Below are 72,089 nucleotides of genomic sequence, written 5' to 3'. Positions count from 1 at the left end.
GCGTTGGCTCAGGTAGCTGGAAAGTTTGAGAAATGTGGCTTTAGGTAGGGTTTACTAAGAGGTTTGTGTACTACGAGAGGTATCTGCTTGCTCTTCACTTTTGTGTTCTGCTTTCTTTGTGACAGCTTTATTTTTAGGTAGGCTACCCTAAAAGGACAGCAAGGAAGGAAAACAGTAGCCCTACACTATACTTCTGACATACATTTAGGTAGTGACTGCAGCCTCTTTCTAGGGTGGCTGTGATAGAGATGAGAGATAATGATGATCTGAACTGGATTAATATCAATGAGAATGATAAAAAGTGAACTGATCTGAACAATATTTACAAAATAGAACTGATTGGATATAGAGGAAGAAGAAGGAAAACTCTAGGATGGCTCCAGGTTTTCAACCAGGAAAACCAGTAAGCCATTTGCTGAGACTAGAAATACTGAAGATAGGCTGAGTATTTTGAAGAAGAAAGGTTTAGTTTGGAAGATACTGAAGTTCAGTTTTCAATAAAAAACTTAAAAAAGGGTAGTCTTCTGACCTGAACATGAAGCACGAAATCTGGGTTGGAGACATCTAGTTGGAAGCCATCAGCATGAAGATGGTAATTGATGCCATGGTAGTAGATGAGATTATGTAGGAAAGGTTAGGAGAGTGTGAACAGAAAAATTCTTAATACACAGCCTTGAAGAACACTTATGAATAAAGGATGGTTAAAGGAGGAGAAGCCTACCAAGAATATGGAGAAAGAATAACCAGAAACTTAGAATGTGGTATCATATCTCTATTGCATTGTTGGTGGGAATGCAAGCTGGTGCAGCCACTCGGAAAACAGTATGGATGCTCCTCAAAAAACTAAAAATGGAACTACCCTATGACCCAGCAATTGCACTACTAGGCATTTATCCAAGGGATACAGGTGTGCTGTTTCAAAAGGACACATGCACCCCCATGTTTATAGCAGCACTATCAACAATAGCCAAAATATGGAAAGAGCCCAAATGTCCATCGTTGGATGAATGGATAAAGAAGATGTGGTATAGGCGGACGGAGGGAAGATGGCGGCGTAGGAGGACGCTGGGCTCACCACGCGTCCTGCTGATCAATTAGATTCCACCTACACCAGCCTAAATAACCCAGAAAACCGCCAGAGGATTAGCAGAACGGAGTCGCCGGAGCCAAATGCAGACGAGAGGCCCACGGAAGAGGGTAGGAAGGGCGGCGAGGCGGTGCACGCTCCACGGACTGGCGGGAGGGAGCCGGGGCGGAGGGGCGGCTCGGCGGCCAAGCAGAGCCCACCGAGTCTGGCTGGCAAAAGCGGAGGGGCCTGACGGACTGTGTTCCGACAGCAAGCGCAACTTAGCGTCTGGGAGGTCATAAGTTAACAGCTCTGCTCGGAAAGCGGGAAGGCTGGAGGACAAAGGGAGGGAGAGCTGCTGAGCCCCTGGACAACAGAACTCAGTTTGGTGGGGAACAAAGGCGCTCACCAGCGCCATCTCCCCCGCCCATCCCTCAGCCAAAATCCCAAAGAGAACCAGTTCCTGCCAGGGAACTTGCTCGCTCCGCGCAAACACCAAACACCCAACTCTGTGCTTCTGCGGAACCAAACCTCCGGCAGCGGATCTGACTCCCTCCCGCTGCCACAGGGCCCCTCCTGAAGTGGATCACCTAAGGAGAAGCGAGCTAAGCCTGCCCCTCCTGCCCCTGTGCACCTTGCCTACCCAACCCAGCTAATACACCAGATCCCCAGCATCACAAGCCTGGCAGTGTGCAAGTAGCCCAGATGGGCCACGCCACCCCACAGTGATTCCCACCTCTAGGAGAGGGGAAGAGAAGGCACACACCAGTCTGACTGTGGCCCCAGCGGTGGGCCAGGGGCAGACATCAGGTCAGACTGCGGCCCCGCCCACCAACTCCAGTTATACACCACAGCACAGGGGAAGTGCCCTGCAGGTCCTCACCACGCCAGGGACTATCCAAAATGACCAAGCGGAAGAATTCCCCACAGAAGAATCTCCAGGAAATAACAACAGCTAATGAGCTGATCAAAAAGGATTTAAATAATATAACAGAAAGTGAATTTAGAATAATAGTCATAAAATTAATCGCCGGGCTTGAAAACAGTATACAGGACAGCAGAGAATCCCTTGCTACAGAGATCAAGGGACTAAGGAACAGTCACGAGGAGCTGAAAAACGCTTTAAATGAAATGCAAAACAAAATGGAAACCACCACAGCTCGGATTGAAGAGGCAGAGGAGAGAATAGGTGAACTAGAAGATAAAGTTATGGAAAAAGAGGAAGCTGAGAGAAAGAGAGATAAAAAAATCCAGGAGTATGAGGGGAAAATTAGAGAACTAAGTGATACACTAAAAAGAAATAATATACGCATAATTGGTATCCCAGAGGAGGAAGAGAGAGGGAAAGGTGCTGAAGGGGTACTTGAAGAAATAATAGCTGAGAACTTCCCTGAACTGGGGAAGGAAAAAGGCATTGAAATCCAAGAGGCACAGAGAACTCCCTTCAGACGGAACTTGAATCGATCTTCTGCACGACATATCATAGTGAAACTGGCAAAATACAAGGATAAAGAGAAAATTCTGAAAGCAGCAAGGGGTAAACGTGCCCTCACATATAAAGGGAGACCTATAAGACTCGTGACTGATCTCTCTTTTGAAACTTGGCAGGCCAGAAAGAATTGGCACGAGATTTTCAGTGTGCTAGACAGAAAAAATATGCAGCCGAGAATCCTTTATCCAGCAAGTCTGTCATTTAGAATAGAAGGAGAGATAAAGGTCTTCCCAAACAAACAAAAACTGAAGGAATTTGTCACCACTAAACCAGCCCTACAAGAGATCCTAAGGGGACCCTGTGAGACAAAGTACCAGAGACATCACTACAAGCATAAAACATACAGACATCACAATGACTCTAAACCCGTATCTTTCTATAATAACACTGAATGTAAATGGATTAAATGCGCCAACCAAAAGACATAGGGTATCAGAATGGATAAAAAAACAAGACCCATCTATTTGCTGTCTACAAGAGACTCATTTTAGACCTGAGGACACCTTTAGATTGAGAGTGAGTGGATGGAGAACTATTTATCATGCTACTGGAAGCCAAAAGAAAGCTGGAGTAGCCATACTTATATCAGACAAACTAGACTTTAAATTAAAGGCTGTAACAAGAGATGAAGAAGGACATTATATAATAGTTACAGGGTCTATCCATCAGGAAGAGCTAACAATTATAAATGTCTATGCACCGAATACCGGAGCCCCCAAATATATAAAACAACTACTCATAAACATAAGCAACCTTATTGATAAGAATGTGGTAATTGCAGGGGACTTTAACACCCCACTTACAGAAATGGATAGATCATCTAGACACATGATCAATAAAGAAACAAGGGCCCTGAATGAGACATTGGATCAGATGGACTTGACAGATATATTTAGAACTCTGCATCCCAAAGCAACAGAATATACTTTCTTCTCAAGTGCACATGGAACATTCTCCAAGATAGATCATATACTGGGTCACAAAACAGCCCTCCATAAGTTTACCAGAATTGAAATTATACCATGCATACTTTCAGACCACAATGCTATGAAGCTTGAAATCAACCACAGAAAAAAGTCTGGAAAACCTCCAAAAGCATGGAGGTTAAAGAACACCCTACTAATGAATGAGTGGGTCAACCAGGCAATTAGAGAAGAAATTAAAAAATATATGGAAACAAACGAAAATGAAAATACAACAATCCAAACGCCTTGGGACGCAGTGAAGGCAGTCCTGAGAGGAAAATACATTGCAATCCAGGCCTATCTCAAGAAACAAGAAAAATCCCAAATACAAAATCTAACAGCACACCTAAAGGAAATAGAAGCAGAACAGCAAAGGCAGCCTAAACCCAGCAGAAGAAGAGAAATAATAAAGATCAGAGCAGAAATAAACAGTATAGAGTCTAAAAAAACTGTAGAGTAGATCAACGAAACCAAGAGTTGGTTTTTTGAAAAAATAAACAAAATTGACAAACCTCTAGCCAGGCTTCTCAAAAAGAAAAGGGAGATGACCCAAATAGATAAAATCATGAATGAAAATGGAATGATTACAACCAATCCCTCAGAGATACAAACAATTATCAGGGAATACTATGAAAAATTATATGCCAACAAATTGGACAACCTGGAAGAAATGGACAAATTCCTGAACACCCACACTCTTCCAAAACTCAATCAGGAGGAAATAGAAAGCTTGAACAGTCCCATAACCAGCGAAGAAATTGAATCGGTGATCAAAAATCTCCCAACAAATAAGAGTCCAGGACCAGATGGCTTCCCAGGGGAGTTCTACCAGACGTTTAAAGCAGAGATAATACCTATCCTTCTCAAGCTATTCCAAGAAATAGAAAGGGAAGGAAAACTTCCAGACTCATTCTATGAAGCCAGTATTACTTTGATTCCTAAACCAGACAGAGACCCAGTAAAAAAAGAGAACTACCGGCCAATATCCCTGATGAATATGGATGCAAAAATTCTCAATAAGATACTAGCAAATCGAATTCAATGGCATATAAAAAGAATTATTCACCATGATCAAGTGGGATTCATTCCTGGGATGCAGGGCTGGTTCAACATTCGCAAATCAATCAACGTGATACATCACATTAACAAAAAAAAAAAGAGAAGAACCATATGATCCTGTCAATTGATGCAGAAAAGGCCTTTGACAAAATCCAGCATCCTTTCTTGATAAAAACCCTTGAGAAAGTCAGGATAGAAGGAACATACTTAAAGATCATAAAAGCCATTTATGAAAAGCCCACAGCTAATATCATCCTCAATGGGGAAAAACTGAGAGCTTTTTCCCTGAGATCAGGAACACGACAGGGATGCCCACTCTCACCGCTGTTGTTTAACATAGTGCTGGAAGTTCTAGCATCAGCAATCAGACAACAAAAGGAAATCAAAGGCATCAAAATTGGCAAAGATGAAGTCAAGCTTTCGCTTTTTGCAGATGACATGATATTATACATGGAAAATCCAATAGACTCCACCAAAAGTCTGCTAGAATTGATACATGAATTCAGCAAAGTCGCAGGATACAAAATCAATGTACAGAAATCAGTTGCATTCTTATACACTAACAATGAAGCAACAGAAAGACAAATAAAGAAACTGATCCCATTCACAATTGCACCAAGAAGCATAAAATACCTAGGAATAAATCTAACCAAAGATGTAAAGGATCTGTATGCTGAAAACTATAGAAAGCTTACGAAGGAAATTGAAGAAGATTTAAAGAAATGGAAAGACATTCCCTGCTCATGGATTGGAAAAATAAATATTGTCAAAATGTCAATACTACCCAAAGCTATCTACACATTCAATGCAATCTCAATCAAAATTGCACCAGCATTCTTCTCGAAACTAGAACAAGCAATCCTAAAATTCATATGGAACCACAAAAGGCCCCGAATAGCCAAAGGAATTTTGAAGAAGAAGACCAAAGCAGGAGGCATCACAATCCCAGACTTTAGCCTCTACTACAAAGCTGTCATCATCCAGACAGCATGGTATTGGCACAAAAACAGACACATAGACCAATGGAATAGAATAGAAACCCCAGAACTAGACCCACAAACGTATGGTCAACTCATCTTTGACAAAGCAGGAAAGAACATCCAATGGAAAAAAGACAGCCTCTTTAACAAATGGTGCTGGGAGAACTGGACAGCAACATGCAGAAGGTTGAAACTAGACCACTTTCTCACACCATTCACAAAAATAAACTCAAAATGGATAAAGGACCTGAATGTGAGACAGGAAACCATCAAAACCTTAGAGGAGAAAGCAGGAAAAGACCTCTCTGACCTCAGCCGTAGCAATCTCTTCCTCGACACATCCCCAAAGGCAAGGGAATTAAAAGCAAAAGTGAATTACTGGGACCTTATGAAGATAAAAAGCTTCTACACAGCAAAGGAAACAACCAACAAAACTAAAAGGCAACCAATGGAATGGGAAAATATATTTGCAAATGACATATTGGACAAAGGGCTAGTATCCAGAATCTATAAAGAGCTCACCAAACTCCACACCCGAAAAACAAATAACCCAGTGAAGAAATGGGCAGAAAACATGAATAGACACTTCTCTAAAGAAGACATCCGGATGGCCAACAGGCACATGAAAAGATGTTCAGCGTCGCTCCTTATCAGGGAAATACAAATCAAAACCACACTCAGGTATCACCTCACGCCAGTCAGAGTGGCCAAAATGAACAAATCAGGAGACTATAGATGCTGGCGAGGATGTGGAGAAACGGGAACCCTCTTGCACTGTTGGTGGGAATGCAAATTGGTGCAGCCGCTCTGGAAAGCAGTGTGGAGGTTCCTCAGAAAATTAAAAATAGACCTACCCTATGACCCAGCAATAGCACTGCTAGGAATTTATCCAAGGGATACAGGAGTCCTGATGCATAGGGGCACTTGTACCCCAATGTTCATAGCAGCACTCTCAACAATAGCCAAATTATGGAAAGAGCCTAAATGTCCATCAACTGATGAATGGATAAAGAAATTGTGCTTTATATACACAATGGAATACTACGTGGCAATGAGAAAAAATGAAATATGGCCTTTTGTAGCAACGTGGATGGAACTGGAGAGTGTGATGCTAAGTGAAATAAGCCATACAGAGAAAGACAGATACCATATGGTTTCACTCTTATGTGGATCCTGAGAAACGTAACAGGAACCCATGGGGGAGAGGGAGGAAAAAAGAAAAAAAAAAAAAAAAAGAGGTTAGAGTGGGAGAGAGCCAAAGCATAAGAGACTGTTAAAAACTGAGAACAAACTGAGGGTTAATGGGGGGTGGGAGGGAGGAGAGGGTGGGTGATGGGTATTGAGGAGGGCACCTTTTGGGATGAGCACTGGGTGTTTTATGGAAACCAATTTGACAATAAATTTCATATATTATAAAAAAAAAACAAAAAAAACAAAAACCAAACAAAACAAAAAAAAAGATGTGGTATAAATATACAATGGAGTATTACTTGGCAATCAAAAAGAATGAAATCTTGCCATTTGCAACTACGTGGATGAAACTGGAGGGTATTATGCTAAGTGAAATGAGTCAGTCAAAGACAAAAATCCTATGACTTCACTCATATGAGGACTTTAAGAGACAAAACAGATGAACATAAGGGAAGGGAAACAAAAATAATATAGAAACAGGGAGGGGGACAAAACAGAAGACACTCATAAATATGGAGAACAAACTGAGGGTTACTGGAGGGGTTGTGGGAGGGGGATGGGCTAAATGGGTAAGGGACATTAAGGACTCTACTCCTGAAATCATTGCTTCACTATATGCTAACTAATTTGGATGCAAAATTTTAAAAAGTAAAAAATAAAGTTAAAAAAAAAAAGTGTGTTAGGGAGCTAACTGAAAAAAAAAAAGAATGTGGTATCATAAAAGGGGAGAAAGTATGGAGAAAGAGAGCACTACCTCTCAAAATTATCAAAAGGTGTTGAGAATTTAAGAAATACGAGGACTAAAATACGTTGGAAACAGTGCTTGAGATCTTGTTCAGAGCACTGGTGATCTTGTCAAAAGCACCTCAGTGGAATGGTGGGGGTGGAAATCAGACTGCAGAGTGTAGACGTGTAGCTAAAGTTGAGAAAACAAGTGGGAAACTTCCAATGCATTTTTCTGTAAATAAGAGGCAAAAATAGGATAATGTCAGAGCAGGACATGGGATTGAGGAAGGACTTTTGTTTTTAATGAGAAGAGATTGAAGAATATCTAAATGTCAATGAAAAGGAACCAGTAGAGAGAGAAGTTGGAGACAAGAGAGAAAGGACTGAAAAGTTGACAAGGTGAGAGGAGATGGGTCAAGAGCATAAGCAGAGGGATGTGCCATTAATAGAAGAGGCAATACGTTTTTCACTCTAACAGAAGCCAAGAAAAAAGAGATGGGTGCAGATATAGGTGGGCATTAGTTCAGCTTAGTGATTGGAAATTGAGGGACTATCTTTATAATTAAAGTAACTGTGTGTCTTAGTTTTGGAAAATCTTGGTTGATACCTATTGTCCTGGTGTAATTATAAGAGTTTCCTGCTTACTCTCAAAATTGTTTCACATTGGATGAAAAATTATATAGTCATCCTACTTAGGTTGCCTTCTTTTTTCCTTAGTAGCATTGGAGGTGAGGTGCGGGCACAGGTTTGAGGAGAGGGAAAAGGTATGGAGTAGTAGCTATGGAGGATGGAGAATAAGCTGACTAGAGCCAAAAAGGCTGTAAGATGGCATTTCAGGCCCAACTGAATTGGGGTTTGATTTTCTAGAAGCACCACTATATCTCTATCACTGTATGATAACCTTCTAAGACTTGTGTTAATGTGCCTATTTCCAGGTCTGAAAGCTGACTCAGAGAGGTCATATAACTTGCTCATATTCACAGTAATAAGTAGAGCTTGGATTTGAACCCATATCCTTCTGATTCCAAGATCTGTATACTTAACTATGCCTTGTATCATCGCTAAAACTCTTGGGATTTTAGATAGTATGAAGCACTACTTATGCTACCAATTGCTGTGCTATATTGTGTAAGCTCTCTTCATTTACAATATACAGTTGTTATTGCTTTGATTATATACATGTATGTGCTTTCTATTCCAAATCTGTATATATTTTGGAAAATGTTCCAGTCACAGCATGACTAAGTTTGGAAACAAAGCTAGGAGAGAGAAGATCTTAGGTTATAAGGACTGCCTTGTGCTTTCAGCTGAAATGTCATAACACACTGGATGGACCATTGGTTTTGTGGGAAGATCAGTGGTGAATAGGTTGCTAATAACAGTCTCATATGGCAGTTTGTGTACAACTTATTTTTAAAAATAAAAAGAATTAGAGGATATTCAAAATTATTTTTGCATGTATGTGGTAGGTCAGGGGCTGGGGAGAAGCATGACTGCTGTGATTCCAGAAACAGACAAATTATCTCTTTCCCTTCTCTTAACAATGAGTTGGGAAACATTTTCCACTGGCAAGGCTGCTGTGTGTGTGTAGGGGTGGGGCTGGGGAAGGCAGAGAACTCATCTGGATTCTTTGCAGTGTTAAAGGAAAAAAATCCTGGAACTTCAAAGCTTTCATTGGTACTTTGTGTTGCTAAAGATAAGTTTCTTATCATTTTGGGGATAGATATAGATATAATTATAGATGTAGATGTAGGCGTAGATGTAGGTGTAGGTGTAGGTGTAGGGGTAGATGTAGGTGTAGAAGTAGATGTAGATATAGATAGATGTCATTTTGGTTTGGGGAGTAAACATTTGCATGAACCTGTAGTTAAACAAAGGTAAAATAATAAGATCCTATTTGAGAACACTGGATTTGGAATAAAAGAAACCCAACTGCTCTACAAAGCAACGCCAATGACTGTTTTCTGTGGTCAATAAGAGCATTTCTGTAAGATTATTATTGGGTTAACTGGTTTGATTTCTCCTGAGCAGCCAGAACAAGGTAAAGGTGGCATTTTCCTCAATGGAAAGAATGAATGGGTCCTAGGAATTCAGTTGAGAGTTGAGGAGTGACTTACAGAGTGTAGGAGTAGCATTTCCTGCTCTTTTGCACGTAATTGCCTTAAGTCTCCATAAACTTTGCAACAGGCCTTTACAACCATTTACTATGGGTCAGGTAACGTTCTAGGTGTTTGAGATACCTCATGGACAAAACAAAGATCTCCAAATGAGGGTAACTTATATCATAGCAGGACTCCTTTAGTCATGCCATTTGAAGAATAAAGTCTCACGTCAGCTGTGTTTTGGAGAAAGGAAGGCAGTTTCTAGTTTCGGAGTAAGGCAGAGCAGAGACAACTTCACTAGTATGGAGACTAGTTATTAGATGGTGGGGGTGGGGAAAAGTGGTGAGGAAGCCTGGAATAGCCCAAACCAGAAGAACATAAGCTCCATTTGTGGATTCTCAGAGCTTCTAAAGGGGCACTTTGGATAGTCACACATAATGGAGACCCAGATGGTAATTTTCACAATATTGGAAAGAGAGAGAATCCAATAGAGTAGTGAGCTCCTGTGTTATGCCTATAATAACATGAATTTAATTCTCAAATTTTTGACCATATTACCTGGAGTGGAAGAAAGAGGTGGCGTCAGAAATAATGTGCAGGGACTTGAGCTTAAATCTCATTTATGTCCATTTCATGTCTGAATGCTGTCATGTCTCATGAGTAACCTCTGTGGAAGAAAGGTTGAGAATCATTGGTGTATCTGCCCCCCAGGAATATACTTACTAATATGGAGTAACTGTCACTTGTCAATATAGTTTATTGACAAGTAACATAGATGTCCTTTATCTAATAGAATCCTAGATTACATTTCTCATTAGCTATTGCCAGATGGAGATGTTTTTATTTTCAACCCTAGGGTACTGTCCTTGTAAACACTGCTTCCATTCATCCTATATGGTCATAATTATATGCTTAATCAAATGATTGTTCTTCAAAAACACACATTGTGTAAGAATAATTTTGGTAATTATGGTATTTTTCTATCCATTATTCTATTTTCTTCTCAGAGTTTTCCTCCACTAATGAAATTATATTCATTTTATTTCAGGTACATCAATACGTTATGCCTTTTTGTGTTCTCTGATTACACTTATCATGTTAAGCTGCACTTCTAAATTCAGTTTAGGCTTATATTTTAAAATATGTGATGCACTCATTCAGTTTCCTAACCACACAGAACACCAAATGGACTTTTAATTCAACCTCATGCTTATGGAGTTATTGACCTAAAATAGTTATTGACCTTTCGGGGCATGTTAATGAGATATGGAGAATCTATAAGGACAACATAAAAAAAAATCAGTTTTTAATCAGCTTCTTTGGCTGTATGAAACTCTTCCTTAGCTTCAGCTTTGCCTTAACTCTCCCAAAATCTTTTCAATTCCATGTCAGATTCTTTTTTTTAAAAAAAATTAATGTTTATTTATATTTGAGAGAGAAAGAGAGAGAGGAGACAGACTCTGAAGCAGGCTCCGGGCTCTGAGCTGTCAGCACAGAGCCTGATGCAGGGCTTGAACTCACTAGCTATGAGATCATGACCTGAGCCAAAGTCGGATGCCTAACCGACTGAGCCACCAGGAGCCCCTCCAGATTCTTAAAATTCATGTTAGTAAGGTCTGCTATGCCAGACACAATAATGGCCCCCCAAAGATGTCCATGTCCTAATCCCCAGAACCTGTGAATATGTTAAATTACATAGCAAGGGGGAATTAGGGTTGCAAATGGAATTAGTTGCTAATCAGGGGGATTTAAAATAGGAGATTATCCTGGATTATCTAGGTGGGCCCAATGTGATCACACGGGTCCTTAAAAACTGAGAAGGAAGCAGAAGAGTCAGAGGGAAATGTAATTACAGACCAAAGACACAGGGAGATACAAGGTTGGGGCTGGCTTTGAAGATGCAGGAAAAGGGCCATGAGCCAAGGAATGTGGGTGGCTTCTAAAAGCTGGAAGGGGCTACATAAAGGATTCACCTCTTGAGCTTTAGGAAGGGAAGACAGACCTGCCAATGATTTTGGCTTCTGACCTCCAGAATGGCTTCATCTTGGACAAATTTAGATAGTATGTGGTTTTTGAGCAATTAATTTATTTTATCTATGTTGTCAATATCGTGTGCCTAGACATCTGTGTGGTATCCCCTAATTCTTCTTTCAGTGTCTACAGAGTCTGTAGTGACATCCCCTCTTCCAGTCCTATTTTCTAGGTCTTTGCAGTCCTGTTTGGATCTGACCTATGCCTTTACCATGTTTGCAAGTCTGGGACCTGGGCAATGATCTAACTTTTAGTTTTTGAGTCTTTTGAGTCTTTCCTAGGCCACCTGAGGTCAGATCCATGCACACATAGCTTGGAGGTGAGCCCAGCAGTGCACAGCCAACTCTGTAGGATTGCTTCCCTGAGCTCCTCCCTCTCTGTAATTTCTCCATTACTTCCATTTCCCCAAGGTCCCTCTTTTCAGTCCTGCTGCCAGAAATCTGAAATTTGACTTACTCTGTTCTGCCAACATTTCTGGTGACTCCAGCAGTGTTTGTGGCTTGGTGGTTGAAAGATAGGGAGAACAACTGTAAGATTTTACCCTTCTAACCCCACTCTCTTAGGTCTTAGGACCACAGCTTTTCCAACTGGCGAGGAAGTGTTTTCTCCTTCAGAGTTTTAGGCCTCTGTGGTACCTCTTGCACTGTACTGCCAGGTGACTCCTTAACCACTACGTAAGCCTAAACTAGAGCTCTTTTTCTGGAACCTTTTCTGCCTTCACAGGTGCTTACTTCTAGGTTTTAGGCAGGTTGGTGGTTAGGCATGGTGACAGCAGTGGTAAAAAAAAAGGTAAATACACTACTGTTTCAGTGGTACTCCAAATCTTGTCTTTCTTCCTAATCTACCTGCTCTGTTCTTCAAGGAGCCCCTCCATGAATCTTGTCTTGGTTATTAGCTACATTCAGTGGGAGAAACAGAACAGAATGTTTACCCTGTGATACTCCAAATTGGGACTGGCTAGAAAGCTTTTATTAGACTGGAAGGTAGCACACTATAAAGCAATAAACGTTTGCAGTTGTAAATTTGGTGGAGGACACTCGCGCCCTGATGGGATGGTGGTGATGGGCAGGTATGACTGAACGTTAAATGGCTTTTCTTCATGACTTCACCCAGTCTCAGCTTCCAAATTCATCATCCCCTATCCCTGCCCCTCCTTGCAGGCCCCACCTTAAAGGGTAGGAGTCCCTTTCAGCCCTGGGACACTGTTTACCATCAGACCCTGTGTCACAGGAGTGCAAACTGAGCATCCCAGAATTCCCCCTCCAGGGGTCTATTTCCCCGCATCTGTTGTCTTCTGATGATTTCAGTTGTCAACATTTGCCCAATTCATCATCATTCTCATGTGACATCTGTGGTAAACTTAAAGACCATTACATATAACATACCTTGGAACAAGTATAAGGATCCTTATATTTTTATAGCTTCACTTTAAACTGTTTTACGTTTCGTGCCCCCAGCCTGTTGGTTAACCAGTTCAGGGACATGTTGGAGCGGTGAGAGTTCACACTGCTCTTGAGCACACAGAAAGATGATTACATGGAATTTGCTGGAATCCTCCTTGAGTTTATGTCACTAGTAAATCTCCTGTAAGCAGTTTAGTCGTTCACACACTGAAAAGTATGTGGATTAGGGAGAGTAAAAGACTGTGTGGGAATTTATACAAATCAGGAATGCTGGCTGGCCCTTGTTGAATCCAATTTTCTCTTCTTCATGATCAGCTTAGAGTCAGAATATTATTGCTGAAATGGGCTATTATTGCTGAAATTAGACTGTTAGTCTAACTGATGAAAAAAAAAAAAATTAAATGACTTGCTTCAGGTCACACAGCTAGTGGATGCCAAGACTAGGTGTGGGCTATAGGTCTTTGGACTAGCAGCTTTGGACTAGCAGCAATTCTAAAGAATTCACCAGGAGTGGGAATGGTGTTCAGGGTGCCAGCGGCCCCCAGTTGTAACAGGCATGTAGGGAGTTTATGTCCTTTGAAGCCTATATCCTGATTTCACTTGTTTGGGGCGATTGCATTCTTTTGCATGCTTGTATATGCACTCAGCTTAAAGAACAGCAGAGGGCTAAAAATCAGAGAGTTTATGATTCTACACTTTGGTCACTCAGCAGGACACCACCACAGACTTTTGCTTTTGGTGTATACTCGGTCGGTGATCTACAACAGTAATAAAGTAACAGTAAACAGTTATTGAGAGCATATGAGTGCAAAGCACCAGACTGGTCTCTGGTGATAAAAAGGGCAGGCTAGGTTTGATCTCTGCCCTTAATGAGATCAGTGTAGTATGGTCTGTACCAGAAGAATTGTTTTCTGAGCTAAAGAATATGTAATTGGAGGTGGGCCTTTTCTCCCCCTCCCCTTCTCTTCTATTTTGTGCTCATTATTCTTTCTAAATGTGGGATATGCACTGAACTATTTCAGTCTTGCCTTTTTTGAAGGCCCTTTGGCATCATTGGTGTAAGCAGATAGATTATTAATACTGCCTCATTGACAGTATAACCACTCTTCTTCTGGTTTCTCCAATACCCCAGCAGCTTCAGATCTTGGAATACTCCAAAGGCTCTAGGTTCTTGTCCTCATCCCTTCTGGGTGTTCTAGACCCAGCTCATGCCTAGTTCTGCTTTCTCACCACCTACTCTGATCTTGGGTGGCTGGGTCATGTTCTGTAATTCGCCACTGCCTGTTAGCACTGGTATCTTGACTGGACTCATCCTGTTACACAGAACAAGTTATTAATATATATCTGTATATAGAGATATATATAAATAAATTATGTATATTAAACACAGAATTACAGAAAAAAAAAAAAAACCCAGAAATTTGTGACAGTGTAGTGCTTTAGAAAAAGAGATGAGGTAGTTAGGGGATGGTTCCTGGTAGTAACTATAACTAGTCGTGCTTTGCTTTCCACCTTAATTCTGCTAGGTTATAACATTAAATATATTCTTCAAAAATTTTTTAATGTTATTTTTATTTTTGAGAGAGACAGAGACAGAAACAGAGAGAGAGAGAGTGTGTGTCTCTCTCAGAGGGGCAGAGAGAGAGGGAGACACAGAATTTGAAGCAGGCTCCAGGCTCTGAGCTGTCAGCACAGAGCCTGATACGGGGCTCGAACTCCCCAACCGTGAGATCACGACCTAAGCCAAAGTGGGATGCCTAACCGACTGAGCCACCCAGGCACCCCTACATTAAATATTTTCAAAGTGATGATAGCCAATGAGGTCAAAGAAGCACAGTGACTGTTGGGAATTTAGTTTCAATGACTTGATGCGTTTGGCATCGTCAGTATTTTATATATTCAATGCCATAAACCAATATCTGTGAGAATGTGGCAACTCTTGTCACATAATATATAACACAATGTTTTAACACAGAAGTAATGCAATTGATGATTGTGGTGAATAAAGAGAGCCAGTTTAAGGAGGAACCAGATACACTGGCGTCTGTGATCTAGGTTAGAGATATCTTTCAGTTACTAGTCTTTGCAGTGTTTTGCTAACATTGGAAACTCACTGGGCTTGCCTGGTGACCTTCAGGTTGACTGCATTTCTTAAGGAGGAATCCAAGAGACTACGGGTTACAACTCCATATCAGAGGGCCCTTAGAGGACTCTTTCAAGAAGTTTTAGTGAGGATTGACTGAGACAGAACACCTAGACTCCTTCAGGACTTAGAGATCCAAGGCCTGGAACTCTTTGTAGCAACTTACACTAACAGAAAATTCTGTAAGGTATTTCTGGACGCATGTGCTGTTCTGTGCAGACTCTGAACCTGTGAGTGAGAATCAGGCTAAAACCACTGGTATATACCCTCAAATATCAGGAGAAAGGGGTAGTATGAAATGGTCTGCAAAAATCCAGATGCCATGGAACAAAACCATAATAATAAAAAAATATTATGACTAATGTTTATGTCATGTCTATTTACTCATTACAATACCCCTTAAAGATACTATTTTTCTCACTTTACAGATGAGGAAACAAAAATATTGTTAATTGTCTAAGGACTTAAATAAAGAAAATGGAATTTTTCTTTAGGTCAAATGGAGATGGTTTGATTGGCTTAAAGCAGGATAAGAGAACATTACTATTTAAAGGTATCATGTTTGTGCTATGGAAACAAAATTCAATCATAGTGTTAGATCTGGAAGGTGCCCTTTGATTTTGTGGCAGGTAATCAGAAACCTTAATGGGCTCATTTTCCCAAGGTCATCCAATTAATAAATAGCAGAGGTGACAGTAAAACTCAAATCTTTCAACAACCAAAGTCCTTCCATTAACTTTCTGATAGTGGAATTCAGAATGATGTGAACGTTGGCTTGGCTGCCTTCAATCTTACAGTAGTCAGGATTCTGCTACCATCTAGTGGGTCAACTGAGTAATATTTTCACAGTTTTCAGATCTGAGCTGCATCAAACACACACAGTATATACTGTTGTCTGAAATACAAGGTGAAGAAGGAGTTGTAGAGGCTATCTAGTGTGCTGGGAACATTTTTGCAGATGAGAGTATGGAAGGATTGAATGAAACTTCCAAGCTCGCACAGTGTGATGGGGAGACTGAGGTAAAACCCTGGTCTCTTCACTTTCATTTAGTTCAGTGCTCTTTTCCTCTGGTACTCCACTAATGGGAAACAAAAGTTCCTTTCAATTTACAGAATCCAAAATCCGTGTATTTGCCTGAAGTGCTGTGAGGCTTTCAGCACATGCAAGATCAGTTAACTTTCTCTTTTGGCAATCAGTTCTTAGTTATATAAGGGAAATATATGGTGGGAAATATATAGGGAAATAAATAAGGGAAAACTGGTGTATGTAATATGGACATACATCTATCTACGTCTCCATATCTCTATATATGGCTATGTCTCTACCTCGATCTAGAACTATAATCTTTTTTTTTTATGCTAACACTAGAATAAATTTCCATTTCTTGGGCACTTGATTACCTATGATAACCTAGAAGTACACTGGATGGCAGTAGACGGCTGGTCAGCATTTTCTAAAAAGTTAATGCGATTAAAAAAAGGTTAATAGAGCACACATAATAGAATATACAGTATAAATTAATAAAATATATTTTATGCCATTATGGGCATAGCCGTAGAGGACTTTCATAGCAAATTTCAAAGATGCTTATTTCAAAAATAGATTTTTGTTTCTACTTCTGATAAGTTCACTTTGCATATCAGGTACCATACAAGGTCTACCACAATAAGCCTTTAAATATTCTTTAAGAATTAGATTGTTGAATCTATGCATGAAATGGACAGTGAGTGGAAATGGTGACTCCTTCTCTCTTTGTCACGTTTCCTCATTTGTTTCTTCAATTCTTTTACCTAAAACAATGTACTGAGTATCTGGGGAAGAAAGAACTGTTCATTTGGTGATACTGTTTTTGAAAAACTGTATGGGAGCTGGGACAGAGAAAAACAGACTTCTATCTGGAAAAAGGAGTTCTTGTCATTTTTGGATGATCTAGGCCATAGGGGAGATTTTAGAGATTTTCTTGATTTTTACCTCTTTACTATATGTTCTAGATATAATTCTCCAATAGGTGGAAAACAACATCGAGTTTATTGTTTGGTATCATCTTCAATTTTGCAAAATGCTTGACACATTTAAAAAATTTCACCATATCTTTAGCAATGTTATAACAGTACTGGAGAGGAGAGAAAGAATGGAGAGATGGTGGAAGGAAACTAAAATCTTCAGACCCAAACAAAAATATATAAAATGTACCTGGCTATTAGAATATATAGGTAGAATAGACTGGGTAGCCTCAGTTGGTTAAGCATCTGACTTTGGCTTAGGTCATGATCTTGCGGTTCATGGTTTCGAGCCCCACGTTGGGCTCTGTGCTGACAGCTCAGAGCCTGGATCCTGCTTCGGATTCTGTGTATCCACCCCCCACCCTGCCCCTCCTCTGTTCTCAATCTGTTTCTTTCTCAAAGATAAACAAACATTAAAAAAAAAAAAGAATATATTGGAGAAAATGCCTTCCTGGCCAAACATAAATGTTTCTTTTATCATAACTTTGGGCATAATTTAGAGAAGCTGCTTTTTTCTTAACCATTATGCCCAGTGGACACAGACAATGAGGTGTACAAGTTGAGTACATGGGCTCTGAGGTCAGACTGTTTAGCTTTGAATCCCAGCTCCACGACCATTTACTAAAGTACCATTTAGCCAGTCACTTAATCTCACATGTGTCAATTTTCTGCTTTATAAAATTGGTATAATTACTGTAGCTTTTTCATAGAGCTTTTGTGTGTGTGTTGGAATGAGATACTGCAGTTAAAGTGTTTTGAACAATGCTTTGCACATAGTAAACACTAATCTTCAGCTATTAAAATAATTGTTATTAATGGCTCCAGAGATCTTGAAGAAATTAAAGTCTAGGCTTAACTCAGTGGAACCATGAATCAGATAACATTTCTCTTGGACCAATCTCCATTTTAACCACTTCGAACTAATTCTGTTCCTTGGAGAATAGTTCTCAAGTGTCTTGAAAAGATCATAGTTTCCTCTGAATGTGTTGAATCTGGCTCCACTCTGTACTTAATGTGGGGGCTAGGATACTACGGCAGGACTCCAACTGGGGAAGTCATTATCCCTTTTCTTTCTCAGCAGTTGTCAGGATTGGTTGGTATTACAAGAATAAATGACAATGTAGGCTACTCTTCAACAGCACATGGAAGATGCTAAGTTTTGGCCTACTCATTGGTTTACTGGTCCCTGGGCAGGAGACTATGGACACACCTGATCTCTGAGAGTGATATCTTTATGAAATGTTGGGCCTGTGCCAAGGAGGCATGGGTATTGAGGCCCTGGATGATTTATACTGGAGAATATTTTGGATACCACATAATATCTTCCTCATCTCCCTCAACAATTATCACAGACCATGGGAGAGCTCTTGGAAAAGCCATGGATAGTATGGAGCTAGACTATATTTCACTTACAGGAATGAGGAAGTCTTGGTATAGCATTTTGAGATTTCAGGTCTCAACTCCATATCTTAGTTGGAATCTTTCTGCTTTCTCATTGGATCTCAAGGATAGAAGGTAGTTAATGATGTTAATCATACTTTTCAGTTAACATACATTATCATCTTTGGTTCATGTAAGGCTCAGCGTTTAATATATCCCCATAACCCCATATCCCTCTGCCTATGACTAATCATTCTATGTGCTTCCTATGTATACTTTCACTCTGTATCTGTTCTTGTGAAATATAAAAATTTTGTTTTGCAGGTATGTATTTTTCATTGGAATAGATGGTATTGTGTAAAAAAATGTCATTGTATTTTTTTTTTTATTTTTTTGTATGAGCACTATGATTTTAAGATCCATCCATGTTGCTATATGCACATTGTTTGGTGTTTTTAATGTCTGTGTAATAGTCCATGGTGTGGGTCCATTACATTCTACCTGTTTATTCTTCTAGGCTAGGGCTGGATAAGCAGTTTTTGTTTGACTCTCTACCTCCACAAACAGCACTACAAAAGCATCCTCCTCCATGTTCTTTTTCAGACCCACGTGACAATTTTAAATGTATTTATATGTTTATGTATTTATCTCCAAGTACAGAATGTGGGGTCAGAGTTTACAACTATGAGTAATTGGCTAAGGGCCTCTAGATTCCTCCCACAACATATACACCAGACTGCACTCCAACCAGCAGTGCATGAGGGGTCCTTTGTCCTCAGATCTTCACCAACTCTTGTCATTACACAGCTTTCCAAGTTTCTTCAGTCTCACAGAGGTAAAGTGATATCTCATTGTGATATCTCATTGATCGCTTTTCTCCGATAATTAATGAGTGTGATTATCTCTTTATATGCTCACAAGTCTTTTGGGTTTCCTCATCTGTATTTTGTTTATTTAATTTTTTTTTTTTTTTAAATTTTTTTTTTTTTTCAACGTTTATTTATTTTTGGGACAGAGAGAGACAGAGCATGAACGGGGGAGGGGCAGAGAGAGAGGGAGACACAGAATCGGAAACAGGCTCCAGGCTCCGAGCCATCAGGCCAGAGCCCGACGCGGGGCTCGAACTCACGGACCGCGAGATCGTGACCTGGCTGAAGTCGGACGCTCAACCGACTGCGCCACCCAGGCGCCCCTATTTAATTTTTTATTAATAGGTTAAATTTTTTTTATTACTAGGCTTTATCTTTTAGAGCAGTTTCAGATTTAGAGAAAAACTGAGCCAATAGTACAGTTCCCATACTTCCTCCCCAACTCCCATATTGTTGCGCCTCTTCACACCTTACATTTGTATGATACATTGGTTACAATTAGTGAACCATAGTTTATTTAGATTTCTTTAGTTTTTACCTAGTACACTTTCTTGGTTCAGGATGCCAACCAGGATACCCCATTGTATTAATTTTGATGCCTCCTTGGGCCCCTCTTGGCTGTGACAGCTTCTCAGACTTTTCTTGGTTTTGATGACCTTGAGAATTTTGAGGAGTACTGGCCCAAGTATTTTGTAGAATGTCTTTCTATTGGAATTTGTCTGATGTTTTTCTCATTAATAAACTGAGTTTATGGATTTTTAGGAGAAAGACCACTGATGTAAAGTTTCATTTTCATTCCATCATTATCAAGAGTACATTCTATCTACATGACTTATGATTATTGATATTGAGTTTTATTACTTGGCTGAAGCAGTGTTTTTTAGGTTTCTTTCCTGTAAAGTCTCTTTTTTTCCCCCTTTTTACATAGTATAGTCTTTGGAAGAAAGTCACTATTCAAAGTCCATACAGAAGGAGTGGCAAAGTCCATACAGAGTGGCAAAGTCCATACAGAAGGAGTCTCACTCTTTTAGGGTGAGAATATTTACAGAATTCATTGTAATGCTTTTGCAAGGAAGTTTTGTCTCTCCTCATTTACTAATTTATACAATCATTCATTTATATTGGTATGGACTAACTTATCGACATTTATTTATACTTTGAGCTATAATCCAATACTACTGTATCTATTTTGTTCTAATTTTGACCACTAGAAACTCCTTACATTGACTCCTGTGTCCTTTTAACTTACCCCAATGTTCATGGTCCACCCCACCATACTTTTTTTTTTTTTTTTTAGCACTTCCATTCTTTCTGGAGATTTTCTCACTTTGAATATTTTCTCCCTTGGTTATGGGATAGCCATTTCTCCAAGGGTGCCTAGCTCCTTTTATTGGAGGATGGTATTAGAAACTAAGATCAGAGTGCTAGGTATTTTCATTGCTTCTGGGTTATGGTTTCTTTTAGGCCTTCTCAGCTGACAGAACAAGCACACACACACACACACACACACACACACACATATATATATATATATATACACATACATATATATATTCATAAATATTTCTATGTGTAACAGTCTGCGTCTATTTTAAGCTAAACATGAGTTCTTATTGATGTTTCCAACTCTACTCCATTGCCACATGGATCATTTCAGCCTCCTTCCCTCACTTATTTGTAAATGTCCATCCCAACAGTGAGAAACCTGGTTCCTACTATCTTCCATCCACTTAATTATTCAATTCTAGTATACACCTATAGCAGTATCAGAATTGTTAACAAGTATCCTCATGGGAAATAACTTTATCAACTGGAACACAGGGCTTATGTGCAATTCCTTTTGCCCTTAGTTTTACAGACTTTGTTTCTAAATTAAAAAAAAAGAAGTCTACTTATTTTTGAGAGACAGAGAGAAAGAGCACAAGCTGGGGAAAGGCAGAGAGAGAGGGAGACATGGAATCTGAAGCAGGCTCCAGGCTCTGAGGTATCAGCACAGACCTGACATGGACTCTAACTCATGAATAGTGAGATCATGACCTGAGCCAAAGTCAGACACTTAACAGACTGAGCCATCCAGGTGCCCCCAGACTTTGTTTCTAAAATTATCTAAGTTGACACCTTTCCCCCTAACTCTGTTGGTGAAGTTGTTTCTTCTCTTGTCATAGTCTGGATTCTTTCCTGTGGTCCTTGACCTCATAAATGATGTTTTTAAAGTTGCATACATTAAGGTTCACCATTTGGGTTGTACAGTTCTGTGGATTTTGACAAATGCATAATGTCATTTATCCACTCTTACAGAATCATACAGAAGAGCTTCACTACCCTAAAAATGCCCTGTGGTTCCCCTAGTCATTTGATCGACAAATTTTTATTTTTTCATTTATGCATTTTGTCTACATGTGTCTGTGAAGTTTACTCAGGGTATACTGTGTTGAACAGAATTCTTTAACCTTTATGTAATAAAATCCATCACTATTTTGCCTATGATTTGTCCTTTTTGAATATTTTTTAAAATAGGCTGTTCTTGATATCATGTTATGAATATGTTTGCTTACATTTTTCTCTATCAACTTCAGAGTTTTATAATTTTATCTTAAAGACTTTAGTCCATTTGTATCTTTACATATGTTGTTTGATAGGATTCAGATTTAATTTTTCTACACATTGAAGAAAAATTCCACACCATGCACAAAATAATCCAATGTTTTCACATTGATTTATGATGCCATTACTATAGATTTAAGTTCCCATATATGCCTGGATTTGTATTCTACTCTGCTTAACTATTTGTATGTTATTATATTGTTTATTATTTGTATGGCTTTTTATTATGTCTTAATATCTGCTTATGCACGTTCCCGGACATTACTCTTCTTTTTTTAGGCTTCTTTGTTATAGATGTTTTAAAATTTCTACATATATTTTCCAACAAGGATTTTGAATGATTCTTAAAAAAAATTCACCTGGAATTTTAATGGGGTATTGCATTTAATTTATAGATAAATTTGAAGAAAATTTATATTTTTATGACAGTCATTCACTTCAAGAGCATGGACTGTCTTTTCACTTATTCAGCCCACCTTTAATGATTTTATCAGACTTTTAAACTTTTCTGAATGCATGAGCAGAGTTTAGAAGCTTTCTTCTGCGTACTTTGCCCGAGGTTGAATCCACTACAATTCAACCTTCTTCCCCTACCATGTTCCCAAGTTCAAGACAGCCTTTAGAGAATTCTCCAGCCTTCAGACTCTCCAAACGTTCTCATAATTATTGTTATCATGGCGGTTAGTTCTTCAAATCATTTTAGTTTCCTTTCACATTTATAGTTGTTCAGGTTTGGAGGAAAGAGTCAGCAGCTTGCTTTAAGTCACCATCCTGATAAGCCTGGTGCAATTTGTTGTTAAAGGGGCCTGAATAAGGCTGTGTATTGCTTTTGTGTGTGGGTGGAGGGGAGGGGCGGAGGGAAGAAGTCTATTACTTCATCCATTTCGGTACCTGTATAATACAGACTGACCTGAAAACTGCAGGCCCGCTTGGAGGAGCACAAATGGAGGCCCACATAGCATATGTCTAAATGTTTGAAGGTTTGAAAGCAATCTGACAAACTGTTAAATAAATAAAACATGTTGTATCCTCCTTGTTTGGCAAACATACTTTTATAACAACCTGAAAATCCAGGTTTAAGCTTAAAATCCTTAGATTCCTCTGAATTCTGTAACAGAATTTGGCAAAATGCAAAAAGCCAGCGTCTACCCCGTGGCCTGTCTCTGTCCACCTCCATGGTGATCTCACACATACGCATATGCAGACCTTGGTCCACAAAGCTAACCCCTGTCCACATCCTCTAGAGACAACTGCCTCTTGGGCCACCAGTGTGGTCTTTCTAGTGAGGAGGGCTGTGCAGGTGCTGCAATGGAATGGAATTCTGGCATCCTGGGTACTAGAATGAGGTGTGGAAGGAGGAAGAGTAGATTCTACGGTTAGCATATTCCTTTGGCTCCATGGATGTCTGGCTCCATGATGCCATGGGAGAGTCCTGGCTAGGCAAAGGCAAGAACAAGGTACCCTAAAGTGTGGTGCCCAGAGCTGGAGTTCTGTGTGCCTAGGTCTAAGGGAGGTAGTGGTCAAGTACTGTTGCTTTTTTTAGGCTTAGGCTTTGAAGAAATATCATCCATTCCATTTCAGTTCTGAAGAGGTATAGTTGTTGCCTAACCTGATGTAGGGGAGAACTTTCTGTTTTGGGGGTAAAATGAACTATGGATTATGAGAAGAAAGACATCTCCTCCCAAATTGCTTTTCTTCCTGTTCTACCTGCAGAATGTAGATGTGAATCACAAGTTTGCTCTTAGCCTGGCTCCTAAAAGAGCATGGACTGACTTAAAACAGAGGCTGTGAAGTGTGGATGGTGACTTGGGAAAGCAAGCCCTCTTTTATTTATTTTATTTTATTTTATTAAAAAAAATTTTAAATGTTTTATTTATTATTTTCGAGAGACAGAGGGAGACAGGCAGAGCATGAGCAGGGGAGGGATAGAGAGAGAGGGAGACACAGAATCCGAAGCAGGCTCTAGACTCTGAGCTGTCAGCACAGAGCCCCACGGGGGGCTCGAACTCAAAAACTGTGAGATCATGACCTGAGCCAAAGTCAGATGCTTAACTGACTGAGCCACCCAGGTGCCCCAACAAGCCTGCTTTTAATGAGACTTCACTAAGGATGGATTATATAGTTGTTTTGAAGTTGTGTTATGGTTAGGATTAAAATCAAATAATGTGTTTCCTTAATTATCTGTGCATAGAAAAAAGGGCTCAATCCTGAAAAGTCCACATCACTGATGTTCTTAGCATTTTATTTAATGGGATAAAACAGTCCTTTGTTAAGGAGGGGAGGGTGAAGAGGACAAGATGCAATCTTTGTTCCTCTTTTGTAAGGACTGTGTTCTGGACTGGCAGAGTCATGAATCAATCTCTGCTTGGGAGGGGTGAACCGTACTGTATGTTGCATAAAGTAGCAGAAAAGGTGCAAATCTCATAGGTACACAAGTCAAAGAGACAGTGGAGTTTAAACGACTGGTTACTTCCGGTTCCTGTTGTGTCTCAAATCTTCGTGAAGTAGATGAATGATAAATAGTGATGGCCTCATCGCACTTGCAGCACAAGGGATGGGTGGGTCTAGGTCGTGCCGCTGGTGTGCTCTGATAACCTGAGTTTCTGGGTAGAAGTCCAGTCCTTTCATATTTTCTACATACGGCTCAGAAATGTAAGCAGTGGAGTGGAGGCAGTGACCAGTTTCATAGACAGGTGCTCCTGAGGGAAGTGTCTTCTTTTTAGTTATGTATTAAACCACAGTATATCCTGCCTTCGTGGTTGTTTTCCAGGAACAGCTAAGAAATAGAAGAAAGATCTGGGAGGTCTATTTTCACAAACAATGATCTGGTCTAAATTTACGGCAAGAATGATGCGGTTCTAAAATTTTTAACATGTCAGAAAATTTTATCAATGTTTGCATGATATAGCCATGGAAGTGCTTAGAGCAACCATTTTGAAATACAGTTGTGCTAATTAAAAATTATATAATTGACTATATATAATTGGCAATTGGTGACAACATTGATTTTATTTGAACCAAAATTAATCACAGATTTCATCATTGCAGTCTTTTGAGTTAATGACTGATGATGCCTCACTATATAATTCTGTGCTTTTTACATAGAGACATTCTATTAGAAATTAGATTAATAGCTGAGTATATTTGTCAGCCTGACTTGAATATATTAGACATCATAATTGGGAACATATGAATGACAATGAGCCAAATATGATAAACTGGATGAGAAAAACTCATTGTAGACTGTAATTCACTTTTTTCGATGGTAAGTTTGTAGTAGTTTTGACCTTATTCTGAGTTTATATTAGTTTCTTATTTTCATCTGATTAATTTTATAATATCTAAATTTATTCTATGCACTACTTCTCAGATTACTGATCTAGAAAGTAATTTTTTAAAAATGGTGATTTTCTTTCTGCTCAGCAAATCTATATTTGGCTTAGACTCCTATTTACATGATTTCTCCGACCTTAGGAGTGCTTTGTCATATTCTGCATAGCCATTGCCAATGACAAATAGGTTGATCTACAAATTTTATCTGGAGGGTGGTTTTAAAATGTTTGCAAATTATTTGATACTTCATTCAACAACAAATGCAGTCTATCTCATCTTGTCTTGAAGCACTGCCTGTTAAAATAGAATGCAGTGGAAAGAGAAACTCAACAGGTGAACACAGGGGAAAGGAAGGAAAAATAAGATAAAAACAGAGAGGGAGGCAAACCATAAGAGACTCTTAAATACAGGGAACAGACTGAGGGTTGCTGGAGGGGTGTTGGGTGGAGAGATGGGCTAAATGGGTAATGGGCATTAAGGAGGACACTTGCTGGGATGAGCACTGGGTGTTATATGTAAGTGATAAATCACTGGGTTGTACTACTGAAGCCAAGACTATACTGTATGTTATGAATATAAATAAAAAAAAATAAGTAAAAAAAAAAAATGCAGTGGGAAGGATGCTGCCTGAAATCGAAGAGTTGATTAGAAAGGGCAGTTTCCAGGGACACCTGGGTGGCTCAGTCCAACTTCAGTCCAGGTCATGATCTCAGTTCACGAGTTGGAGCCCCGCATGGGACTCTGCTGACAGCTCAGAGCCTGGAGCCTGCTTCAGATTCTGTGTCTCCCTCTCTCTCTGCCCCTCCCCAGCTCTCTCTCTCTCAAAAATAAATAAAAACATTTAAAAAAAAAAGAAAGAAAGGACAGCTTCCACCATTATGTCTTAGGAAACTCAGGGATCTGTAGCCACCTAAGAAAGGCCTGGCTGTCCTGAGGCTGCCTGAGAAGACCATCTGACCAGACTACCTGGAGCCTGCCCTCTGGTTCCTTTTGGGCCCAGTCCAGCTTATGTGAATGGAACCACCTTCAGGATGGGCCCCACTGCTGCCTGACTGCAACTGCACGAGAGACCCTGAGCTCAGTCAATGAGCAATTGCAATGATTGCAATTGTCTTCAGCTGCTCTGTCAGGGTGGCTTTTGATTAAGCCATAGTAAGTGGCACACTTACCAAGTAGTACATGCTGTACCTGACTTACGGGAAGTGCTTAGTGCATGTTCAGTATTGCTAGATCAGTCTTTGCTGTTAGCTTGTGTTCATCTCACCGAACCCATGTTACCTGTAAATTAGATGTATTAGGATCTGGATTATCTGCCTCATGTAAATGTGAAGATTAGATGAGATCATAGAGGAAAGTTTCCGAAAAAGTAACATCAAAACTGCTTAAAAGCATGAAGTTGAACAAAAATCAAGATGGCTGCACTATTCTTCAGAGGAGCTTGATTTTAAAGTAACCTTTTTCCTTTCTTCCCCAAACCTCTCCTCCTCTTTTGGTCTTTTGTTTCAGGAACCACACAGCCTGAAAAACCACTAAGGAGGCTGCCACACACACACAATTCGTGTAGAAACCGACTAGGTCCTGTATTTCCCTACCCACCCCTCCGCATCGTCAAGCCCCTTCCTCTGGGTAGGCTTGGCGGTTTCTGAAGACCCTAGCCTGCTTCAGTCTCCTTGCCCCACTAAGCAATACACCTCTTGTTCCTCTTTATCCCAAACTCTGTTTTCGAGTTATATTTTGGCCCCGAAGCACACAGGTCAGTTATAGACAATGATACAGTGTGTAAAAAGTGAAGTATCATACTAGTTTTTTTTTTTTTTTTTACATGTTCTTACCTAATCTTTTATATGTTCTTACCTAATTCTTACTCCGTCACTTATGCTATATTTAAAGAGAGAAAAATGGCTTAATTTTTTTTTCTCAAAATTTTAAACATTCTCAGGAACTAAATGAAAAAATTAGACTGATCATTTGGTTGTGTTGTGTACAAAGTTGCCAAATTGACGCAGTTGTTAAAATCTCTGAGAATAACAGTTGAAACTTCTGTATCTTGTTAACTTGGCTTTTCATGTTGTTCTAAATAGAGCTGTAGCACAAAGTAAGCATATTCCAGGTGATTAGTACTGTCCGTTTTATGAAAATCTGATTTCAGAATAGATTTCTGCACGGCCATCTGTCTTTAGGCCTGTCAACCACAAGGTGGAGGCAAAGATTTTTATTTGAAACAGGCACGCCTTCCAGAGGCTTTTCATGGTGCAACACACAATGTGACAAAGATCCATATTTCTGATATTGAAGCGTGGGAAGAGACACTAGTTCATTGTTGGAAACTTTCTTACTGGGGTAGAAACAATACAGGACTTCTAAACCGCTCATCTGTGGATGGGTAAGTAGGTACTATTGTTAATTGCAAACTAGAATTTGCTGAAAAGCATTAGTTATACAACAGGGAGATTTGTGGTGGTGGGTGCAGTGCAAGGAATAATTAGGTACTTTTCTTGGCCTAATAGGGAAAAAAAAGCTCAGATCCCGGAAGAAATGGATAAGGATGGAATAGCTTCTGGAAAGGGGCATCTTTTGACTTGATTATCTATGACTAGGTTTCTTTTCTTTCTTTCTTTCTTTCTTTCTTTCTTTCTTTCTTTCTTTCTTTCTTTCAAGTTTATTTATTTATTTTGAGAAAGAGAGAGAACACATGACAGCACAAACCGTGAGGGGCCAGAAGAGAGGGAATAGAGAGAGAATCCCAAGCGAGGGAATAGAGAGAGAATCTGTCAGTGCAGGGCCCCACGCAGGGCTCAAACTCACGAACTGTGAGATCATGACCTGAGCAGAAACCAAGAATCCTCCCCTATGACTGCGTTTCTTTAATGGGAGACAAAAATTTCACTGAATAATTAAAAAAAATGTTTATTTACTTTTGAGAAAGAGAGAGAGAGAGTGAGCAGGGGAAGGGGCAGAGAGAGAGAGAGGGAGACACAGATTCCGAAGCAGGATCCAGTGTCCCCACTATCAGCACTGAGCCCAATGCAGGGCCTAAGCCCAGGAACTGTGAGATCATGACCTGAGTTAAAGTCAGCCGCTTAACAGACTGAGCCACTAAGGCGCCCCGCGTTGTATAATTGACAACATTTTCCTAATGCAATGGTAGACCGAGAGAAAATGATGTTAGAAATTTACCCTTGCCCCGGGTACCTGGGTGGCTCAGTTGGCTAAGCATCTGACTCTTGATTTCGGCTCAGGTCATGATTTCACAGTTAGTGAGTTCAAGCCCCAAGTAGGGCTCTATAGTCACAGTGCTGAGCCTGGCTGGTATTCTCTCTCTCTCCCTCTCTCTCTGCCCCTCCCCTGCTCTCTCTCTCTCTCTCTCTAAAATAAACTTAAAAAACAAATAAATTTACCCTTATCCAAAAGGTCCTTAACTGGTTAATTTCAGATGTTTCCCTTTTCCTAATGTGGGTGAGGGTGTAAAGCTTCTAAGGCAGTGATTTGCAGGCTTTTGCACTTCGGGTTCCACTCAAGACTGATTACCCATCTAGCCCCTCTCCCACCCACCTCCCTCTATCAATCCCCAGTTTGTTCTCTATCTTTAAGAGTCCTGTGGCTTATTTTCCTTGCTCTCTCCCGCCACCAATCCTCCGTAGGTTCATCTGTTTTGTTTCTTAAATTCCACATATGAGTGAAATCATATGGTATTTGTCTTTTTGATGAATCACTGAATTCTACTCCTGAAACCAATATTACACTATGTGTTAACTAACTAGAATTTAAATAAAAATTCAAAAAGAAAAGAAAAAAAAAAAGACTGTTAAATCTGTGTCTCTGGGACTTGTTGGTCTCTCATTTGGATGAAGGTGAGGCTTTCGTGGTGGGAAGATCAGAGTCATAAAAACACAAGCTTCTAAGCCTCCAGGTTTATTTTTAGCTATTTGGAAATTGGGTACACTGTCAAGTTGAAGGAATTCTTGTTTCATGAGAGTTTATTGCTGTTGAATTAAATGACATCATAGACACAATCCCTTTGCTATGTTTTTACATTAAAGTCTCCATAAAAAAGAGCTTTGTTTTTGTTGAAGGATTTCCAGGAAAAGGTATTGATGGCGTGGACCAATTAAGGTGATGGTTCTTAGGTGACAGTTCAAGAATTACCTGTGAAATGACTTAGGCATCTAGAAAAGCACAGGGGGTTAGTACTACAATTTGAAAGACAGTAAGCCTGATAAAGGACAGTGCAAATAAAAGAAGTTTTGCGTGATGGCTACCCTGTTTTGTGTCAGTTTGGCTAGGTTATGGGGGCCATTTGTTTAGTCAAATGTTAGTCTAGACATTTCTGTAAATGTATTTTGCAGATGTGATTGCCATCTACCATCAGCTGACATGAAGTAAAGGAGATTACTCTTGATGATATGCAAATGCCTCATCCAATCAGTCAAAGGCTTTAAAAGGAAAAGCTGAGACTTTCCAGAGGAGACTTTTACCTCAAAGCTGCGGCACGGAAACAAATCCTTTGTGGTTTCCACACTGTTGGCCTGCCTTGTGGACTTCAGGCTTGCTGGCTCCATGACTATGTAAGCCAATTCTATATAAATCTCTTCATTTCTCTATCTCCTCTTAGTTCTATTTTCTTGGAGAACCCTTATCGATAGAGTGTGTAAATGCCATTTTTAGAAATACAGTTTTGTTTCTTTTATCATGGTGAGTATCTGGTTTCTGGAAGAAGGTGATAGGCAATGCATAAAAAACTGAGGATTATTTAATGGACACAAGTAAATTCAGCTATGGTTGACAGTAGATGGAAATTCAAAAGCGTGTCTTTAACGATGAGAAGCGCTTAGGAAATAAGTGTAAATTTTGGCAATATCTTCTCAAAAGACCTCTGCTTCCCATAAAGCGGAACAAATACAGGCATAATTATGCATGTAAAGTCTAAAATTAAAATTCTTGTATTAGAATGATGGTGTATTTGGGTCAGATATGCTTAATATAAAAAAATAATGAAAGGTGTTCGGAGTTGGCTGGAAAATCTATCCACAGAGGCCCTGAAAACACTACTTCAGCCCATCATGTAATACTTATTGAATAGTTAGTGGCAAAAAAACATCCGGTGCTACTTGGTCAGGCATAAAAATGCTTGACCAAAATTGACTTGTTTGTAGTGATTAATGAACATTTTGTGAATGTAATTTCTCAAATAAGAACAGTACAATTTTCCAAGATTAAACTTACAGAGAGATAATTCTGGGTGACATCCAAAGAAAAAGGGGTCTGTGGTTAAATTTAGGGAATACTGAATTGTACACAGCAAATTGTGACTCTTCAAGGGAGCTAACCTAGATTGTTTCCAGAAGTAGTTTAGTTAAGGAACACATTCTTCAAGTATGCCCATTAATCTCCCATGGCATACTGGACCTTGAAAATGAAGTCTCTTCTTTTTTTTTTTTTTTTTTTTTTTTTTTTTTTTAACATTTATTTATTTTTGGGACAGAGAGAGACAGAGCATGAACGGGGGAGGGGCAGAGAGAGAGGGAGACACAGAATCGGAAACAGGCTCCAGGCTCCGAGCCATCAGCACAGAGACTGACGCGGGGCTCGAACTCACGGACCGCGAGATCGTGACCTGGCTGAAGTCGGACGCTCAACCGACTGCGCCACCCAGGCGCCCCATGAAGTCTCTTCTTTATTGTTGCATTGGGCCATTCATTTGCCTTTTTGGAGTTTCATTCTCTCATTTTTTTTTTTTTTTTTTAATTTTAATTTTTTTTTTTTTTTCAACGTTTATTTATTTTTGGGACAGAGAGAGACAGAGCATGAACGGGGGAGGGGCAGAGAGAGAGGGAGACACAGAATCAGAAACAGGCTCCAGGCTCTGAGCCATCCGCCCAGAGCCTGATGCGGGGCTCGAACTCACGGACCGCGAGATCGTGACCTGGCTGAAGTCGGACGCCTAACCGACTGCGCCACCCAGGCGCCCCTCATTCTCTCATTTTTATCACTGATGTTTACATATCAGAATTGGTTTTGAAACTTCAGCAAGGTACTTTCAGAAATGATAAAGAACTTGAAGAAATCTAAAATACTGCCTAAGTATGTAGCATATAGTTGGTTGTCTCTTTTTTTTTTCTTCATTGTATCTGAAGAATTCATTTGAGGTTAATTTCCTAACATTAGGGAATATTTGTGTAAGGTAGGACTCAACCTTCTACCGACACTGCAAAGGGACAGGCATTTTACTTCCCAGATACTGGCAGCTAAAGTCTTGAGCATTTGATCTTGACTTAGTTAATGAAATTCTCCCTGCTGGGACTTAGAATCTTGAGGAGTGACCAGGGATGATTTTGGTTAATGTGACTCCAGTTACATTTGCTATAAAATCTATATCTCTACCATAGAACTCTATATCTACCATGAGATAAATGTGAAGTCCTTCAGGTAATTAATTATAAGTATAGAAGTTTTCCTTGGCTTGTATTGGTTTGAGAGGTATTTATTTGAAAGGTATGATCTTTTTTTTCAAAACTAAATATGTTGAGTTAGAACACCTTCACTTTCCCTGAGCAAAGAAAGCACATAGAAATATTCTCTACAGTGTACACATGATAAATTGGATTAAGCTGAAATCAGGTTTTTAGAATTTTGACCCAATAAATTGCTCTGAGGAGTCATCTTTAACAAAAACTTGTTCAGGCCACAGAGATTTTCTTTTTGTAAGGTAGATGTTACTTAATCCCATACAACCTGCACCTGGGAGCAAGGTTTTCTCCAGAAGGTGGTGGTGATGGTTCTTAAGGAAGTGAGTAATCCCAGGCTATTTATGATAGAAGCCTGGCTAACTTTTCCTTAATGGTACCTATTAGGCCTGAGGAGCAATTAAGGAATGGAACTTCGTGTACTGGGAATTTGAAAGTGGATACTTAACGTTGTGAATCTTCTAGAAATAGAAAACAGGTGCTTGTAAGGTGGGGCTGCCTATCTCAGCATTTTTGTGAAAATCACAGGGACAGTGCTGAAGATCAATGTGGTGACATCCTTGGTGACATTTATGATCTGCATTGTTTTTATTTTATAGCAAATTATCATACTTCTCATTGTATAAAGATACTGTAGTTAATAAAAAGCAGGAAGTATTCTACTGGTCTCCCCAGGAGCTCTGGTTTTGCTTAGGTAAGGCCATCAGATGTTGTTCCCAGGGTGGTTCCAGCACTAGATCTATGAGAACAAGGCAAATAAATGTTAGACGAACAGCTAATGGGCACAATCATAATACTGCTCAGCAGAAGTTTATAAGATCAGGTTATTCTTATGTTTTAAGAGAAACCTGTCTAGCATGACCCATATATCTACTGTGACCCACCTGATGGGTCCAGAATAAAAATGTAAGAAATTCCCAAAACCTGTACATAAGGCCATCACTGTTGTTATGCCAAGGTATAACATAGCTTTTCTTTTCTTCTTTGAACTAAGGATGTATGTAGCTTTGTGCTCTCAGAATGTTCTCTGCCATAGCAAAAAACACAGCAACCATGAGGCTTCTTAGTCATGGGATTGAGATGATAGTTTTTTATTTTAGTAAAACACTTAGTGTAAGTTCTTATCAAATCCGCTTCTACATTGTAATGAGCCAAATGTGTCTCCGTTTTGATTCCCACCCCCGGCCAAGATACTACAGCAGTTATACCATAGTTCTATTTGCACCGTGCAAGAAATTCTACCTTTCATTGTCCTGTGTGAGGTTATGTCTGAGGATGAGACAGACACACCTGTGTTTTCCTCACTTGTTTCTTTCAAAGTGTAAGCACCTGGCTATGCTGAGTTCTTAGGTTTCTCTCATGTAAGCACCTGCTGAGTGTAATTCTGGTAGTGCTTTCTACCCAACTTGAATCTTCAATGTGGACCAAATCCTTTATCTGTTGGCAACTCGAGGAACACCATTTCCAAAGCTGAAGGAAAAAGATAACTAGATTTATGGGATTTATTAAGAGACCATAATTCTCCGGTGAGACCTACAAATGTGGCCACAATCCATCAATTTTGGGGCTTGAAGAAAGAAAGTGATCAAGGGGACCACTAACTGTCCAGATGACAACTCAGGTTTACAATGGTTTTAGTTAATCAAATAGCATCACACTGTTGACTGGAAGACCTGAATCATAGGTGTCCTTGAGGATGAGAACACCTTGAGACAAAGGCTTCTGCTTCTACAAGGCCAAATCTCTGACGAGATGAAGGCTTTCACTGAGAAGACAGGCAGCGCTAGCCAGTTGGTTTAACAGTTGTAGGAACTGCTTCCTACTAAATATGTGCCACTTCTGTCATTGGAGAGCTGATGTGTTCTAGTAAGAGAAAAATCAAAAGAAAATGGATATATTCTAGAGCAATTTAAAATCTGAAAAGACTCTCTGGGGGAAACTTGTTTTAGTTTAGATTTACATCTGTAATAGAAGCAACTGTAGCAACTTTGCTGATAGTATTTCTTGGCATTTTATACATATCACCTCACCTTCATCGTTACAACAATGCTGGGAGGAGCAGTTGTAATTTTCTTTTTACAGAAAAGGTAACTGAGCTTTAGGGGGTATAGATAACTTGCTCACAGAGATGGATAGTTGGAGTGGAGATTCTAATGTAGACTGGGTAATTCCCCAAATTTCTGTGACCACCACCCCCTCCATTGTACTGCCTCTGAGTGTTAATTTTCTTTTTTACTGTTTCAGATGCAAATAGTTTATATTGAAAGCCTGAATGTGGTAGAAGAATTTAATTTCCTTAGTCAATGGTTTTTGCTTCCACATCATTCTTAGGAATGTCAGTAAATTAGCAAAATAAAAATCTTACAGTGGTGAAAAGCCTCAGTTCAAGTAAGGTCTGAGATAGACCCAAATGATTGTTTTCATCACTTTAAATCTCAGAAGTAATCTCTTTAAAATGAATATAATTAAATCTGGAGAGAATAATTCTGTTAATTTGCAGAGTTGAGGTCACCTTCAGTTTAAAGTATGGGGTTCTAGCTTCTGTTCTTAGCCTCTTCATGTATTTTTTAATGGGTAAAAATGTAATATTTAAAATGAGTGAGAATATTTCAAACATGCTTTAATTTGAAAAATGCCTTTCTCCTCCTAAGAGCCCTGTGGTCTTTAAGACTTGATGAACTCGGTCTTTAAATCTTTAAACTTCTAATTCATCAAAATCCCTGAAATGATCTCTATGCTGTCATTACCTTAGATGTGAGGTTGTAATAGGTACGTATCAAGCTGGAGACGTGGTTTCTAGTCCTAGACAGGTCAGAAGTTGGTTGTGTATGCTTGTATAAGCTCTTTAACTTTTTCACATACTTAATATTTTCATCTGTAAAATCAGTTTGAATAGCTAATAGAAAGGAGACTATTCAAATGCTGATGTTTAAAATACATTGTATAAATCTACATTCTTTGCTGCCTTCAAAAACTATACTTACCGAAGACAATACACATGCATCAGGACTATAGGGTATTTTTCATTTCAGCCTCAATCTGCAATGAAAAAAAATGTCTTCTAAGTCATAAAGTATTTTGTAGACTGTTGCAGATGGTATACAAAAATGTGAAACTTGGGGAAAAGATTCTTGTCAAAATGTCGTTTCATATTAAATTATTTATTGGCCATCATTCACGTTTGGTTTTATACTGTCTCTGCTCTTAAAATTTACAGTGTCCCAGGAAAAACAGACTGGAAAAAAGTCAATAGTTAATAAGATTAATTATTGGGTGTGCATAGAGTACAAAGAGAAAACAGAAGAGCTTGAGTGTCAGGGAAGGACTCCCAGAGGAGGTGAGGTTTAAATTGTATCCTGAAACTTGAAAAAATTTAGTCAGGATGAAGTAGAAGGATTAGGCAATAGGGGATGAGTCATAATGTGCAAAATCCTTGAGGTAAGAGCAAGCTTAAGGTACTTGAAAACTTGCAAATAGTTCAGGAGAGTCAAAGGAGGAAGAACAAGAAGTAATGGTAGATCTGACTGAAGGGGCAAAGGTCCAAACTCTATTTAAAAACAAAACAAAACTTTAGATGCAATGGAGAGCAATTATAGGAATGTATTAACTATTTGGTATTTTACAAAGATTATTCTGATCTCTGTATAGAGATGAGGTTAGGTGTAAGAAAAGGAAGGCGGGGGGTGGGGGGGATACAACCAATAGGGATGTTGTAATCCAGGCAAAGGATTGCCTCAATTTAAGTACCAGTAACTTAGATAGGGAGACCAAGATACTGAGGTGTTAGAATCATAGAATCAGTAGGATTTGGAATTTGGACAAATATGGAAAACAGGTGAAATACAGGAGTATTTGTTATCTTAGACAGTGGGTGAATTGTGATATTAATAAATTTAGGAAATACAAGAGGAGGTTTTTAAGGGGAAGATTTGGGGCATGTTGAATTTGAATTTCTTCTGGAACAAGAGAGCCCCATAAAGTTGGATAAAATGCTCAGTGCTGAAGGAAGAGATCTTGGCCTGAAGGTAGGGATTTGGAGATTAAAGGCATGTCTTCGGATGAGAATGCTCAAGGAAAATGTACTATAAAGATCAAGGAAGAAAACCCTGGAAAGGAGGTAAAGGATGGCTAGAAGAGGACAGTATAAAACAGCATGAGAAGGGAAAACTCCTAGAAGGACAAAAGGTAGAAAATGATGATACAGATGCCAAAGAAATTGTTTCAAGAAGGAAGGAATAGTTGTAGGTGTCAAGTGTTTTTGCAGAGAAGGCTGGTAAGAAAAGGACTGAAAAACGTTGGTTAGATTTAGCAAGAAGGAGATGGTCAGTGTAATGTTATTGTTATGGTACCATCAGAAGTTCTGTGAAGAACTAAAGAACAGGTGTGAGGAAAGAGAACATACTATTTCAAAAATCTTGGCTGTAAGGGGAGGAGAAAAGAAAAATAATGAGGAAGTAGTGTCTATAATGTCTTATTTAAGGTCAGGAGAGAAGTAACTTTAAATTGGATGAAGCCAGTAAAAAAGGATTGTTGAAGCAAAATAAGTATAACTAATGGAGGAAGAGCAAGGTAGTGGGATGGGTGGCATTCAGATGGACAAAGCTGACCCAGCACAATTTTTGTTCAACTTCAGAAATAATTTTGGATTTCAGTCAATAATTAAGTCTTTTGGTATCTATACTTTGATTTTTTTATCATTATTAGCTAAGTTGGGGCTGAAGTCTACGACCATGCCTGGAGTGAGAGTAATGGACTGCAAAGGAATAAACATGATTTTCCTAACATCTGGTAATCTTTGCATATTTCCTTAGACCCATCTGTAAAAGGGAAATTAAAAGTAGTACCTTTCACTTAGAAAGGTTTTAGATTATTTTATAAATACGTGCACGTAAGGCTATTATCCTTCACATTTAATAATGGCTTAATAAATGCTAGCTATGATGTTGAGGATCATAAAAGCTACTTCTAAGAGCTAGGATAAGCTGTAGTGGATATGCCAGTCTCCCCTGTAGTATGGGCGAAAGAAAGGGGGAGGAGAGAGTCTGTCTCCTCCTTGCCTGGCTCCCACTTGACCATTTGCGGTTGTCTTTGTTGTCAAAATTGTAATGACCAACTCCAGCATGTAACAGAGACTTTCTGAAACTTTCTGAAAACATATTTAATGCCCCTAGCACTCTGTTGGGATCTTAGAGGAGCATAGTAATGAGTTCTCAGAAGAATCCATGGTAGTAGTGCCTGGACTGAATGATGGGTGGAGAGGAAAAAAATTAGAGTTTAATTTTACAACTGTTTCTGCAGCTAATGAGCTTCTATGAGATAATAATAATAATATAATAGAACTAGTTCTGAGGGTACCATGGTGAAGCTAAAAGAAAATTACACTGGTGGCTATTTGGTCATTTCAAGATCAGGGTGAGGGGTAGGGATAGGTCAACTCCTAATGTTAATTTAGTCTGGTTCAGAAGCCCCTTTGCCGTACTTCTAGTGGCTGTGCCAAGTATATTTAGAATGGCAGATAGAGGCAGATCCCTGGATATAAATGACTTTGGAGTCCGTGTAGTAGATAGGCATTAATTTTCAGGAAAAAATTTGTCAAATATAGGACAAGGGGATTTAATAAATTATACCCCAAATATTACAGAGTCACAGGACAAATATGCATACCAAGCATTGAGAATCAAAGCACATGCTGTTGTAAGCTGAAGTCAGAAAGTAGAGGCAGCTTGGTTACCCAGCTGTGAGATGAGTGTGGAAAGACCATCTAAAAGGCTCATACAAATAGCAGAGGTCTCATCTGAGTGCTCCAGACCATCAAATATGCGCAAGTGCCTCAACTCCATTTATCTCCCTCTTTGCTAGCAATTACTGAAAGACTGGTTGCTCAGCAGCACTGCTCCACACTTACTGGTTATAAAGCAAGAAAATAGTTACGAACCTGCCTTTTCATCATTGTAATTGAAAATACAAAGGTTTTAAATGGCAATATGTTATAGAAAGTAATGGAAAAGCAAGTCAAATGAAAAGCAAGAGACTTGAAGGAAGCCTGTGTTGTGTGCAGTTCAGTTTGTCTTGGATGATGTCGAAAAGGAAATTGTAATTGGATAAGCAGATAAGAGGGACTAGGAAAGGGTTGTAGAATTGCTATTTTTTGACAGAATGTAAAAGAAAAATATTTCTTAAAATTGAATGAGACTCTCAGAGCAAAATCTGCTGATAACAACTCCTAGGTAAGGTAACTTTATTTTCCTGGGATAAGGCAACCTAATGCAGCTGTTGTATCACCAGCCCTCTCCCTCTCAAAAATAAACATTAAAAAGCTGTTAATATGTTACCACCTACAGTTGGGAAAAACCCTGCACTGTACTTTGTTGTATTCACAAACCTTTTGTTAAAAGGTTTAACTGCCTCATTTGCTTTTAAATTGGCATAACCAGGAAACAACTTTTGACTTTACAATGAAAGTATCATAGGGGCGCCTGGGTGGCGCAGTCGGTTAAGCGTCCGACTTCAGCCAGGTCACCATCTCGCGGTCTGTGAGTTCGAGCCCTGCGTCAGGCTCTGGGCTGATGGCTCAGAGCCTGGAGCCTGTTTCCGATTCTGTGTCTCCCTCTCTCTCTGCCCCTCCCCCGTTCATACTCTGTCTCTCTCTGTCCCAAAAATAAATAAACGTTGAAAAAAAAATTTTTTAAAAAGAAAGTATCAGGAAAAGTCTGCCACATACGGGCATTTCAATAACAAAGGAATGAGTAAATCTGAGTACACAAGTTCTTAAATACTGTTGGGTGATAAGGAGGGGGTTAAATTTTCTTACCTCTAAATCACAGTAGAGAGGAGGTGAGTTTATGGAACAGCACTTGGAGGCAAAGTCTGAACGCTTGTCAATCAGCCCTTGGAGTTCCAGGGCACTGACGTCAGGCAATTTTGCTCTTAATCGTTCTGCTAGTCTGAAAAACCATATTTATGTAAGGTTTCCATACTTGTATTCTATAAACCTTTCTCATATAAAATGATAACCCACTTCTGGTCTTTTACAATACAAAGATGGAAATAGTTGTTCTTAAATTACGGGTCTGTGGAGTGATTCTTAGTGACTCAATTTGAGGTTAGAAAATGAAATCTCCAGCTCTTCTCAGATCCTAAAAGTAAATTTACAAATTGCTGATAGATTTGAACTCCAGGCTTTCCCCCTTCATTTGCTCCATTATATCAACATAGAAGACTCCCTCTCCTATTCTTGCTGATGTTCTATCTTCTCTCCTGTACTACATTTCAAGTTCCTTAAAAAGACTTTCCCTGTCAGGACTTTATGCCACCTTAATCTTTTTTCTCTTTACTCACTTTATACAACTTCCCCCTCAGCGTGCCTACTTTCCAACTGGCTATGTTGGAAAACGCAAAGAAGGTCAGAAACGGGCTCTTGTTTTTAGCTCTACTATCCATTATGTCTCCACCTCACTTTTAACATGGTGCTAGGACTTGAGTTCTCTAGATTCTCTCCCAATTTGAATGGTCTATAATCTTGGTATCTCTCTATTGTTAAAATGGGCAATTCAGTCTGGTTTTCTGACCTTCTCCAGGAACTGTTTGCCAGCCCAGTTGTGGGCAATGGGAGGTAGTAGAAACCCGAATTTATCTAGTTGGGGTAAGGTGGATCCTGGGAAAGCACAAGAGGATGAGGGGGGCTAGTTTGCTTATAAAAGCATTACTGAAATGAGTTGGTCCCAGCTGGAAGGCAAGTCAGACCAGGAGGAACTCCGAGGATGGAGAAAGTATGTGCGTGCGCTTGTGTGTGCGCGTAAGCTGGTGCAGTGTTTCAAATACCTAGACTCCGTAGTCTGTCTTGTGATTTTATAACCCTACATGTCAATTCCACTATATTGATAACTTCTATAATCTCAGTATGTTAAAAATATCAGTAATTGCCCCATGCGACCCTGGAGTACAACTCTTGGATTATCTGTTTAATGTTATTCTACACTATTTTTTTATAATTGGGAAATATTTTGAACTTAAGGCTTTCACAGTTTTTCATTTTAGAACTTTGCTAAAGTAGACTTCATTGGGGTCCTACTTTTGGGGATTCTTTGGTCTTTTTGTGGAGTTCCATTTGTGCTTGCTTTAGGCCTATGTTGAGCAAGATGATTTGAAATGGATGTGAGCAATCTACTTAATGAAACTAGGAATGCAATGGGTCTTTAGGAACCCAGCAAAATTTTTTTCACTTTTATGTCCGTTCTTGAGAAATAGGACTACTGACAATTGTACAACATTGTTGATGATTAATTAACATTTGTATCTTCAATTTACAGAGAATACATGCTGGTCATGGGTGGTACTACACTTGATTGAAAGTTTGGGTTGTTTGTCAGACCATCTGTCATGAAGTTAGATAACTTCAGTAGTTTTACAGTTCCTCAATTATTGATAGCAATATCTACATATGGCTTTAGGGCAAGAATGTTGATGAACTGTGGGCTAATCTGTTTTTTTTTTTTTTTTTTTTTTTTTTTTTTTTTTTTTTATGAAGTTCCTATAGGTCTTATAAATATACTTTTGTGGCTGTGTTCTAATTGATATCTCACCTGATACACATGACCATTTTTCCCCTCCAAAAAGAACTCCATTTAGATAGAACTCCATATAAATATCAGATTCTACTTTTTAAAGTCTCAAGTCTTCAACTATACTTTCAAATCATAATACCATGCTAATATTTTTGATAAATGTGGAGGAAACAGAAAACTTCCTTACTTCTTCTTAAACTCGGTGAAAGTGTTTTCTGAATAATCTGCACATAGGTTTTGTCCCTTGTCAATGAAAGAAGATAATTCCTTTTTCAGTTGAGGGCCCTGTAAGAAAACAATTACATAACAAAATTATTTGTCTTGAAGCACTGTTCTACGAGGCATTAATCAGAATTCTGTGTAATGTGTTATTATGTGTGTTTATTATCTACACCAGATATTGGCAAACATTTTCTACATAAAACCAGATAGTAGATATTTTAGGTTTTGTAAACCATATAGTCTCTTTTATAATTATTCAACTCTGCCAATAGGACACAAAAGCAGCTATAAACAATGTGTAAACAAGGAGTGAGGCTGTGTTCTAATGAAACACTATGAATCCTGAATTTTGAGTTTCACATTTTAATGTGTCATAAAATTAAAAAAATTAGAAGACCATTCTTGGCTCATGGGTCATGTGAACACAGATATGGGGTAGGATTTGGCCCATGAGCTACAGTTTTCCAACTCTTGACCTAAACAAAGGTTGCTGAAGAAAATAGAGCATATAGTACCTGTGTATTAATGCAGGCAGCAGAGTCCTCAGACTCACAACATTCAGCAAGGCTTTTCAGGGTTGGCTCAAGGATTTTACTGAGGAATACTTCTGGAAGAGGAGTTCTCCTACTTAGTTCAAATATATATCTGGTATGAGAGAGAAAGGAGAGAATGCTCTTTAACATGTGTAGATTTGTGTAAATGCTCTCTGTATTATAAAAAGGCAGATCACCTGACTTCTGCATCTTAACTAAAAATAAAAGATTTAAGTAAATGTGACTCCAAATTGACAGATTTTGGATTAATATTCATTGAAATGCAAATTATTAGCAGTTGCTTTGTAACTATTCTGACTAGTTCATAATTAAAGCTCTGTGTGTACTATATATGCATATGTATATGTTCTATATAAACCTATCTATTTCAAAATAACATGGAACTAGCTTTTGTGCAACTATAACACCATGAATCTCACATAAAGCATCAAGTAAAAGCCTTAATTGGCTTTTCTATGAAAACAGATGTCTATAAATTCTTCCATTGTTTTATTCCATTGTTATCTACACATTTATAAAAATCGTACTTAGACAAATACAGCCTAAAGTTAGTCTCCATTCTGCTCTCTAATATTGATAATTTTCTGACCTGTTAATACAACCTATTTGTGAAATATTTCTATGCAATGAATATGCATATACTTGTAGCTTATGCAACTTAGGGTATATGCAGCAAGGGTGTATTTTTAGTTTTTGTTGGATCAAAACAGATAAAGGTTTATACCCTTTCTTCCATTTAATTTCTTTGTCATTTAATGCTAGTGAATATCCATACTGTCAAGAAAGAAAGTTACTCCAGTTAATTCTACTTACTGATCTATGGCTTTGGTGTTTCCTTTATCACATACGTCTTGACCTGTGGGCAGCTCGACAGCTGGCAGCTCTGGTGTTGGGGCAGCAGGCATGAAGTAAGCGCACATGAAAACGTCCATGGGCGTTTTTTCTTGACAACAGTCCTTAAACTTAGAATTCTTTGTGGCTAAGTTGTCACAGATCTTTACTGTGTATTCAGGAAGCTACAAAAGCAATTGTGAGTTTGTGCATTGTTAGTTTCTTGGTTGGCCTAATTAAAAACAAGGAAGGCTTGGGTGCCTGGGTGGCTCAGTTGGACTTTGGTTCAGGTCATGATCTCGCAGTTCACAAGTTCAAGTCCTGTGTTGGGCTCTGTGCTGATAGCTCAGAGCCTGGAGCCTGCATCAGATTCTAGATCTCCCTCTTTCTCTGCCCCTCCCCTGCTTATGCTCTGTCTGTCTCTCTTTCAAAAACAAATATTAAAAAAAAAGAGGAAGTCTTATGTAGGCTTACAAACCTTGGCATGGTATAGGTGAAAAGTTATAAGTCAGGTTATAGAAAAACACCTATTAACGGAGACCTGTTTTCTTAGGTTGTTATCATCTGTTTTTTTTCCACTATTATTTCTAAAGCTGTCCAGACTTGGAGTAACCTTTAAAGCACCAGTTCAAATTCCTATCTAAAGGATTATGTAAATGAAAAATGATGAAAAAAATTGACCATCAAATTATAACAGGTATAAACATGAGCAGCTTTGAATAATAATTGTTGCAGTATTGTTCAGTAGAACTTTGATGAAATGATCTGTATCTATGCTGTCTTATGCTATTGTACGTTTAAAATGTGGCTAGTAGGGTGCCTGGTTGGCTCAGTCAGTAGAGTATGTGGCTCTTGATCTCAGGGTCATGAGTTGGAGCCCCATGTTGGGTATATAGATTAAGTAAACTTTGTTAAAAATTTTTTTTTTCTTATGTGGCTAGTGTATTGAACTCAAGTCTAAATATTATTTAAGACCTTAAAATTAAGTTAAATAAGTGAAGTTTAATGATAATTAAACTGCATTGGGTTGTGCAGGAAGAGTAAGGAATTCTTAGGAATTAGATAATCTTGTCCTTGTGTGTGGACTTTGCCATTTACTATTTGCAAGACTTCAAGTTATTCATCCCTGTTAATCATTACTCATCTGTAAAACAGAGTTAATGACACACTTAAATTTCATGAGGATTCACTGAGTTGATGTATGTAACCAGCAATTTGAAGTGCCTGCCACACAGTACATGGTACATGATGATGATTCTCTTACCTCCTTGGCCATACAGTCCTCAGAGGTAGACTCACAGCACTTGGAGAGGATTGTGGTGATCTCTTCAGCTAGTGGCAAAACATCCTCCAGATCAGCAGTAGGCACTTTCTGGGCTAATTTTATGAGATGGCTAAATGGTTAAAAATGGATTGTTAGGTTACCTATACTCTGTTCTCTTTTTCCCTATGAACATACAGTCTGGAGGAAAATTACCATGGCTTCAACCCTTTGTCCTTGATAGCTGCGTGGAACACATCTGCTATGCAATGCTTCCTATGTGCTAGAGCCGCTAATCAAAATTCAGTCATCCTAAATAAATCGTTTTGTATTTTTAGTACTGATACGCAGCTTTTCTTCTTGTCCCATCCACCTACTCGAAGCACGCCTTTAAAATGTTAGATCTACGACAGCAATAAAGCACTAAGTCCCTATTCATAAGACCAATAGCCTATTTTTGTGGCCCCTCATTGTACTTATAAAAATCGTTTATAAATTCTCTTAGGAACTACAGATAAAAGGAATATGAAGACTTATAGCCCTAGATCACAGAATTAACAAATGCTGGTATTTTGGTATATGACCCTGAAGCATTTCATCAGGTTTACCAAGTATTTCATAAAGGATTCTGCTCTGCTACACTATTTATATATTTGCCTTTTTCACTTAATGTTACAGAAAACATTCCTGATCTACAAGTATTCTTTTAAAATTTTGGCAAAAACACATAATAGCGTTTGCATCTTAACTATTTGAGCATATAATTCAGTAATGTTAAGTATATTTACTGTAATTAAATTTCTGTAAATACAGCAGATTTCAGAATCTTTTCACCTTGCTAAATTGAAGCTCTGTACCCATTGAAAATTGACTGCCTCCACTCCAATCTTGTGGCAACCACATTTTTCCTTTTGTTTCTATGATTTTTCACTGCTTTAGATACTACAAAGTGGAATCACACAGTATTTGTCCTCTTGTGACTGCTTATTTTGCTTAGCATAAGACATTTAGGTTTTCTACCTCTTGGCAATTGTGAATACTGCAATGAACATGGGTGTGCAAATATCTCCTTGAGATTCTACTTTGAATGCGAAAGTGGGATTGCTGGATCATACGATTCTAATTTAAAATTTTTGAGAACTCCATATTGTATTTCATAATGGCTACACCATTTTGCATTCCCATTAATAGTGCACAAGGATTTCAATTTCACCACATTCTTGCCAACACTCATTTAGAAAGTGGCCATCCTAAAGGGTATGAGATGATCTCTTATTGTGGTTTTGGTTTGCATTTCTCTTATGATTAGTGATATTGAAAATCTCTTCATGTGCTTGTTGGCCATTTCTATATCACTTGGAGAACTGTTTAAATAACCTGATTAGACAGAATTGAATACTTTGTTATTGTTGAGTTATGGAAGTTCCTTAAACAGAAGCTTAAGTTTGTAGTTCCATTTATCTATTTTTGCTTTTGTTGTCTATTCTTGGTCATTTCCAAAAAATCCTTGTCAAATTCAGTGTTCTGAAGCTTTTCCTTTTGTCTTCTAAGAGTTTTATAGTCTTAGGCCTTATGTTTAATCCATCTTGAATATTCAAATCTGTTGTAAGAGTTCAATTTAATTCCTTAGCATGTGGATATCCAATTTTTTCAGCACTATTTGAGAGTGTCCTTTCCCCATTCTGTAGTCCCAGCACCTTTGTTGAAAACAATTTGGCCAATTTGGCCAATTTGGATCTGTTCCATTGATCTACCTACATATATATAAATTTATAAATGTATAAATTTATACATTTATAAATTTATATATTTATAAATTTATATATATGTATTTATGCCAGTACCATAGCATCCTGATCATTATTGCTATTAGTGTGTTTTGAAATTATAAAGTGTGAGGCCTCCAACTTTGTTTTTCTTTAAGATTGTTAGGCCTGTATAGAGTCCCTTGGCATTCTATATGAATTATGAATTTTAGGATACCTTTTTTTTTTTTTCTGCTGCTGTCAAAAATGTCACTGGGGTATCGATAGGGATTGCATTATATCTGTAGATTGTTTTGAATAGTATGAGCATTTTAACCATATTCTTACATTAATGATCATGGAATATCTTTCTATTTATTTGTATCTTCAATATCTTTTACTAGTAATCTATAGTTTGTTTTAATTATATTGTAATAAGATATTTAATTCAAACTATGGCATTCTCCTATGGATATACCACAATTGATAGAAGTATTCTCTATTTTAGGGAACTTTTGGAAGTTTCTAATCTATTCATATTTAAAAAGAAATGTTGCAGCAACATATCTACTAAATCTTTGTTCATGTTCAATGCTATTTCTGTGGGATAAATTCCTAGACACAAATGCAAGTATAAACTAATGATTAAGATCTAATACATATATATTATATATATAATATATATTATAGGTGGTTTTATATTATAAATCCTTATGTTCTACTTCCTAAATATATTACCTTAATGCAAAAGGAAAACTAAAGGGAAGGTCTAGAGAAAATGCCATTTAGTATTTGAGTATTTCTATTGGAAGATTCTTTTTAAAGGACTCATGAAAGTAGTTTCTATTACCATTAGAGAACCTTAGGATCTGATGCCAACACAAAATAGGCTTTTTCATTACCATTAGAGAAAAAGGTCTTGTGAGTTATAGACTGTAAATACTGAAAAGATAAACCGCAAAGTCTAGAAGTCTGGGGAGATGAGAAAAGTGTTAACCTAGAAACTGTCAGAATTAAAATATAGTGTTAACAGTAGCCACACAAAAATCAAAGTGAAGGTTATAAATAAAGTAGCTAACTAATTAGGATATATTCATTAAACTTAAGAGATATGCAGGATATATAGCACAAAACTTCACATAATAAGAATTCAGGAAGTCTCATCCCAAGAAAAAAATAGGTCAAGGAAATAACAGGTGATGAGTAAAAAGAGTTTTTGTGTTTGTAATATATGCTAATATGAATACTGAAGAAACCATTTCTAGTGGTCTACCAGTTTTCCCATAAGTATATGGAAAAGGTTGATTAAAAGTAAATGTCATATTTGACAATGTATACTTGTTCTTGATTCATATTTCATGTAGAGAAAAAGAACCGGACTATATTTTTGAGAATTACAGGAACATAAGACTATATATATTCTATCACAAATATTTTCTTAGAGAATTCTAACATTCTAGATCGTGTAGACACAAACACCTAAACATACTGTTAGTGCTTAATCTTTACCTGAGCCTTGATTTCTCCTTCCCATAAGCAGCGTATTGTGAACAGACTCTGTTTGACATAGTGGTGAGAAGTGATAAATGTTTCATCTGGAGTCTCTAGGAAATAAGTGAGAGAACCTTATTAGATGGTCAAGATCCACTGAAAGCAGTTTGCAGAAATGGAAAAAAGAAACTACTATCTTATATGACTATAAAACTGAATTCTGACCAAAGGAACTTACTGATATTTCTTTCCTAGAGGTGGTTATATTTTTTCCAATGAATGAAATGCAAAGGAGGCATTTTAGAAAGTTTCTCCTTCCAGAATCTGAACTACTATTACTTAAATTGAATGGCATTAATAGAGGAAAAAAATAGAACAAAACTACACAATAAAATGATACCTACCTCTTTCAAAAAGCATACTGTTGGGCTTGGTGAGGTACAGCAGGACCCTACCATAGAGAGATAACTCTTAGTATAACCCACTAAGAGTGGTAGAGGAGCTTGTCCATAATTAATGGAATATTCATACATAAATCTGTGGGAGGGGAAAATAGTATTGGTCAACATTTGTGGGAAGCAGAATCTACTTTTTCATTAGTTTGGTGGAAAAAGGATGTGTTACATTAGTTCAATTTAAATATCTAAGGCTCACTAAGGACTTAGAGATAGGATATTAGTCCCTTTTAATCAGTATTTTTAGTAAAGTAGTTTCTTAAATTTCCAAGTGGATTGAGAGGAGGGGCCATTTGTCTCTTTATCGTTTAGTGTCTACTAAGTGCATGGCCCATGATAGTTGCTTATTAATATTGAACAAACTAGAACACCTTTACCTTTCATCGTCTATCCCAGTTGACTTACTCTCCACAATTGCTATTTGTAGACTTATTTCTTGAAATGTTTTTTAATTGTTAGGAGTATAAGCCATAAGGGTCTATATGAGACTCTGAAATCTTGGGCAAAATCCTGATTATTTACAGGGATGAGAAAGCCAACCAATTTTTATAAAATCATGACCTTAATTTCAGTTCTAAGGCCAATCTGAGCCACGTTGCATTTGACTCTTGGACATGTATTTTGCCATTACCCTAAATAGAATTGTATAGCTGTGTACACTTTAAATGTTTAATTTTCAGAAAAGCATGTTTTTTTATTCTCATATCCCTAGAAACAGTTGCGAACATGATGTGTTCTACCACATAAGTGAACATGTAATTTGATGATCTCCTTGATTAACATTCATGAGGAGCCAGATGATATATTGATTCTTCTATTAGTCTTGGAAGATCACAAAAACTAACATAAATGGAATGAAAAAAATCTATCTGATTGAGTATGCAAGGATCCCTAGCATAAGGGGAATCATGGTAGCTGTCCAATATTTGAAAATGTCACATAGACAGGGGATCCAAGTGATTCTGCTTCAGGTGATAGAACTAAGTTTGGAAGTTTTAGAAAGTTGACTTTATCTCTGAGAAAGGCATTTATAATAATCAGCACTGACTGAAATGAGAAGTCTTAGGGAAGAGTCAAGTTCTTAATGGAAATTTCCTGGTTGCTGTAGAAGAGGCGTTTATATAGACTAGGGGGTTAGATTTGACACACTTCTGATTATTTTATGCCCTGAAGTTTTACTTATGAAAGCAGCTTACTGCTCAGCAAAGTCTTTGGGATCTTTCCTGAATGCCTCACAGATTTCATCATTTGTTGGCTCTACGTAGGTAGGAAATTCTTGTGGCTGGTGCTTCAGGGCAGCCATACAGAGTTTCTGTTCAAGGCCCTCTTTGGTACAGCACTCAGCAGTTCCCGGGTGCACTGGGAATGGAGAGTCAGTTTCACAGGACTTAGCAGACAATGCTGAGGTCTAGAATGAGAAAAGAAAAACAAGTCAATTTCTATATGGAAGTTTCCAGGCTTGTAATGCTCCATGGAGTATGACATGTTAGTCTTTAAATCTAAAAATCCTCATCGGTAACAAACTATCCATGCCAAAAACTCTACTGGATGACTTATCAACATGACAATTTACATAGGTACAGGCAAATACAGGGTCTTATGTTAATTAATCATTAACGAAAAAAGAACCTTCATTAACAAGTGGACTGTGTTTGCAGCTGTTAGAGGTGGTTTTTTTTGTTTTGTTTTGTTTTGTTTTTAGCTCAATGTTTCTATACATAAATATTAACACATCTCGGGGTAAGTGAGGTCATTTGAAAAACTTCGCTGGTGATTCTGCTATGATCTCCCACCTGCTTTCTGCTGCAAATACCCCAGGGAGAAGGGTCACATCCTTCTATTAAATGAGCAGACTCTTCTTGACTGTTTTAGTCTTCTGCATTTGTTTGCATTCTCTTACCTGCTGGTGCTGGAGCCTGCTTTTGCATCAGGATCAGAGCCCAGATGCCTGGGTTTTACAAGGCAGAAACTGATCCATTAATTCAAAGAGGCAGCCTGAGGATCTGTTTCCTAAAGTCCCAATATTTATTCTCCTGTGCAGTACAGATTGAACACCACTGGTGCAACTTAATTTACTGCCTCAACACTGTGCACTGATAACATGTGGGCAGATTAAGCCCATAGTAAGGGCACCACTAAAGCAATTGCAGCAGCAAAATGTTCTTTTTGGAAAGAATTTGATACTTGGAATAAATGTAAAATAGAGTCCCCATGGGAAAAACTTTCTGGGGATTTACTAGGGAAAACTGCCTAGACATCCCTACACTTAATTTATGTTGGTCATCTTTTTAAAAACTTCTAAAGATAATTTCCTGTAAATGAAGGAAAGCAACATGATGAATTAATTACATAAGCCAAAAGTAAACCTCTCCTCCTCCTCCTCAGACTCTCAGAACTTAGGAATTCTTAGAAACTCCTTTTCATCCTTATCTCTTGTTGGTGAATTTTTTTTTTTTCCTTTCCATTTCTTTCCCTGGCAATTGTCCTTTTTTTTTTTTTTTTATTATCTCCTTTCCAAAAAAAGTTTGTAAAGAAAGTATCAACATGGTTTTAAAAATGCTTCCCACCCCTGACAAAGGCAATGCCATCTCTGTTTCATGTGATCTGTCTCTATAATCCTGGGGCTTATCTCAGGTCAAGGGGTCAGTTAACTAATGCATGAAATAAAATGTAAATAAGATAAAAACGCGTTCTGTTATTGATCATGGTTGGTAGTTTATTTTACAGTGGTATAGAAGGTCTGGTTGAAATGATAGGTATTTATGGAATTGATGGTGGGGGAAAAATTGATTTAAAATTCTTAGAACATATACAAGGGCCCAATGAAGCAATTAATAGGTAAGACTAATCATTGTGTAGGATTTAAAAAAATTTTTTTTTCATGTTTGTTTATTTTTGAAAGAGACGGAGAGAGGCAGAGCATGAGTGGGGGAGAGGAGAGCGAAGGAGAGACACAGAATCTTAAGTAGGCTCCAGGCTCTGAGCTGTCAGCATAGAGCCCAATGTGGGGCTAGAACCCACGAACCATCTGAGCCTCCCAGGCACCCCTGTTTAGGATATATTCAAATCAGATCTTTGGAGCATGATTTCTGCAGGCTTGAACAAAGAGTTTGGTCGGTAGAAGCCTCTATCAAGATGCATCTAAATGTCCTTTGCATGAGGCCTGATAACTGTGTTAGTAAATTGCTAGAAACACCTGTAGTTTTACCTTTTTCAGGTCCTGTCTACATTTCGAATCCTGTCAGTTCAGCATTTTAACTTCTGCACTTATACTTAAAGGGAGAAAACCCAGAACCTAGTGTATGTATATAAGGCAATTTTTGAAACCCAAAATAACTTGAGGCCAACACTAAACTATTCTGGGACAGTTGTACCTGTCTTAACATGATAAATGTATAGGTATGGGTAGGCTTTTAAGGTACACAGAATGCATTATTTCAAGGGGTTCATGAACTAATACATATCCCAGTCTTTTCATTTGAACCTTGTAGGACTAATGGGCAAAACTGATTCATTATACTAGAATAGGTCTGGGCTGGGGGTAATTCTTTCAAACTTGGAGTAGGTGGAGTTGATGTCTAAGGTTTCCCCAAGATACAGCATAAAGGCCTATCTTGGCTTCTTTCTGTGACTCCATAAGGACATGGGCAGCCACATGAACCTACCCTGAGGTCATAGCAGTCCGGGTCAGCCCCTTCAGCACAGCAGGCTTCTGTCAAGGAGACAACTTCATTCACAAGGTGACTGATCTGTTCAAATGTGCTACTGGGAAACTTTCTGCTGTATGAGACCATTGATCTGAGGAAAACAGTAGGTTGATATATTAGAATTTTAAGCAACTTCACATGTGTACATATTAAAACATGAAATTTGTTCAGTCTTTAACCAGAATATTGCATACATTGATTAGTGAAAAGAACCTGAGGTTCACTTTTAAAAAATAGTTTTTGTTCTAGGCAAATGTTCCTTGTAAAATGGAAGTTGGATTTGGGGGTTTTATCCAAGGAGTCTTCTATTCTTTCCTTTCTCAAGCCTCCCCAGTAATCCTGTTCTGTGTCTTGTTTTTGTTTGCCACAGCCCTTGTATATACTCTTTGCATTTTATTTTATCTTAAGCTGTGCTCGTTCTTAACTCTATTAATAACCTTACTGCTAACAAATTCTTAGACTCTAGTAACAATCATCCAACTGGATTCTTTGGATGTCCTCCACTGGCCTAACACCTGTGCCCACATTGGTCTTGGGCTCTCACAATGTGCAGAGAGTGGTTCAGCCCTCCCTGCTGAATTGAAGTTCTCTCACATGTGGTTTCATTCAAGGTCAAGTAACCAAGAGAGCGAGTGAATACCTCGTACTTACAAAGATGTGAAGTCATCTTTTCCTAGATTGGCAAGTTCCTTGCAAACTTTATCCTTCTCATAATCTCGGCCTAGGAACCAGAAATAGAAAAATTGGTATCTTTTCCTTTCTAATGAATGTAACGTTATATGTATAGGTCTTCCATATGATGCGTCTATGGTGAAGGTAGCATTTTCTCAATATCTATATACAATTTCATTTTGGGGTGCCTTTCTAGCTGGGTTCCTACAGATCAATTTTATGGCCTGCTATGCATTGTAATGAACAGCAGAACAAACACCCTAATACTGAAAGCAGAGAAGTCAAATGTCAGAACTTACTGATAGGGCAATCAGTCTCTTATGTCACTTCTTTATAATAATGCTAAAAATGTAACTTTTAATCCTTATTTGTCTCCATTTCACTACGGTCTTGAAAGAAACAAGAACAAAACATAAATGGTGAGCATATGCCCATACATAGTGAAGAGCTAGCCCCTCTAATGCAGGACTTTAAAGGAGATTTGTGGCTTGGTGTTGCCACCATAACTCCATTACCCACTTCAAATTCTATCAGGGAAGGCTAGGAATTCAGCTTAGGGGGGAAAATGGAAATTTGGCAATTTTCTCCCCCCAAAAAAAGATTAGCCTGTGAGGTGGGTTTGGAGAAATGGTGAAAAGCACTTCCCTTGCTTCAAGCACTGAGAGAGGCTTAAAGGAAAACAGTCAGACCTTGCTAGTGACCCCTGAGGTTTGGGGTACAATGGCAGGTGTCTGATTCAGACTAGAGAATATTAGAGGGTGAGAGGGGCTAGTGAAGTGGCCTGGGGCAGCAAAGGTGAGGGCTTTGAGTGGGAAGCTGTGTTGTGGTCTGTGGACCTTAAATAGATCAAGCAGGAGAGCAATCTGACCTGGAGTTGTCTTAATTTGGGGGGAGGAAGGGGTGGCCTGTCTAGAGGGCAGTGTGCTGCCAACAGTGGGACATCTCTGTGTGGAGTCCGACAACTTGAAAGTCAGAGGCCCAAGGGGAAGCTTTAAGGTGCCAGCTGGATGTCAGAGATTCCAGAAATGTTGCAAAGAGCTTTCCAACGAACCCATAAAGTGTCAACTTTGAATATTTCCCATAACTAGTGGAAACACTAGCTCACAAAACTGTCCATTGAATTAATGTTCCTGCTGCTTGCTTCTCCTGCTAGCTTGTCCCTTTTCTGTTAACCTTGGAAGAGGTAAAAGCAGTTGAGTGAGCATGAGGAAGGAGAAGAGAATAAGCAGAGAAGAAACTGTACATGTCTCTTGTTGCCACCATAGGCAAAAGGACTGAAACAGTCCTGATCTGGGAGGGAGTAGTTTCAACTTCAAAAGAACTTACAAATATTTGACCATTAAACAAACCAGCCTTTCCCATAACTTTTATGAGGTAGTTGTTTTGAGGTTCAAAAGGATCAGAGGGACCTCTTTAAGGGAACAGAAAAATCAAATGAACCCACTCTCAGGTCCATTCAAGTGGCTGGGAAGAGCTCGTTCCCACAGGAGAAGAGTTCTTTACAGATTAAGACCCACTTGCTCAACATCCCTACTACATAACACAATAGGGTAGATGTGTGGAAGTGGTCCATGGTGTCCTTCCCTGACTCATTTATGCAAGTAAGTCTAGGAAACCTTCAACATTTAATGATACATCTTTTGGAAAGAAATGTAGGAAGTATATAAACTGCCTAGTTTCTAAGTGTGTTAAGGGTTAGCAACTTCTCCTGGACTGTAAATATTGAGAAAATCATCTCAGGTGATACAATGGCAACTTCTGTCATGCATTTACCCTCCCACATGCCCTTGCCTCTCAGTTAGGGCTTTGGAAGCATGAACATAAGGAAGCCAGGGTAGAAATTGGTCTTCTATGGTTTGCTGTAGAGGTGGTGGTGCATGGATATAGACTAGGGAAAATTTTTTCTTTTGAAAAGTTCTCTTTAGGATTTTAGATTTAATGGCAAAGACCTCCTGCAGAAGAAGCTGTTGCCCCCTATATCTTTCAGGTGGACTGTTCAAAGTATATTACTGCAGTGGGAAGAGTCAGAACTGGGGGACAGAGACATTCCTAAGCAGTACTTTGAGTCGCCTCCTTATTACAAATACCATCAAAATCAGAGTGGGAAAGAAACTACATGTTCAAATCTCACATCCTCTTGGAAACCAGGACAAGACAGTAGTATTGATAAAGGTAACAGTCAATGGAGTATAAAAAGCCACTTGCAGTGAACTCGTTACAGCTGAGAACCTTCACATCTAGTACATTTTCTGAAATGTATTGACAAGTTTGCAAGGTCAGATATTGTCACCATTTCAAAGGGCTGAAAGCTTCCATTAATCATTAATGATATTCAATGAGACTGACCACTAGGGCATGGGGGAAAGAATCTAGGGGAGAGCTGCCATCCTATAATGAAGGACATAACATTAGGATGTCCACAGTTGTTTTATGTTGTTCCTAAGGCAGGATGTCCAGGCTTTTATGTTGTTCCTAAGGTAGAGCTAAGAAAAACTGGTGGTAGATCTTAGTTCAATGTGTGAGAACTTTATTACAGCCATGACTAATAACTGAAATGATGAATACCTTTTTGAGGAGGTGAGTTTTTCCTGGAAATAATCAAATGGAATTTAAATAACCATATGTATTAAATTCCTAAATTTAGTACAACATTATATCCTCGTATCTATAAGATCACATACAAGGGATTACAAAAGAATTCCTTTTAGAAATATTAAGAAATTAAATGGAATCTTCCCCCTGCCCCCCAGAATGTACCGTGTTTTGAACCACAAAAAATAACTCCAATAAGAACTTTTCTGTTTAATGCATAAGAGCTAATTTTGTTTAATGTTCCCTATAAAAATACAGAAGTCCATTTTTGTTGATATTGCTGAACACTCAATAACATGCAAAGTGAGAGCCTGTATTCAAAGGGCATACCTCTGATGAACATTTAAAGAAATATTTTTTCTGGCCTTCCAGATTCAGATTTCTCACTTCATCCAAAAAAGTTTCACTCAGTGCATTATGGGAATGTGAGTACATGTGATATAAGCAGACACTACAGATTAGCCCCTGTTAAGTAGCTTTAATTAAATCAACAGGTGTTTGTACCAAAATGCATGAGAATCCACAGGTGTTAGGTACTAAGTGAAATAAAGATAAATATCATATGATTTCACTCATAGGAGGAATTTAAGAAACAAAACTGAGCATAAGGGAAGGAAAAATAAAAGGGGGCAAACCATAAGAGACTCTTAAATACAGAGAACAAACTGAGGTTGCTGGAGGAGTGTTGGGTGGGGGATGGGCTAAATCGGTGATGGGCATTAAGGAGGACACTTGTTGGGATGAACACTGGGTGTTATATGCAAGTGATGAATCACTAAATTCTCGTGAAACCAATGCTACACTATATGTTAAGTAACTTGGATTTGAATAAAACTTAAAAATTAAAAATAATTCAAAATAACTATGCAAAAAAAGGGAGGGAAATTAGATCAACTACATAAGATTTAAAATGGTTTTGGAACCATTTTTTCTAGAAATTCAACCTTGGGCTTGATAGAAGCAAGGGAGGCAGCTCAAAAGAGTCAACTGAGAAAGTTTAGAATTAAGGGTAAAAAGCTCTCAAATAACCTGTAGAGGAAGCTGTTGTACCATGTATCTTACAGATAGACTACGCAAAATATGTTTCTGATTAAAAAAAAAATTGTTCACTTATTTATCCAGAGAATACCTATATCTTATAAGCCTAAGCAGATGTTAATCATTTTCTAATGGTTGAAAAAACAAATACTGAAGTTAACTTGCAATATGATTATTACAAATTGATTCCTTACTCCAGGGAGTGCTGCTAAATGTTTTCATACCAGTTGAACCCACTTTGATTCATGTAATTAAATACTATCTAGAATGAATGATAAATGACACAGTCTGTTCTTGAATGTTCCATGTGGTTATAAAGAAGGCAATCTGGACTTTGATACAGCCCCAGTAAATATTGGCATAATCTCAGTGACTCTGGTGAAATCACTTTGACATCAAGTGACCCCTAAGCACTAAATGTTTACAAATTAATGGAATTTTTGCTTTTTGCAATAGCCTGTCCCATTTCTTTCTATATTGTGAAATATTCTGGTAAGTTGTGTCTAATTCTATCTAGACTTTTGAAAACTTGATTTATTTTTAGGAAATTGGTATTGCTTTATGTACCTCCTCTCTCTCAACAGAGCTAATAGTATTAATAAATGAAACAGATATGTTTTGAAGATCTACTCTGTACTAGGTGGTTGGATTCAGTAGTGAATATACAATGGAGAGCAAAATACTCCTTCTGCCCTCATGGAATTTTCAATCTAGTTGAAAATAGACAGACCATAAGGTACTACTGTCCTGGTACAAACTTTGCTGAAAAATGTATTTTGAATGCTTGAACTACTGCTACAGTATTTCTCTAAAACAAATTCGGTCCCCTATAAAAGCCATTTATATACTGGGAGCAATGGCTGTACCCTAAATAACATTGAATTGAATAAATGCTTATGTAGGATGCTAGAAACCATATTAATGTTGCTATTTTCCTTTTTTGTTTTGGAGAATCATAGGTTTTCAGAGCTCCATGGAGCATTATATATTGTTTTAATTTTATTCCTTTGGCATTTTCATTTCCATCATGCACTGACAGACTCATTGGTGTCAGAAAATGCCCATATATTTGGGGGGGGGGAGGTGTGTGAGTGTGAACTTAGAAATATGATTTGTAGCATTTATTTAAACTAAGCAGACTATATATTGATTTCAGAATAGTGATTTTACTTGAGAAATTGAGCCTTGCTGGACAGGTTTAGGAAGCTTCCCTAGTTATTGGAGATAAAACTACTGATTTATTGCTAGAATCCCTGTTAATGAAGCAGTGGCGAATTAAAACTCGATTTCATTTTTTCAGGCTTTTTTGGTTCTCATTTCTATTGCTTTTTTTAATCGTAAAACACTGATCTGGTCTTTCACATTGATCATGATTATAGGCCAGTGTGCAGTTTTCTGGGTTTGAGTCCATAGAAAGAAATTCAATCCTTCTAATACTAAACCTAGAACTCTACATGACCTCTATAGATTAAACAATTTAGAGGAAATGAAATGTCCTTCTTAGGATGCCATCAGAAGAACAAATAAAGCTTCATTTTATGTTTTGAAAATTAAACAGTAGGAGATACGGGGTCAGTGAGTCAGTTCTCTAGAAACGACAGTTGTGGTAGAGAGTGGCCTCATGGACTTCACTCATATTTAATGTCCATGGGTCTACTGTAGTGGTCTCACCAAAGTCTCAAAGGAGGGCATTCTTTCTACATCTCCTTGCACTGCCCCTTCCCTTTATAAGTTGGGCACCTTGTCATCTACAAATGCTTTTGCAGGGGTGAAGATCAGGAAGCAAGTTTCATATTCCCACTTTTGGGATACTTGAGGGCGATATGTTCTACATCTTGATGTGGAAATTTGGAATGCATTGTATAGCCTACAGGAATAAAAAGGTGCTATGCCAAAACTCAGAAGACCCCGGTACTTAAGGAACTGAAGTCTGGTGGTAGAGATAAGCATGTCATACCAGTAGTGATCATTGCCCAAGAAGAGATTGAAACAAAGCATTATGAAACTTGAGAATGGAAGGGAGAGCTTTTAGAAAGCCTCAAGAAAGGAACTATTACCTGAAGTGAATCATGAATAATAGGCAGGATTTTAACAGGAGTAAATGAATTGGGAGAAGTATTTGTGTGGAGGGTACAACTTGAGCTGTCTTAAGTTAGAAAATCATAAATCCTACTTGGAAAATGAATAGTCCAATAAGAGAACTGAAGTATGAGACTTAAACACAGACTTAATAGTTTTAATTTTAAGGTATGGGGTATCCATTGAAATCTATTCCTGTAGGGGAATTCAAGAAAGAGTAATCTTGGGCTTAAGGTAATCAATAGTATCTTTTTCATAAGGTTCTTCTACATTAATCTATGTGAAAATGCTTAGCACCTCTCCTGCCTAATGTGTTAAACGCTCAGTGTTAAAAACTTTTTATAGCAAAATTCAACTTTCATAGCAAAATCCAATTATGGTATATATTATCAGATATTCTCTACTCTGGTGATATAGATATTCTGTGATTTGTTCCAGTCCTCCTTGCAGGAGATAGGTTAAGTTACTTTCTGGTAAAAGGAATATGAAAGAGAAGATAAAAATAGAAACTCTAAGAAATCAGCGAAATGAGTCAACGTGCACCCCAGTCATCTCCTGGCCAGCTTTCACTGGATCTGACAAATAAAATGGTAGCTCATCAACCGTGAGATGCCTTGCCTCACTTCTCCTTTTCTCTGGGAAGTCTCAACTCGTCACAGGGCCCAGAAACCTACTATATGAGACTTCTTTTGCTACTGTAACAAATTACCACAAATTTAGTGGTTTAATCAACACAAACTTACTGCCTTATAGTTCTGTTGGGTAGTCTGGCCAAGGTCTCCTTGGGCTAAAATCAAAGTGTCAATAGGACTATGTTCTTCCTGGAGGTTTAAGGAGATCATCTGTTTCCTTTTCTATTCTGGCTTCTAGAGGCAGTCAACATTTCTTGGGACCAGGCCGTCCTCTCCATCTTCAAAGCTAGAATTTTGCATCTTTTTTCCTTAGTCACCCCTTCCTCTGACTCTTCTGCTTTTCTTCCACCATAAGCACCTTGTGATTGCATTGACCCCACCAGGTAATCCAGCATTATTTTTCTATTTGAAGGTCAGCTGATTAGCAACCTTTTTTCCATCTGCAACCTTAATTCCCTTTTGTGATGTAACCTACCTATTTACTCACAGGTTCTGGACCTTTAGGATCTAGACACTTTTAGAGGGCTCCATTCTGCCTACCATTTGCTCATTCCTATTTCAGCCTGAAGTTGTACTTACCATTAGGTGGCTTTAAACAGACTAGAATTGGGGTGGATTTGTATTCGATAGCCTGATCCCTGAAATCCTACCAGCTGGCTGTACAAGCTCAAATTGATCATTTCATTAATCTCTCAGTAGTGATCCTGACTTTTATGTAATTCATCTTTTGGACTCCAGTTACCAGATTGTCAGGTTGTGTATTGTATTCTAATATGAACCAAGTGGGGAAGAGATAAGAGGTAGGGATTTGGTCAGAAGCCATTACAATAACCGTGCAAAGGGGGAACAAGGGCCTGGACAAAGACCGTATATGGAAATGTAGATATGAGAGGTAGTGTTCACAGGGTTTGAGCTTAAATACACATAGGAGGTAAAGGAGAGAGGCAAAAGGGAATACGGAGGAGGTTCCTATAGTGGAATGCTCTGTATAAGGCTGATTTACTTCAGGGCTGAAATTGGTAGACTATGGACAGGATTGAATATAGATAACAAAAATGAAAGCAACAAAACTCAGGAAGTCTCTGCAGGATTGGACATCAAGCAATTCCAAGGTTATGGTACTGGGAAAACAGGGAAGTTAGAAGACAGAGCCAGTCCTATGGAGTATGGATGAACTAGAGTTTGGATCAGTTCTGGATGACCATAGTAGGCAGAGTGAATTTGACTTAATTCCCCCTAAACAGGTGCTAATGAACTGTTTTTCTCTTTTGTCCTTAGGTTAGTGAGAGATTGTTCAGATATCTGTCCCATGAGAGGTGGCAAAACCATGATTTCAAGCATTATCTTTGTAAACCTAACTAATCTAGGTAAAATTCTGATTCTGCCACTTATTAGCTTATTTTCCTTGGATAATTTCTCTCACTTTCAAAGTGGGGATAATAGTACTGAGTTGATCAGGGTGTTGTAAAGATGAAATTTATTCAAAAGATTTTGAACATGCTGACACATTATGAATATTGGCTATATTTAGTGCATAGACTCTAATGTTTCACATTGGATACTTTATAAATCTTATTTTAGAATTTTACAGAGTTTACTACTTCCAGGATATCTATTATATGTCCTAGTTTATGTTTAATTTTCCTTAAATAATCAAAACTACCTAACTTTCTGATTTTATGCAAAAAATCTGTTGAACACATATTACAGGTCATAGTAGTCTTCTAAAACTTGGAGTTAAGCAAGGAACAAAAATAAACTCCTTGATTTCCTGGAGGTTGGATTCTACATTTTACATTTATTATAATACACAGCTGGTGATCAGATAAGGTGAGGAGTACTAAAAAAAAAAAAATCAAGGTAAAGGGATAAGGAAAAATGGAATAGTCAGTGCTATTTGAGATAGGTTGGTCAGGGAAGCCTCTTGGCTTGGAGCTTGGAGCAGACACTTGAAAGGAGGTGAGGAAGGGAGCCATGTGGATATCAGGTGGATCAGTGTTCTAAGAGAAGGGGGGCAGCTAGCACAAGCTCCTTAGGTGCAGAGCACATAGTGTGTGGGATAGTGTGGAGGTCAGTGTGACTTTAGCAGAGGAACTGGAAGGGGTGGGGGACAGAGCAGGGTAGTGGTGGGCAGAAAAAAACAGGTAAGTGGCCATAGACACCCATGGAGAAGGGTAATAGATGCCTGTTAAGGATTGTTCATCTCTTGGGGCACCTGAGTGGCTCAATTGGCTGAGCGTCCAAATTTAGCCAAGGTCATGATCTCATGGTTAGGTTCATGGGTTCAAGCCCCTCATTGGGCTCGCTGGTGCCCTCTCAGAGACCACTTTGGATCCTCTGCCACCATCCCCCTCTGCCATCCGGTGTCCCTACCTCGGTCATGCTTTCTCTCTCAAAAATGAATAAACATTAAAAAAAATTCTTCATCTCTTCCTCCTAGATTAACCTCATGTCTGCTTAAAGCATACATACTTCTCCCTATACTAGCCATATGGTGGTGAGTGTGTACCTGGCTTTGTACCTAACAGTGGAGTGTAACTTTGCTATTAATTTCCAGGGAAGTTAACAGTGCCTTTGTGATAAAGTTAGCTACCTCTCTGACTTCAGCTCCTCCTCCTTTTCCCTCAAAAAGAGCTAAGCCTCTTTTGTGCTTTTTCTCTGGCTGCTTTGTGAACTTGATTCAGGCCATACTTGTTCCTAAGACTTTTATACCTCTGTTCCTTCACCTTGAAACACACTTCTAGATCTTTTCATGGCTGTCTCCTTTTCATCATGTAGACCTCCTATCCTGGGTCACCCCCTCAATAACCATTTATGTAGGTTTTGCAGAGAGGATACAAAGACCTATCTGAGAAAACAGAGAAGATCTCTACGTATCCTAAATTACTTCTCTGACTTCTGTGCAGTGATGCTCCTGAATCAAGCTTAGAGCAACTTATTTTTAATATGGCTGCTGATGAAGGCTGAGCTTGTGGAAAAGAGAAATGGTGATTCAGTGGTGATTTGGGAGATTGGGATAACCCACATTGTCTAGGGGTGTTCTGACAGGCAAGCGGGAGAAGGATAAATGCAGCTCCCCCACAACTCAAAGAACTTACTTTCTTCTTGCTATTTGATACCCCATCTAGTAACAGTACATATGTTGAGAATGAGATGCTTCAAGCAAAAAGGAAAATGTTTGTAATAATAGATCCCGCTCTTGCCAACAGCTCCTATAAAATGCAGAGGCTTATTTCCCGTAGCATTATTTCCTTAGTAATTGTGTAGCTGTGTCAGCCTTCCTGCTGCTTTCTTGGGGAGAGGGAGAGATAGATTTTAGATTTCAGTCCTGAGGAAAGAAACTTGAGTGGAGAGGTGATTGGCATACACAGACTTCTTGCCTCTCATGGGGTAGCTAACGTGGAGGTATTTTTATGACTCCATCCGGATTTGGCACACTTGGTAAGCCCTTTTCTCCCAAGATGTACCCAAGGGCTTGTGCACTAAATCTCCAGGGCCATTTGATAGGACAGGATTTGCCTGACTGGAGCCGCTATTCATGTTGAGCTGCAGCAGTATCCATCTTAAACCTGAGGTTTCCCAAAGAATATTTCCATGGTGTCTGGACACTTCAGGAAAGAGCCTGTGTGTTTGGGAAACTGGGTGAAGTATGGTTTCTTTCTTGTATGACTTCTTGAAACCTTTAGGGTAACAAAGACATGGATTGTAAACCAACCAAGAAAGACTAATGTATGGCTTATTTCTTATATGTGTTTGGCCATAAAACTTTTCCTAACATGAGTCTTGAATGAAATATACTTTGGAAAAAGGTCTTCTAGATACATGTTGTGGATTGTTGATCAGCTCTCTAGAACTATAATAGAACTGCAACACATACCTATTGTCTACTATCCAAGCCTCCTCTCAACTCCATTTATTTTATATACATACAACTATATATGTATGTATATATAATATAGTAACTTTCTGCTAGAAGAGAGCCTACCTAGCTTCCAGGTAAATCATTGACTTGGTCATTTGGGTTATGCTCAGGACTGGTGGGTCAGGAGTACTATTTCCAAATATTGGACATTTATTACTTATAAATGTATTTTATGTCTTGGGGGTTATCATCTGACCTTTGGAATCTAAGTAATCTGAATTTCATTGTTAAGCTTCCTTTAAGGTCTGAACTTAATTGAAGTTCTCAGGATCCATTTCATTAGAGCCTGAGAGAGTGCTGAATGTCAAAATAGGGGTTGCAGAATACTGTTTTCCAGAGGACATTTGTGATCCTTTGGGAAGCCAATATGCACTTAGAGTCAGCAGTCCAAAATGATGACCCCTGCCCTATGCTGGGCATCCACATACAATCCCAGGACCTAGCCGTTACTAGATCTTCTGTGTTTTGAAGATCTTGATGTGAATGTTATTTCAGTAGGATTTCTCAGGTTCGTATATGCCCCAGGGAAACCATAGGCAAAGGAGTAAGCTTTCAGGGTTTCCTGGGACGTGGCCTATTTAGGGCTCTTGTAAAGGACACAATTTATACCCCATGAGATCTCAGACTTTGTAGTCCAGCATAGGATCTGTAGCTTACTTAAAAATCTATAAATGAGGTGTGTCTGGGTGGCTCAGTTGGTTAAACATCCGACTTCAGCTCAGGTCATGATCCCATGGCTTCTGGGTTCAAGTCCCACGTGGGGCTCTATGCTGACAGCTCAGATCCTGGAGCCTGTTTCAGATTCTGTTTCCCTCTCTCTCTTTGCTCCTATCCCACTCTCAAAAATAAACATCAAAATATATATATATATATATATTTATATATATATATATATTTATGTATATATAAATATAAATATATATATATATATAAAGAACTTAAAATGTAAAATAACTTGGATAAAAGATCAAGGAAAAGTGAATGTACAGAGAAGAGGAATAAAGTTTTTCATGTCACAGTAACTGGTAATTTCTGGGTTATACATCTTATTCTATTGGTTAGATATGTTGTTAATATGAATACTACCACATGACTTGAGTGAGGCTGCTCACGGATAGCACTAAATGTAAGTTTCACTTCTCCAAGATGAATGCAGATTTCCTTAGAAGCACTAAAGAATCAGCCAGAGAAGGAAATTGGAAAAGATTATGAATTTGAAACTTGGAAACTTTTCATGAAGTCACCTGCTTCTATTTCAGCTTCTATCATTTAAAAACATTTTTAAACATTGCTCAAAGATGAGATGCCATTTGGAGAATATTTAAAAAAATTTTTAATATTTATTTTGAGAGTGAGCCAGCAATTGGGGGAGGGGCAGAGAGAGAGAGTGGGAGAGAGGGAGAATCTCCGTGCAGAGCCCAATGCAGGCCTGGATCTCACAAATCATGAATCATGACCCTTGCCTATACCAAGAGTCAGACGTTTAACTGACTGAGCCATCTAGGTGCCCCTCCCATTTAAAGAATATTAATGAAAAATCTAAAACATGGTTATCAAGATAATTAAGCTATATTCTTTCATGTGGATGTTTTAGAAACTATAATGTACTTTCAAATATTAAACATACACAGAATTTCTTAGAGGATCTAGGATCTTTGCTGACTTCATGCATCATTGATAGAATGTATTATTATGCTCTCAAAGACCATAAATCTTTGAAGTCTAGGGGGAAAGTGCTCATTGATTGACCACAGCTTTCATTTGCATTATCTTCTAACAACTGAATTTCTAATTTCAAGCGATTCTCTCCAAATCTTGGCTCTCAAAAAAAATCAAAGAAGGACAATTATCTTTTCAATTTTCTTTTCTGAGATTCTTGATTTCTTGTCTATTCCAATTAAATGCTATATGCCATATTTGAGCTCACATTAGTGCCTTTTTGATTCTATCCTTTCTCAACATGTTTACCAACTCTCTGTTCTTGTATACCAACTCTCTGTTCTCTAATTTTTGTATAACTTTTCAAAAGGGTAATGGAAAATCAGACTAAGAGTTTTTATAAATGATCACACCAATGGAAGTCTTACCTCTTTCTAGAGCATGCACAAATGCTACAGCAAGCAGAAGAACCAGAATTCTCTTCATTTTTCTGCTGGTGAGTTCTGCAGCACCTCGTCTCCTGTACGTCACCCAGTAAAAGTGACAGCCCAAAGTAACCAATTCCCTTTTACTAAGATTCCTGACTATGAACCAATCAATTATTAATCTCTACACAGAGGCAAGGGCAGTCATCCTTGGACCATAAGAGATAAAATAATATCAATCAAGACAAATAGACACCCTGGGGGAAAATGTAGACGATTTTAATCATTAACTTTGTCAAACTGCCAGAGTCAGGGTATATATGGAATTTTTTCCCCCACTGCTGCTTTTTACTAAAATGTACTTAATGTATTAATGGGCACATTTCCCACCTGCCCTGTGAGTTAAGCATCTTGGGACTGTCTCTACCCTTCTCATGTATAAATGGAAACTTGGAGGTTTCTCTCTATTGGTCTGCCTTTCTTTAATTGTACTACAAGTAAGGATTATCTTTAAAATATCACAGACTAGTTGTTTTTAAGTCCTAAGGGGGCAGGGAGAGAATGAGAAGCCAGCTTATCACCCATTCCATAATTTTAATGTTTTAAAATTTTATTGAATACGGTGGGATAGTACTTCATGTCCTATATTACACTTTTTAAAGCACTGACCTACATATTAAAAATAACCCTTGAAGGGCAAAAAACTAGGGATGATGGAGGTGGTGGTGGTAAATGCCCCAAATCACAAAAGTTAGTGGCAGATGTTGGACTCCCTGGAGCTCATTTAAAGTTCTTTCTACAAACACTCTACAATTAATACGTTTGGGAATAGTATAACTTGAGAGTTCATAGTGCCTTGTAGAATGCAGAAGAGGGAACCAAGCCCCAGATAGGTTTTGTAAATTACCCAGAAAGGCATAGTTATCATTCATCCCATCATTGGAGTCAGGTCAGTCCCTGGGTCTTGGAGTAGCCCTCTTTTCAGGAAACTGAGTCAGGTAAGGGTTGGGTACATAAGCTATGAAATCAAATCCTCCCTCAGCTCCTATTGGCCCTATAGCCTTGGGAAGTTTTGTTTAAACCTGATTTTTTTTCTCCTATGCAAAGTAGTGATAGCTCTTAGTACCTTTGTCACAAGATTGTTGTGAGCTTAATGAAGATAATCCATGTACAGAGTTTACCATGACATCAAACCCATGATAACATTAATGTTCTCTATTACTGTTGTTTACATTAGCTATTACTCTTATTTTAGCTGTTGTCCAATTTCTTTGCTGGCAGAGCTCTCCAAACTGAGAAGATCACTGGAACTCTGCAGAATATTTTAAAGCCAACACTGTATCTTGGCTTTAGGACCATCACAGACAAGTAATTTAGAATTTCAGTAATGATTTAGTAGCAAAGGATTAATTACATGGGCAGATTCCTTCCAAATCTTGGTAAACTGCACTAAACAGTTACATTTTTAGTCTGATCCACCATCTATATTGAAAATAGTAGGGTTTTAGGTTTGGAAAATGGAGTCCTGTTAGTTGGAAAAAGATCTCTGCTTTGATCTTGTTTAGTTACTGCTGTAAGGCCAATGGACATCTATGTGGTAAAGAAGATTAAAAGATACTACAAACCTTGCTAGAGACCATATGGGAAGATGGTCTTGCACTTCAAGAACCAACTCTATACTGTTGAAAGATGAATTTTCTGCCACCTCAAAATCTTCTAAATTTTTCCTTTGGCTAAACTACTGGTTTATTTTGTAAGTTAATTAAAAAATGTTTTAGTCTTACTGTGAATTATTTGGAAATCCACTCTAAATTAGGGCCAAAGAGTTTAAAAATAACTGAGAAGCCCAGACTTGAGAATAACTGATAAGTTCCATTAAGATAACACAACATACGTTCTTAGTTTACTTAACAGTATTTCAGTCCTCTTTTGATTCATTCAAAGATAAACTATATTGTTTCCTATTAAATTTGCCACAGAGTTTAAGATCAGCCTGTTCTTTCACTTAAAAAATAACTTTATCTCTGCTTTTGCAATAACCTCTATCACTTCTGTTTAATGACAAACTACATGTAACAAGAATTGCAACATCTCATTTAGGAGTCCTCTTGAGTAATCTCTACACAAGCTGCCAAAAGCATTCTCTTGGTTGAGTTTCTTTTTATAACTGAAAATTAGCTCTCACTTGCTAATAGCTAAATATATGAGCCTTTGCTCAGTATTATTTGTGTATCACTCTTTAATCTTTCAAGTGTTCATTGCTTATAACTATTCTAAAACTGGGAAGAAATAATCATAATTGGCTTAAATGAGAAGTCTCATGTCGCAATGACTAGTAAGTCAGATGGGGACAAAAGGTGAAAACAGCCCACTGAAATCTGCTACTGTATTACAGTAGCAGTTATGGCCACTTAAATTTATTCAAATATATTTTTAAACAGATTTATTAAATATTTAAGTAGAATTTTATAGTAGTTGTCTTGCCTATAAAGAATTGGTTGGGGCACTTGACTGGCTCAGCTGGTAGAGCATGTGACTTTTGATTTCAGGGTCATAAGTTTGAACCCTACATTGGGTATAGAAACTACTTAAAATCTTAAACACTACTTTTTTTTTTATCTTGTCACTGGATTTAGAAGGAATGTAGGTTTTTCACCAAAAAAAAAAAAAAAAAAAAAAATAGTTCTAGGCAAAATTGTGAGGCAAAGCCCATCTTTGCTTCTTTACCTATTATTCTCTTTTACTAACTCTTAGGCCATATACTCTTTACCAGAGCAGTATCTTGAACATTTTTATGATCCTACAGGCTGTTTAGAAATGGTCCCATTATAGTATGATAGTACAAATGACCTTCTTCAGAATGATTTCATTTTCCAGAGTGTTCTTTTCATTTAGATTCTCTTTAATAGTATAAAGTGCATTATCAGTATCTTGCCCTGATGAATGACCTGATGAGATGGATGTTAGTAGCACAATGTATGTATTATCCTTAAAGTTGATGTGCAGAGTAGGAATTGAACACAACCTAGATTGCAGGGTATTTTTTTTTATTAAGCTCTTTAATTTCAGTATAAATACAGTATTATAGTAGTTTCAGGTGTTCAGTATAGTGATCCAACAATTCAATATATCACCCAGTGCCCATCACCAGAAGTGTACTCCTTAATCTTCATCACCTATTTTAGCCATCCCTCCACCCACCTCCCTTCTGGTAACCATCAATTTGTTCCCTGTAGTTAAGAGTCTGTTTCTTGGCTTGTCTCTTTTTCCCCCCTTTGTTCATTTGTTTTTCAACTTCCACGTATGAGTGAAATCATATGGTATTTGTATTTCTCTAACTTATTTTGCTTATCATGATATTCTCTACCTCCACCCATACTGTAGGAAATGGCATGATTTAATTTTTTTTTTTCATGTCTGAGTAATATCCTTTTGTGTACATGTACTACATCTTCTTTATCTGTTTATCTATTGATGGATATCTGGGCTGCTTCCATAATTTATCTGTTGTAAATAATGCTGCTATAAACATAGGAATACATGTATTCCTTTGAATTCGTGTTTTGGTATTTTGGGGGACAAATATCTAGTAGTACGATTACTGGATTATAGGGTAGTTCTGTTTTTAACTTTTTGAGGAACCTCCGTACTGTTCTCCAGAGTGGCTATACAAGTTTGCATTCCTACCAACAGTGCAAGAGGGTTCCCCTTTGTCTACATCCTTGACAAAACCTTGTGGCTTCTTGTATTTTTTACTTTAGCCATTCCAACAGGTGTGAGGTGACATCTCATGGTACTTTTGATTTGCCTTTCCCTGATTACGAGTGATGTTGAGCACCTTTCCATGCATCTATTGGCCATCTGTATGTTGTCTTTGGAGAAATGTCTGTTGATGTCTTCTGCCCATTTTTTAATTGAGTTTTGTAGGTTTTTTGTATACTAACCCTTTTTCAGATAGGTCATTTGCAAATATTTTCTCCCATTCAGCAGGTTGCCTTTTAGTTTTGTTGAATCTTTTGTGCAAACGCTTTTTGTTTTGATGTACTCCCAATAGTTCATTTTTGCTTTGATTTCCCTTGTCTCAGGAGACCTATCTAAAACCCTTTGCTCTGGCTGATGTCAGAGACCATTCTTTCTGTGCTCTCTTCTAGGATTTTTATGGTTTCAGGTCTTACATTTAGGTCTTTCTTCCTTTTTGAGTTTATTTTTGTGTGTGGTATAAGAAAGTGGTCCAGTTTCATTCTTTTGCATGTAGCTGACCAGTTTTCCCAATATCATTTGTTGAAGACACTGCTTGTTTTCGTTTTTTTTCCCCCCATTGGATGTCCTTTCCTGTTTTGTCAAAGATTAATTGACCAAGTAATTGTGGACTTAGTTCTGGGTTTTCTACTCTTTCTACTTTGATCTATGTGCCTATGTATGTGTCAGCACCATACTGTGTTGATCACTGCAGCTTTGTAATGTAACTTGAAGTCTGGAATTGACACTACCAGCTTGGCTTTTCTTTGTAAAAGTTACTTTAGCTGTTTGGGTTCCATACAAACTTGAGCATTTTTCTAGCTCTGTGAAAAATGCTGCTGGTATTTTGATAGGGATTACAAAACCGTATAGTATTCTGGAGTAGTATACACAGTTTGACAATTTTTTCCTTCCAATCCATGAGTATGGATTGTCTCCATTTCCTTGTGTCCTCTTCAATTTCTTTCATCAGTACTTTATAGTTTTCAGAGTATAGATCTTTCACCTCTTTGGTTAGGTTTATTCCTAGGTACCTTAATATTTTCAGTGTAATTGTAAGTGGGATTGATTTTTTTTTTTTTTGAGAGCGCTGTAAGTGGGGATGGTGGGGAGCAGTAGAGAAAGAGAATCTTTAGTAGGCTCCAAAGTCAGTGTAGACCCTGACATGAGGCTCAATCCCACAACCCTGTAATCATGACTTCAGCTGAATTTTAGAGTCTGACACTTAACCAAGTGAGCCACCCTAGTACCCCTGGGATTGTTTTCTTAATTTCTATCTCTGCTGCTTCACTATTGCTGTATAGGAATGCAACATACTTCTGTACATTGATTTTGTATCTTGCGATTTTACTAAATTTATCAGTTCTAGTAGGGGTGTGTGTGTGTGTGTGTGTGTTTGTGTGTGTGTGTGTGTGTGTGTGTGTGTATTATTCTGGGTTTTCTATATATAGTATGATGTCCTCTACAAATAGAGTTTAACTTCCTCCTTGAAAATTTGGATGCCTTTTCTTTTTGTTGTCTGATTGCTGTGGCTAGGACTTCCAGTACTACGTTGAATAAAAGTTGTAAGAGTGGTGATCCTGGTCTTGTTTCTAACCTTACGGGGAAAGCCCTGTTTTTCATACAGGGTAGTCTTCATAGCCAAACAATTTTCCTGTTCTTGACTCCCATGAGAAATTCCAATATCCAATCTCCCTTTTTATTTAAGTTGACTCAAGCTGCAGTTCCGATCATCTGCAATTCAAGGCTCTCTAACCTATCTTTAGATCAATCCTCCCTCTATTGCTATTATTTATCTAAAAAACAAATGAGACCATATTATTGCCTAATTAAAACCCGTTCATTGAATGCCTCTGTTTAAAGTTCATGACTACATTCTATGCACCTCTGTAAGATACTCTTTGCCTTGCATATTAAAATTTAGTACAGCTGAACTGCTTGTGGTTTACTGAGCACATTGCATTGCTGGGTCTCCAAAGGTCTTTGTTCCCTTTGATTTCATTGGAAGAGCCCTTACTTTCCTTTGTGTCTGCTCTTGAAACTTTCAATTTTTTATTTAACATATATTTAATTCACACCACTTTTTGCAAGGTATCATGAAAACTTGTTGGTATTACCATTACCTGCAGACCTCCATAGTCCTCGTGGACCTTCTAATCTAGTTAGGAAGGCAGATAATGTAAACAAAATTGCAAAGTGCTGAGTGGTAAGTATGTAGAGAATGCAGAGGAGATGAGAGTAGATGCAGAGCGGCTGGTTTGAATGCTGCTTCAGGAGACCAGACCAGGGTTGACAGTAGCTTGGCCTGCGGTTCTGGCAATGGGACGAGGAGACTGTTTAGGAGAGAGAATCAGTGGTGACTGACCAATGTTGAAAGGGAGAAAAGTCAGGGGTGAGCCCCCAGGTTTCTGGTTTAAGCAAGTTGGTGATTATTAATGCCATTTTCTGTTATAGAACATACTAAAGGAGAGAGTTTGGGGAAGATGTGTTAGAAGATGTGCTGAGTAGGCACGTGGATATACTATTCTGGAGTGCAGAAGAGACCTGAATTTCCAGGCTGCACTGAGTCTTTCTGCACTGTGTTCTCTTTACCCACAGTGTTCTTACTCTAGCTGAGATTTGTTCATCTAAGTGTTCCCAACAGCTAGTACAGAAACTCAATGTTATAAATCCTCAATAATAATCAGTTTAATGGAGGAATTTAAATATCTGGTGAATGTCAACCCTGTGTTTAAAATTAAAGAATACGATAAAAGTCTATAATTTGTTTTTACTCATTGAAATTCAGGTAAAATGTGAATGAGTCAATTCATTTTAAATTTTACTTGCACTTTCATGCGAATCTGCAAATGACTCCTCTGTATTTTAAACAAGAGGCTATTATATATATATACATTCAACAGAGTACAAGGAGTTAGAAAATCTCACAAATATATATGGGTTTATTAAGCAAGATGGCTTCATTTATTTTAAAAGGAAAATTTGGAAATTAGAGATAAATTCTACCATGGTTTTACTAAGGCTACAAGTAGTCTAAGAAGTCTTCTATGATAAGTTGAAAAATAATAACTTTCCCAAGAATATGTTCATGAAATACCACTGAAGAGAACACCAGATGTTTAAGAGAAATGCTTATTCAGACTAGAAGCAAAAAAAAAAAAAAAAAAAAGGTCTTCTGCTTGAAAGAGTAAAGAAAAAAGAATTAAAAGTCTCAGGAACAAGTTTCATAGGAGATTGCCTCAACCTTAAACAAGGAGCTACAACTGTGTGACTCTGTTGCTCAATGGAATGAGGATTTCTGTGGTCACCACTGCTACAGTGATAGTCCTAACTAGTGAAGTGCTAGCTAAGAATTCCTAAGAAAAAATGATGTCTAGGTTCAGTTAATAAAGAAGAAACCACTTTACAGTGACTTCCTGCTCAACTATTTTCCAATAGTGGAGCCAAGTAATTTGTGAAAACAGGCTTAATTACTAAAACTGTGCAATTACTTTCTGGAGAACTTTGCAATGGTAGTGCAGAAGAGGCAGGGTTGATAATGAGAAAATGAGACCAGGAGGAGAAAAATAAGATGAAAGAAAATGAGAAAATTAGCCCATTTATAATCAAATGGCCATTGTGAACAGTACAGATTGATGTGCCCAAAATGTACATATTTCTTTTCCACATTTTTAAATGCTTTCTAAGAACAGAATTGAGTTCTCAATAATAGAATAGGTGTTAATATTAATAGCCTGTGTTAACCTTCACTAAAAGCTTCTAATGTTGTCTTCCAGGCATTCTCTAATAAGCACTCTAAAAAGGAAAGGCTGACAATTTGAATAAATTAAGGTGATATTTAAATTAGATGACATGGGTTTAACATTTCCAGGATCATATTGTAACAATTAAAAATGTTAGATAACCTAATAGATTATACTTGGGGAAAATACATTATCTTGGTTTTCATTAATTTTTTTTTTTAGTGGGGGCTAGAATGTCAAGAAATAGGAAATTTTGAGAAAGTATAATAGGCAGTATATAGGGATATCTCTGAGATGTTGTAGGTTTGGTTCCAGACCACCTCAATAAAGCCAATCCATGAAATGATTTTTCCCTCTGCATATAAAAGTAATGTCTACATTATACTGTAGTCTATTAAGTGTATAATAGCATTATGTCTAAGAATTTACCTTATGTAAAAAATACTTTGTTGCTGGGGTGCCTGGCTAGCTCAGTTGATTAAGCATCTGACTTCACCTCAGGCCATGATCTTGAAGTTTGTGAGTTTGAGGCCTGTGTGGGGCTCTGTGCTGACAGCTCAGAGCCTGGAGTCTGCTTCAGATTCATGTCTGCTTCAGATTCATTCATTCATATTCTCTCTCTCTCTCTCTCTCTCTCTCTCTCTCTCTCTGCCTCTCCTCAGCTTGCACTCTGTCCATCTCTCTCTCTCTCTCCAAAATAAACATTAAAAAAATTTTAAAAATACCTTACTGCTAAAAAAAAAAAATGCTAACCACCATCTGAACTTTTAGCAGGTTATAATCACTGATTGTAGACCACTATCACAAATATAATAATGAAAAGTTTGAAATTGGTAATTATGAGAATTACCAAAACATGACACAGAAGCACAAAGTAAGCAAATACTGTTTGAAAAATGGTGCTGACATAATTGCTTGCTGTAGGGTTGCCACAAACCTTAAATTTG

At 38.2% G+C, this 72,089-nt stretch overlaps 1 protein-coding gene across 1 annotated transcript; it reads right to left on the bottom strand.

Moving 5' to 3' along the window:
• Positions 1-32,376: 32,376 nt before the first annotated feature.
• On the bottom strand, positions 32,377-63,882 carry GC (GC vitamin D binding protein). The gene is made up of 13 exons (XM_045473795.1): positions 63,665-63,882; positions 51,294-51,363; positions 50,601-50,733; positions 48,132-48,343; positions 46,885-47,017; positions 46,499-46,593; positions 43,248-43,377; positions 41,966-42,168; positions 41,114-41,243; positions 40,564-40,661; positions 38,624-38,756; positions 34,797-34,851; positions 32,377-32,551 (listed from the first exon to the last, which is right to left on the bottom strand). The coding sequence occupies exons 1-12, from the start codon at positions 63,720-63,722 to the stop codon at positions 34,822-34,824; spliced, it is 1,425 nt and encodes a 474-aa protein (XP_045329751.1). The 5' UTR covers positions 63,723-63,882; the 3' UTR covers positions 32,377-32,551; positions 34,797-34,821.
• Positions 63,883-72,089: the final 8,207 nt, after the last annotated feature.

The sequence above is a fragment of the Leopardus geoffroyi genome, chromosome B1, assembly GCF_018350155.1.
Source record: "Leopardus geoffroyi isolate Oge1 chromosome B1, O.geoffroyi_Oge1_pat1.0, whole genome shotgun sequence".
Lineage (NCBI taxonomy): Eukaryota > Metazoa > Chordata > Mammalia > Carnivora > Felidae > Leopardus > Leopardus geoffroyi.
Note: the sequence above shows the minus strand (reverse complement) of the source record. Positions and strands in the feature narration are given on the sequence as shown.

Excerpts from the sequence above, each read along its gene's own strand:
- GC (XM_045473795.1), bottom strand. The coding sequence starts at position 63,722 with ATGAAGAGAATTCTGGTTCTTCTGCTTGCTGTAGCATTTGTGCATGCT. Across the intron at positions 42,169-43,247 it reads AGGACTGTATGGCCAAGGAG|CTTCCTGAATACACAGTAAA; the intron begins GTAAGAGAATCA and ends TTGCTTTTGTAG. Across the intron at positions 38,757-40,563 it reads TTCACCGAGTTTAAGAAGAA|ACTAGCAGAACGATTAAGAG; the intron begins GTAAGGAAGTTT and ends ATGGTTTTTCAG.